Raw genomic sequence first — 72,089 nt, forward strand, 5'->3', positions numbered from 1 at the left:
GTCAGATTGCAACCACAAACTTCAATGTCTCGCTGAGGTTTTTGTTTATTAAATAAATAATTGTGAAGCATCTTCCATATATTTGCCAGCTCTGCGCACCTAGAATCTAAAACTGATCCCCAATCCTCTTGTTAACGAACCCAACATAAGTCACTGGACAGAGAGTGTCTGTGAACCTAACTGTTTAAGTCACCCCGCAGATTCTCAGCTGGAGTTTGACTAGGCCTTTTTAACACATAAATATATTTGAATATAGTTCTTTGTAACTTCCAAAAAATTTTCTTTGTCCTGAATTTCACTCTATCCATTTACCCCTCAAGTCCAAACAGTCTGTTTTTTTTAGTCCCCAAATAAAGTTTCCCTTTTTGGCATAATTCTGCCACCACCAGATCTTTAACCTTTGGGTAGTCTTTTCAGGATTATATATGGAATATTGCAATACAAAAATTCACACTATTGAATTACTGTTTATTGTTAAATGTATAAGATATGTCCTTATTTTTCTACTTGTAATCATGCACAACTTTGTGATGTTCTATTTTAGACATTAGAAAAAAAATTAAATGGTTCATAAATACATTTGTAAATTGTTGCATTAACTATTGGTTTTATTATGTTTCCTGTATAAAATGCAGACTGAAATTTTATTAAAGATTAAACACATATTGTAGTTTAACGTAGAAAAATGAGTAAAGTTGCAGCTTAAACCTACTGAAAAACCCTACAAACTAAATTTACCAGTTCAGATTTAATGCAAGAATGCACACAAATCCCCCCCAAAAATGTCATGTATGTTCTCAGAGACACACATGTTGCCTTGAGACACATAGTTGTCCCTGATTTGCCAGTGTTAAAACAAATCCAACAGTATGCCTCCCTCTCTCTCCCACGCACACATACTCACTTTTTTCACTCTTTCTTGTTTCAATACATTTGCATATCTAGAAAGTGTTTCCTGGTAAGTAGAGCAAAAGCGGCTCTCAGGAGAGACAAAGACACAGATAGAAATTTGTATTAAAAAGAAGAAACATCTAAGCAGAAAAAGAACAAAACCACAGTACACCATTACTTTAATGATCCATCATGTTCAAAGGAAACTTATTCACAATCCTTCAGCAATAAACAAGGGAATAAAACTCTGCTGTAAAGTGCATTTATTTTATTTATTTTTTTTACTTGAATGAAGCAGATGTTTGCTCTTCACTCTCTTTTTTTTCTGCAGTTTTTTTTTTTACCATATTCCCTCCATTAGGTCATTCAGTCTCTCGGCTTTCTACTGTAAATGATACGTTAAGCCGATGGTGTTTAGTCTTACATTTCACGGTGCTGGACAAAAGGTCAGATACTTTGTGTCTCTGCCTTACTGCAGTTCTGGTTGCCTCTTTGGATAAATGTCCTCTTTTCTCCCAACAGGCCAATATATCGATGGTCCGGGGTTGAAGGGTTACAAGTCCCAGGAGGTGTCAACCTCATTACCCCAGAGTGGATCAACCCAGCCCAGGGGGCTCTCTGAGTATTTAGGTAACCTCTGACCTCTTGCTGCTGGGGAAGCTCACTCTTTCTGTCGCTCAAGCTGTGCAGTCTCCAGTTTCTATCTCCGCTCTGTGGCCGTGGGCTTTGGGGTTCAAGTTCATGATCAGTGACATGTCGAGGCAATCCACCGCATACACACAGGAACCAAAAAGTACATGCATAAAGTAAAAATCCAATTAGTATAGGGTCATTTTGATAAAAGTGAATCAGGAAGCGGGTGAGACATTTTAGCATTTACTTTTAGGTTGTAGTAGCTTTATTGGAATGAATTTCAAGTTTTGTCTCGTCAAAATAAAGGGCTAGTCACAATTTATATAAAAAGTTTCCGTTCAAATGTTATAATCAGTTAATATCTAACCTATTGTAAAAAAGTTTCTCCTGGTATATTTGTTTAATATAAATCCAAATTATTGGGTGCCGAGCTTGAATGGTCAGAGTGAGACCACAGTCGCTCCCATCTGAAATAATCTCCAAGCTCAAAACCATTTTTACAATTTATGGAAAAAGCTGTTTTATTAAACTTTTGTGTTGATGTTGAACAGCTGTTTACACAGAAACTGATAATTATTTATAAAGATACTCAGTGACTCTGCACCATCAATAAGCTTCCTGTTTGAAGTCCTTGCTGAAAACTTAACGTCTTGCCTTTTACATCTGTCTGATGTAAAAGAAATGCAGATAAATCAAAAAAATGATATAATGATTTAAGTGAACTCTTTTATAGCATCTTTGCATTGCCTTCATTTCCTACCAGTTGATATATAAACCCTACATATTCTATTCTCTCCCTCCAGTAATCTTTTCCCATGTCAATGATAATCTTAGTAAAACAAAACCCAATAGAACAATGGAATAGCTTAAAAATCTGAAGCTTATACTTATGTAACACCTAAGTACTTACATTTTTTTCTGATTAGAGCAGCAGAAGTCCACTTTTGGTTTTGCCTCTTGACTGACTAGTTGTTATCGTCACACTCAAAGACTAAATAATCTGGATTTTTAACAAAGAAAGTCATAATTTGTCGCTCATTGGAAATAAATGTGTATTACTTAAAAATTTGTAAGACTTAATTCCAAATTTTGCAAGAAAGATCTATTTTATTGTACGTTTGAATTTTATAGGTACATCTAGGAAAAATAGTAAATTGTAGAAAAAGTTGGACTACTGGGTTTTCTGAAGTACACAGTCAACTTAGCCTTCAACCAGGATGTTTTAGAGAACTTCATGAGTCCTTCTACTTTTTTCAAATAAGACCTGACACCTGTCCACTCAAAGGTACCAAAAGCTGGTTCAGTAACCACGGCGGTACTGTCTCTGATTGGCCATTAAACAGACCTGAAACTAAATAGAGATCTTAGGGAGGCAATGGGTTGCACTACTCTTTGCAAATATGGGTCAGTCTGAATTTTCTCAACCATCTCATTTAAAGGACTTTCAACTGGTTTCAATATATAATGGAACTTTTTTTTCTTTCTGTGGTGTTAGAAAGAACCGTTGCCTTGTTGGAAGTTTACGCCTTATCTGGTAGAATGATTTTTGTTTTTTGTTTTTCTGGGAGGGGCAGTTTAGAAACTTCCTATTTTTTCTCTTTAAGTCACACTTATTTGATTTGTTCCCATGACTTTTCATCAGATAAAAACCCTAGTCAATGAGTGCATTTCTTTCTCATGGATTATCTCTTGAAACTGGAGCATAATTCCTTCACATCTGTGGAAGCACTACACAGTGACCCACCAAAAGCCCCCATGACACAGTGTGTGTAAAAGCAACAGGGCTGGATTTGCTTTGACAGAGGTACGGGGCAACAATCCCAGTCCTGCATCTTTCCTCTCGTCTCCACGCCTTTGTCTGTTTAATGCCTGATTGTTTAAGTGATAAGTGACTGTGATGGATGAGCTGGGCTTTGTGTAATTATTGTCCTGCTTATCATTGTCACTGCCGATAACATACATCACCGTGTCCCAGCCTATTTTACATGTGATAAATAATCATAGGTTGGGGGGGGGGGAGATGAATTCAAATCATTTTTGAGGCGACCCCTGTAATGTAACTCATGGCCATGTTAACAGAGGGTCATGCAAGTGAGAACAGGAGAGTTGTGTTTTTGAAAAGCTATATGTATGTTTCAGTGTAGAACCAAATACTCAACATTCCTGCATGTCCAAGCTTATCCACACAGCAGCTTCGTCTACGGGGAAGTCATTCAATCATTTTATATAGTTTGTCAGAGGTTATTAGCTCTTTCTGAATCTCTTTCATGCATCTCGGATTCTTGATAGCCTTCACATGATGTCATCTGGGAGGATGCTTTATGGATTACGGCAATTAGCGCTCAAATCAAAGCTATTATTACCGTTAATTTGCCTTTTACAGTTGACTGTGTGCATTGTTATGTCCTTTGAAGGAAGATTTACCCAGCATAAACGCATCAGAGTATTAAAATGATCACCAATGACTTCAAGAAGCCTGTACTCTGTACAATAGGCCTATTATATAATGACGTTTCTGTTTTTTCTGACTGACTTATAAGCACAATACAGTGATCTCTCACTATAATGCGGTTCACCTTTCGCAGTCTCGCTGTTTCTCCCACTTTTTTTTTCACAGTGCATTTTGTTCTGCGTCCTGATTGGCTAAACAGTCTCCGAGCTCCTTCTCTACCTGTGTGCCAATAACGTTACGGTATTTAAACATAATTAATACAGATTTGCCATTCAGGAGATGAAAGCTGAAAACTTTGAATGCTTGCTGGAAAAAACTGTGGCTCTGCCGTAGATACAGCTGTGAATCTTGCGGGGCAGGTTGGAGAAGATGGCTTTAATGACATGACTCCGGATCACATTAAGGCCCAATTGATGAACACGCACATCCACTGACCTGAAAGCAGGTTTTGTTCTTTGGATTCAATGTAGAGTATTTAATTATGCTATACAATAATTATAAAAACTAAAGGTAACTACTTCGCAGATTTCACTTATCGAGGGTTATTTTCGGAACGCAACCCCTGCGAAAAACGATGGATCACTGTAGACAGATTTTCTGCGGGACTACCTCAGCTTTTGTCTTACTGAGCCTCACGCAATACAGACCAAGACTTCAGACCTCCGAGCTCTGTGGCTGACTGAGCATCGATGTGTTAATTGGCTGTGCAACATTACATTAAACCATGATATGCTTCCTTGTAAGATGAGGAGAGACGCATTTTAGAGATATTAATGTTACGAAATGTTCAAACATGGATTAAGCTCATTTTTTAACCCTAAAGCAAAGTCTTCCAGAACATCTTGTTCACTATGTACATGTCCCACAGCATGTGTAACCTATTTTTAAACACATTAGAACTTGTTTTGACAGGACAGACGGCTTTACGGGCATCTCACCGCTTACTTCTAAGGGACCTGTCTGGCTCTGCCGTTTGAAAAAGCCATGTGATCTCATCAATTACAATGAGCTGTGGAAGAGACCAGTGCTCCTTTACAAATTAATAGATGCTTTAAGAGCTTAGGGGCTTGACAATCAATTGAAAAGTTAAAAGACCAAAGAAAAATCCTCACAGGGTCATTTAACAGCTACACCAGTGCAAGGCTCTCATGTCTTTCATCTAGTGCAGGTGCAATGTTAAACATATGATGGTGAAATAAGTCATCTAGTTTACTTCTTGATTTCCACAATAAACTCTTACAAATTGCTTCATAATTGTATGAAATACTAGAAAACAGTTGAGGTCAGTCATGTACATAAGCTCATCATTGACGTAAATATAATAATTTATGGGATTTGTATGGAAAGCCCATAAATTGTACATGTTCTCTAATTCACCCAGTGTAAAAAATACCCTTACAGGCCTTAATATAAACATTCACAACAATTATTATTGCGCTAAATGTCTTATAAAGACTTTTGAGAAGGCAGATACTTTTTGTAGTTATCAACATGGACCTACCTTCATTCTGGATGAATATTTGTTTGCTCTGTTTGGCAGAATTGGCAGAGTTTAGTTATACTGCTTGGTTTCCTGCCAGGGAACCAGCTTTTAAGCTAAACGGTCGAGGTAATTTACAAGTTTACCATTAACTCACTTCAAAACCAGTTTTGTAGAGTTTGTTCAAAGCACTCTATCCTCTCTATGATGTTGATCCAGTATTCTTCAACTTGATTGTTAGCTTGTCTGACAAGAAGACTTTTCTCCAGAAGGGTTAGGGTTAGGGTTAGGGTTAGCCATTTGGGTTGCCATAGCTGCAAATGAACATTGAACACGCTGATCTTTTGGTGGCGGAGGGCTCAATTTTTATTTGCTGCCATATCAGGCCACAGGGATGTAAAGCTTGCATCATAGTGGAGTGTGACTCCAGTTTTCCATCAGTTTCTGAATTGTTCTTGACCTTCGTTACTAAATTATTTTTATTAGATGATAAATACTGGGTAAGACGTTGGAACTTGGACAGAGTTGGGATTGCCAATGAGACAGAGATCCAAAGACGCATCAGATTTAGTTTTGAATGATTTACATTACGCTTCTTAAATGGCCTCCCTAAAGTCTTGACATCCACCTTGTGGATAATAGATGGAATATATTTAATGGTTGGGTCCATGGCATGAAAAAGAGCCAGGTTCAGCCAGGAAGAGTGGTTTGACATACAGCCAGAATTAAGCCAGAAACTTGCACATGGCTATAAAAAGTGTGGACTTGCCAATCTTTCTCAAGCAGTAGTTTCAGATGAGATAGGCTTCTTGAAATCCAAACCACATAAAAAAAAAAAACAAATCAAATGAATTACAAAAACAAACTGGTAGATACATCTGAGACTCTTTTAAAATCACTGTATTGGCTCAGAGGACAACAATGAACCACAGTCTCCTTCAGATCTTTTCCAATGATTAGGTGTCAGGTAGAAATGGCCAAATTCCTGTTCACCCTCTACCCAGGACACAGGGAGCAATCTCGAGTTCCTGAAGGCCCATCAATCAGAGCTGCTCTGTGGAAGTGGAACTGTTGGACGGGTCAGACAGGTCAGAGAGCATGGAGAGTTCACTGCCGGCTGCCTGAAGCAATCTCTCGGTCATGCTGAATAGCAAGTGCTTGTCACAGAGATGTAGAGTCACTTACTCAGTTATTTTAGTAGTTAAAAATTGAAACATTTCCGGATAATCTCAGAGGTAAAAATCAAAATTATTCAGCCGCAGATGTCACAATGGATGTCTTGAGATGACAGTAGCCTGGATACATGAGCCACTAAGTACCCCATAAAGCACCTTCACACCTTTCCTTCTCTGTCTCACTTTCTACCCGCGGTCCATCTGTTTCTTTCTATTGCCCCATCTTACTCTCTCCCACTTCTTTCTCTCTCTCAGACAGATGATACGCTGTCCTGCTTCCAACATTCTTGCAGCAGCATATTTCTCTCCCTGGAGCAAGTAACTCTGTCCCCTGTCCGTGTCCAAACTCCTGCACCCCCCACGTACCAAAACAACACAGCTCAGAACAAGCATGGCCTGCAGCTTTCGATGGCCCTCCCTTGAACAAAAACGCACTCTGCCTCTCAAAAGTCCCCTTTATCCACAATGAACAAAAAGACGGATTCACCTCGGTACTGTTCCCATCATTAGACCCTGGACGAGGACCCTCCTCTCCATTGCTTCTAGACCCCCATGGGGCTCTTTCGGCATGGGCTGTTGGAATTTGGAGGTATGTCTTTTTATGTTCACGTGTCCAAGGAGGCTCACTTCACAAAACAACGCGCAAAGGCATTGACCTCCAGGTTTTGACGCAGCCTCTGAAACACCTGGATCTTTGTCTGAGGGAGCTTTACAGTTAATGCTTGAGGGGCATATCTTGTTTTGGAAGCAGAACAGGCATTTGACTAAGCTAAACCTTGACTGGACAGACGGAAAAATAGTGCGGAAACAACTGATTTTCACCTCGGCATGTCAAAATATTTCAATATTGTAAGGAAATTATGTTCAGCATATGGGCACACAACTCAATGAGATCTTACGGCGTGTTGGGAAAATTTGCATTGCGTAAATGCAAAGTGGGTCATTTGGAAGTGTTATTGGCATGTAGACTGTGTCGTAAAAGCATATACATTTACATATTCAGCAAATGCCCCTGTTCCATGTATTGTTTCACCCTTTCATTCATTCTTCCTTCAAAGAACAGAACAAGATGCTCGGGCCATTTGACTCTATGTCCATGAAGAAATCATTATCCCCCTGTACCCCCACATGACCTGAAGCTATTAATTCAATCTCACACTCCTCCCTCTGTCTCTCGTTTCTCTCATTCTCTAGACAAATTCATTTACATGAAAGACCACTCATGCCGGCACGGGCCTGCAGGTAAACGACAATCTAACCAATGATTTCCAGCAATGTCGCCATCTCTTCAGTTGCAGCACGCAGTCCACCACTGCCGCAAGAGTATCATTAATAAATCTGCCCCCTTTCGCCGTGACTGAAGGGATCAACATGTTTTTAATTATCCTTCCCGTGATTTGAACTCGATCAGCGTAAGGTTCGGTTACACAAACATTCCACCGGCAAGCAAGATAAACACCGCCCGCGTGCTCTGCATGCAGAAAGCACCCGCGCAGGGTACAAAGTAAGATTCAAAGTCTTTTTCTTTTTTTTTTTTACTCGCTCTGTTTGTCTTGTCTGTGTGTCTCCGCACTGCCATAGTTCAGCTGGATGGTTTGTTTAGTGCAGCAGAGAGGCAGACGGTGTATCCTGACAAGTCTGGACCAGCAACGCAGACATAAAACAGGAGGAGAGGAGTCCATAAATCTTAATAGAGCGAAGATAGATAAATCAAGTAAGAATTCAGTTAAAATTTGCTCTCATTAACATAACTTGAGAGGCTTGAATGAATCTTCAGTTTCACTTCTCACATTTTTTCACGTATTTTTTCAGTGTACTATATTAAGAAGTTCTGTGACAGACCAATAAAAAGTTTTTTAATTGTGTGAAAGTAAACTGATACATGGTTGTCAAATTGTTTTGCAAATCAATACTCTGCATAATCACCTTTTATTGCTGCTTCAGCTACCAGCCTTTTTGGTCTCAGCTTTGCACATGAATTTCTTTGACGGTTTTTCTTCACAAAGCAGCCAAGGTTCATTTAGATTTGACACACAACGTCCGTGAACATCAGCTTTCAAGTCTTGGCACGGATTATTCATTGGATTTGGTCCTGAACTTTGACTGGACCATTCTAACACATTAACATTCTTTTATCTAAGCCACAGTTGTCCAGCTGTCTTTCAACGTTTAACTGTTTCTCTGTGTCAACACACCTGGATGACGTAATTTGGTCTTTGGCAGGACTCTGTAGAATGTAAGTGCATAACTAGATGATTGAATCATTTTGACGGGTCCAAAAGTTGCAGGACACTGACCCTCGAGGACTCAAGTTTGAAACCCAGTCTATTGTAGCTCTTGCTATATTTTGCAGCCTCTACCTGGTTTTCTTTCTAAAATTTTCTGTATTTAGCTCCATCTATCTTCCCATTTGACCAGCTTATTTGTCCCTGCTGAAGAAAAGCATCCCCACATCATGATGTTGTCAACACCTTGTTTAGCATTGGTATTATTTCTCCACGATTAGGGTTTTGCATATAGTCCAAAAGGCTTAAATTGTCTTATCTGAGTGGAACATCTTCTTCCACATCGCCCCCAACTTGACCTTAAGGAAACTGCAAAACCTCCTCTTGGCCTTCCTTCCGCAATTGCTTTTTCTCTTGCCACTCTTCCGCCATAACCAGATTAGTGGATTCCCTGGCTAATAGTTGTCCAGTCAGCAGATTCCCCAACTCTTTTGTAATTAGGTGTCTTCTGAACACAACTGGTTGTACTGATTGTAGCTGGTATATCAATTTAGATTTATTTGTAATAAAATATGAAAATAATAATGCTTTTTACACAATTGTAAGCTACTCGGTGTTGGTCACCGCACACAATTCAGATGAAATACATGGAGTATGAATAGTTTTGAGGCCATTGTATTCAGTTTGATTATAGCTAGCATTACGTGCAGAAAGTAAAAATTGATAAATCACAAAAAATCCCGAGTTTGTGTTTTGATGATCTGCCAGCATTCTTATATCAGTCTTCCATTTTTTTTATTTTTAGTTTTTTTGCAAGTATTAACTGTAGCCTTCATGTGTCATTGTCAGAGAGCAACCAAAACTGGGCTGGGACATTTCTCAGGAACAGGCTCAGGCAGTTAGTTAGTCACCCTGTGACCACAAATGTGTGTGTGTATGCTTTCCCATCTTCTCATCAGGAAACACTGCAGCATTTTTTTTTAGTTGCTTTGGTGTCTCTAAGTCCCGTGGGGCAATGGGCAGCTTATTTAGTTCACATCAAGACAGGCATGCACTCCCAGCCACACAGACACATACTCTGGAAACACACACTCACGCAAGAAGGAACCTGTTATCAAAAGCTCGTCCCACTGGCTGGCTGCCAAAAGAAACGTGCTGAGGCGAACACTAATCCACTTTAAATTACAACAGTACTGAAAGCCTGTGACCACAGTCAAATATTGATATGGGGTCATTAGTCAATTATGGTGGTGGTTGTGGTGGAGGGGACTCGCTGGGTGATCGAGAAGAAGAAGGGTAAGGGTAGAGGTGGCCGAACTGGAGGTGTCGGAAGTGGTCTGGGGAGGCGAAGGTCATCGCAGTGGGGGGATTATGGTATTAACAGGCTGAGGGTGAGACTACACACCGGTGTTAAACGAGGCAGACTGGCTGCTGCAGCATCAACTCAGGCAGTCATGTGATCCAAATTTTTTTTTTTTTTTTTGTGCATTTTTTCCCTCATTTTTTCTCCTAGACACCTCCCCTCTGTCTGCATCTTGTGTGTGTGAATGAGAAACAACTCTTGAATGTACTTTTGGAGCAAGCCATGTGCTCACCAGCAGCGCATAAAGCATCACCACCCCCCCTAGTGGCACTGCGGGTTTCAGTCAATGTTTGCAGTCCAGATATGTATTACAACTCATTAAAGTAAAATATATCTAAGAAAATGAAATTCTGCCTGTCTGCAGAGCACTTCTACTCCAATTACAGCCAATTACATTAATGTGTTATTGAATTTTTTTTTTTTTTTTTTTGCGTGAGTGAAACATCTTTTTTTTTTTCCCCCACTCTAATCTTTACCTGGTTTTATTTGTTAAATTGACATGTGGGGCAGCCGCTTTTCCTCTTCAATTGTAATTAGTGCAAAGATGGATAGAAAATCTAAAGGAATCTAATCTTTCAATTAGGACCTCAGTGTTTCAGGCTAAGTGAAACTACATCAATGCCTTGACATAGATGATACCATTAATTTCCTCTGGGTTAGTAATTTGATAAGGCATCAAATTGGAGAGATTGCGTTGCAAAGGGCATCATCACAGCCAAGCCAATTTAGACACTGCGTGGGGCAAATGCTGCAGTGAGAAGATTAAAGAATGAATGATAAAATAGACGAGATGCGTTTCATTTTAATCATTTTTTTTCTTCTCCTGCTGGAATTAGGCCCTAAATAATTACAGTTTGTGTAAATCTGTGACGCGCACGGTAATATTTTGCCATAAACCGGCGCATGAATAGCGAGCACAGGCCGTAAAAGTTTGTATGTGTGTAATTTGCCCTTGAAAGACACTGTAATTTCAAGAGCTTTCATTGTCCAATACCTTTTCACAGCGTACTTACATATAAACACTTGAGCGTCTGCAAAGCTGAATGCCACAAATAAAGGAGCAAAAAAAAAAAAGCAACAGTAACAGACCACCAGTAAAGTAGAGACCACCTATAAATGCTTTCCATCGCTGGGTTCACAGAAGCACTTCAGCTGTAATACTTTAATTGCTCAGGGACTCAAAGTCTAATAAGGTTTCTAAATCGAGCTGCTTTATTTGTTTTCCTTTGACTCGCGGCTAGAGCAAAAATGCAGCCACTCTAATTGCAGTGCCGTCATTAAGAGCTGTGGGTATTAAAAGTTTCTTCCTCCAAAAAATGGGCATGTTGCAATGTTTTTTTTGTTCATGTTTTTTTTTTCTTCTTCAGAACAAAATTATGGGACTCTTTTTCATCAAGGCCAAGTTCACACAGGAAGTAATTGAGTTTAATAGACAGAAGTATAAAAATGAAATACAGAGGAATGGAGTTCATTTAATGTTTTTACTCATTGTTTGTGATTCTGTTTCACAACTTCTTTTACAGTGTAACAAAAAATATACCCCAACCCAATTTTTTTCTTTTTTTCTTTTTTTTTTTTGGCCATACTTTGATGTTTCAGATCATCAAACTAATTTTCATATCTCACAAAGATAACAAGAGGAACTTCAAACCAACCTGGGCCTACGCAAAAAAAGTAATTGCATCCCAAACCGAACAACTGCAAAGTTCGTCATCAATGGTTTGTTGAGAATGGCTCTCATTATGGTTCAGTGGAGTCCCAGAACATGAGCATTGGCTTTGCAACACTTTCCATACTGGTAGATGTCGCTGATTTTGTATCTCACCTTTTCTGGAAAAACTCAAGGCCAATAGACACTCTGCAAAATCAGGGACATCTGTTTCCTGAGGTGGAAAGAACAAGAACATCTGTTCTCTGGGCAGAACATGCTTCACAAAAACCTAAGTGCAGAACTACTGGGAAGTCTCAGAGATCTGTCCTGCTGCTGCACGTGTAACAGTCGAGAACAAGAACAGAAGAGCACTTTGTTGTTCTTGCAGTATTGAGAGCCTGAAGAAATTTCTGATCTTGCGGAGTAAGTGTTAGTCTTTAATATCAGTTGGCTTTTGAGATCTTTTAGCCTATGTCATGTTGTCGGGCAGGTTCTAGAGTAGACAAAGGGCTATCTAAGGGTGTCTTTACACCCTTCGATGTATGCAGTAGATTTTTTTTGTTTTTTGATTTGGGACCAAAATTGCAACATTTATTACCAGTTGTTGCAGTTCACTTTCACACTGTGCTGTGTCAAACGATACAAACTAAATGAAAAAACGGTCACATCCTCCTCGCCTGTGGAGGCGCTACACCAAAAACTACTGGTGCAGCGCCTCAGTAGTTCTTGGTGCAGCATCAGTAGTTGCACAGACAGGAAAACCTCTGAAGAAGAAACTGAGCGCATCTTCCTTCACAAAGTGTAGACAACAATGGAGTAGCATCAGATTTTAGCGGTTATAAATTTTCTCTTTTGTCTTTGGTAAAAGAGCATAATCCATTTTTCCTGTTAGTGCTAGACTCCCACATTTGTTTTCGTTCTATTTACCCAGAATGCCCTGCGCTACAGTCTGCTTTCTGCTTTAGGATGCATTGAAACGGTACCAGAGTTCACTTTAATCAGAGACCTAGGTTTGTAGGCAGACCAGAGTTTCCTTTTGTGGTCTCCATCAGAGTTTGTGCAATCACACCTACCAAAGTGAATCAGGCTTCCAATGCAAACAAATTAGAGTTTGGTTAAAGTGGACTAAACAGGGCTGGTGTGAATGCACCCTAAGACCTCAGTTCTGGAAAGCTCTTATTTGCAATTTTCACCTGCAGTAAAAAGAGCTCATATCAAAATAAATAAATATTCAATGTAGTTGAAAACTAACAAGCTATTCAGATTTCTGCTGTATTAATCCACCTCGTCATCTTCTTTGGCAGATCGGCTAATCGTGGGTCCACCGGGATCGTTTTCAAACAACAACAACCAGACCTGGAAAACACAAGAAAAAACATATTTTACTCAGCTGTACAACCTACTCAAAATCTAAAGGTTTACTCAGTTCTTGGTGGAGCTAGAGTGGACTGTTAAGGCGTGGTGAATTTTTCAGATATACTCAAACAACGTAACTCCACATAGGAACACAGATGTTATTTGACTGAGCAACGCAGGATCAAACATCAGTCTCTTGTGAAACTGTAAGCTAATAATATAACATAGAGTTGTATCTCACTGATAAAAAGATTTTCAGTTTGAATTGCTTTAGACTAAAGTAAGCTGAAACAGATGGTGTACTTCTGACTAGGTGGTAACATCCACCACTCTGAGGACTTTGATTTCATGATTTAGCAACACGCTGATTACTTTTTTACATACGTTTTTTTTATCTTTCATTTAAAAGTTTGACGTTGATCTGGAATATGTGCGTGTGACAACATTGAATAAGAAAAACAAGAGGGCAAATACCTTTTCACAGCATTGGAACTTATCCATGGTAAACCAATCTAAGGAGAGTGCTTCTATTATAAGATGTTTGTTAATCTGATGTTTGTTAATCTTCAATTCAGACTTTCTGCTGTGGCATCTTTGCTAAGTGGCTATTTGTGTTAATTAAACATCTTAAAAACGATAAACAAGCAAGGTATCAGAATCAGATATTAACAAAGAAGTTTTCAAATAAAGAATTCTGAGTCTGACAAAAAAAAAATCTATGCATTCATCGCAAATGTGCCTTTACCTTTTGCACACATCCGTAAAAAATATGCATTCTCAGATCTCTGTTTTCATTCCGATTTTAATTCCTTTTGCCTTTTAGAGCTGCTTTACTTTTAATTGAATTTGTATTACAGTAATTATCAAGTGAGAAGGAAATGAAACGTCTGTCAGCTCGACGTGTCACAGGTACACTCACACTGACATGGGAAGGGTGAGGCGGTGTCGGCGGGAGGTCTCGTTCATCCCCCCGACGAGGAACACAATGGCAATCACAACTCAATTAACACTTTCTATATATACAATTGTGCAGACAAAGAAGCACATGCATGCGTGTGCACACACAAACCGCTCGAAGAGGAGCGAACGGGCTGTTTTCCAAGCCCCCTTATATTGATCCTGTGACTGTGACAGCTACACCTGTTGGAGGACCTGTGAAATTAGACAGGAAGAGGAGCACTCGGAAGAGTCTGCCGGTTGCCACCAATTAACTTACTGTTTTGTCACGTGCCACTTCTGAGCAGCAAAGTTTAGAAAGAGACAAATGGAAGTTTAATGTAAATGGGGGTTTATAGAAAAAGAGAGAGAAGTTTTGTCTTCTTTGTGAGGTCATATGAAGATAAAACTTAACGCTTTCACAATATGACAGGTTGGATTGTTATGCTTTGTAAAATGATTTATCTACCTTTTATTTTTTTGTTACATTTTGTCACGCTACAACCACAAGGTTTTTGTGTTTTACTTGGATTTCATGTGACAAATACAAAGGAGAGGATAATTGTTGCTTCAAAATAATCATGTGGTGTACAGTGATACTCCCAAATAAAACACAATGCTGCTGCAGTATGGCACAGATAATCTGTGGAAAAAAAAAAAATCAAGGTTCTATGCCTTCTCCTTGTGCTAATCAGAAACAACCAATCAGAGCCGGGGGTGGCGGTCTTTGCGCTGTCAATCATCTTGTGTACTGGTGTACATATTTATTTTTTTATATAAATGTTGGATACTGCAGCTTTCAGGCTGCTTTCCAGACTTTATACAATCAGTCAAACTAACCTTGCATTTAGTTTCCCAACTATAGACGCAGCTCAGTGTTTAGGTTTGTTTTCCTAATTTGTTGTTTAGCCAAGATAAAATCCAGCTTCCTACAAAAAATGTTCCTCTGTGACATCACATAGGCATGACTCAATATGGCTTTGTTTGAGTATGTCCTTTTGAATTTTTCCTGTTTTTATCTTCTTTTCTTAAAAACATGCTTTTGTCTCATTCTTGCCTTTAAAGTTGTTTACTTGTTTTGTGTGTAGGTCTGCCTCTTAGCACTCAAGCCATATTTGACAACACCATGCTTCAAAATTTACAACCAAATTTATCAAAAGTTATTTCAAAAAATGTTCAATAATGCCAGCTCACTCATTCAATTTGTTTGGCTTTTGTGATGTCATCAACAAAGACACAAAACAAATCAAGGTGATCTATTTTTCAAGAGTTTATTTTGTGAATCTGGCTGTGGAAATCTGTGTTTAGTCATGCAATAAAATTTTTTAGTCATTTACATATAAAAAACAAAACAAAAAAAACCCCAAAACAAATAAGACTAAGTATCTTTAAAATAACATTTTAAAATTTTTTTACTAACTGGCTGACTTCTTAAGGAAGATGCTTCCACAAGATTTGATCTAGAAGTTTTATCATAAAGAGCACTGCAGATAACATATTAAAGTTTAATCAAAATAGAGAAATATCCTCTTTAGAAATCTAAGTGAGTTAAACTTATAACAAAAACAGAAAAGTCTGTCAGAATAAACGCAGTTATTCTGTGAAAGTCTGAGGTTTGTTTTATTTTATTCATGGGTATCAGACTAATGGGGGGCTAATTATAAATGCGTGACATACATTTGTTAGAAAAATTAGGAAAGTCAAAAATAATTTTCATATTTGATATTTCATGATTATTAATCAAGTAAAACACAAACGTATGTGGTTGCAATGTGAATAAGTTCAAGGCACAGGAATACTTTTACAGTGTGAAGGATTCAGAAGAGTGAAGAGTGATAATGGTGGATCCTCACATGTAATAATACCGGTATCATCTGAACTCCTCCTCCATGCATGAGAGATGCTTTCATGTTCTGCGTTCCTATCCATGGATTAGATGTGTAAATCTGTGTTTGGTTACTTTCTCATTTTTAAATCTCCTACATGGATTCACTCATTTGACCAGCCGATTTCTTTCTTTCTGTCTCCACACTTGATGTATTTTCACTGGGACCAGTGGAAAAAAAAAATCCACCCAAGTTTTTTTTTCTTTAATTTCCACTAAGTCGTCATTCCACTCTAATGCCATACCTTTCTTCCTTTCTCTCCCCCCCTTTTTTGTTCTTCTCTATTCCCGCTCCCTCCCTCTTTCCTTCTGTCTAAACTTGCTTCCCTTGATGAGTCCTAGCAGGGAATCAGAGGCTCGGGGAGGGGAAAAAAAAAAAGGCATGAGTCTGACAGAGATTGATGTCTGAGCGCTCCCCCTGATTCGCTGATTAAACCCATCAATCAATATGCAGAGGAGGTGTCCAATGCAAATGGATCCAATCAGGCGGAACGGAGAGGTAGTGTCTGGCGTGTTGTGGCGAGCGCTTGAAGTTAGAGGTGGAGGACGGGGCACCTCGGCTCGCTTTGTCTCGCCGAGGACGGACTGCGTGCGGTTTTAACAACCGGGGTCGGACGCCAAGACATTCAGAAACGTTTACACTGTGAGAGTCACGATCTAAACACGAGCAAAACGACCTCGTTTGCCTGTCAAGGTGCTAATTCCCCCTACTCACACACGCGCACACACACACACACACACACACACACACAGATCATCAAGGGCCAAGCAGCCAGTGTCCTTGCTCCGTCTTCATCCTCTCTCACACACACACACACACACCATCATCTTTTCCATCTTCATCCAATCTTACTGTAATGGTGCAGCGGGGACTGAGAGTGGATCTCCCCTCTGGGCCAGGCTGCTCCCACAAGTATCTGCTCTTGCTCTCACTTCAACCCTCATTTGAATACAAGCGGCATCCTTGGTCATTACCGTGAAAGTGTGTGTCCTGCCTGCCGCTTGTCATTGAGATCGGTGTGTGTGTGTGTGTGTGTGTGTGTCTGTCAAATTGACGCAGTCAGGATGGATGCTACTGTACCCAGGGGTCACGTTGGTCTCTGAGAGCTGCTTGGTTTCCCCTTGTCTGAAAAAAATAAAATGAAATAAAAAAAATAATAATAAAATGGGGGGAGAAAAAAAAAAAGTAACAGGAACGCGGCAGCTGTCGCAATCACCCCAACCGGCTTTTATTTCTGTCCAGTTCAAGTTCATTATTCATGATTGTTCCATCAGTGTTCTATCTCTATCACTGGGCCGCCTCACCCTCCTCATTCAATCCCCACAGAAAGAGAAGGCTGATAATTTGTTTCAGTAAATGACACAGATGCCTCTCACTCTGCTTATAGACTTATTCCTCCTCCCCCCCTCTTTTTTTCGGGGGGGCAATAGGTGGGGGTTTTGAGGAGGGTTGGCGGTGTATGTGAGGGAATGATACCATGACACGTTCTTCCCTCCCCTCTCCTCCTTCATCTCCTCCTTCCCTCTCTCCCACCACTCTATCCATCCACCCCCCTCACTCGGCTTCGGCAGGAAACAACGAGAGCCCCCCAAAATGGCTGCCTCGGTGCCAGGGGGACCACAGGCTGCTCTCCCATCTCCCATAATCACCGGGGCGATGCTCGGATGCCTCCCCCATTTGCATAATGCCATCCTGACACTTTCACTTCCGCCATCCATCACCGGCGGCGTGAGTCCCGCGGCCTGCTCCGTCGCTCCGTCTCCCCCTGATTGCGTCCTGTGTTTATCTGCCCAAGCACAAAAGATTGATTCCCCGCTGTCTCTCGGCCTTATGTTCAGCAGATAGGGATTTTCGCCGAATGATGAAGCACCCAGTCAGCTAATGATAAACAGAAAACACATATTCAAAAGGACGGTCTCCCTCCCACCCCTCTCTCTCATCCCCCTTTCTCCACCCTCCACCACTTCTCCACCGGCTTTAGTGCGGTTGCCTTGCCTTCTCCTCTGCCATGTGCGGGGAAGGGAGGGATGTCAGGTTAAGGAAGTGAACACACTCTGCAGGGAGTTCAATTTGAAACGCAATTGTTTTCCTGTCAGTCCTTTTACATTTTTTCTGTTGATTTGCTCCAGGGGTAAGGGAAAATGAAGGACCGGGAGGAAAGGGAGATAGCAATTAAAATAAAACTGTCGTCTTGATGGCTGCTCTTGTTCTCCTGCACACCACGGTGCAGGCGGATCTGACAGACCGTGCTTTAAGAACATATCCTGGCTGAGAGATAAAAGCATACATGAGTGCAGCCCAGTAGCTTTCGGGAGGCTGCGAGTGGCTCCCCATATTGGAGCTGAAATGAGAACAAACCAAAAACGCAATAAGTGCATTACTCGTCTAATAACTGAGCGTCTAACATGATGTTAAGTTTAACCTCTGAGTGACAGTGGAGCAACAGACAAATGCATGTTGGAACAGAGGCGTTTTACGCTGTTACATCTATAGGAACAGCAAATATAATGGTTCAACACTGTGCTTCGCTTTAATAAGTGAGAGCTGAGCGACATTACTTTACAGGGATAGCTGGGATTTTTTTCTTTGCAGTAAGGTTCTGGGGTGGTATTAGTAGTAGTAGTAGTAACAGTTAGCTTTTAAACCGTTAGCTTTTTTGACTTTACCTGGAGAATATGCTGAGTTGACCACATTCTTTATTCTTAACATAATTTGCATAGTAACACAGACAATGTTCAACTTAGAAAACAGTGGCAAAATTGACATCTTACCATCTTTACCTTGTTAAATAGCCAGTTAGCATCCACTAGCATAATGTTGTATGAACATCTAAAGTGTGATGTGTTTTAAATGACTAAAAAAAAAAAGCAAAAACATTACCACCCATCTGGCTACCTGTTAGCATTCAATTGCTCTTAGGATCTTTTCACTTTTTCATTCAGTGTCCTTGTTGTGACACATTTCTATCCCAGGTGTGAGAACTGGTACACAGAATCTGACTCCAAATTTTCCTATTTGCTTCACAAGAGTCTGGCTTTAGCTTTGTTGCTAGTTTTTTAAGCTAAACCATATCTGGGAGTTTGGGATTTTGTAACAAGCTCATTGAATATCACTGCTTTTTTTTTCCTGAATTGTTCTTTGTACATTTTTCTGTCAGATTCACAATCAGCTGATTGACACAGCCTGCAGCCTGTGTGTGCTTAGTTACTTACCTACCTGTGAAGGTAGAGATTAACATCTGTTTACTAGCAGATTTGGGCCGGTGTGGTGAGTCACTTGACTTGATATTCGGCAATTGTGCTGAAGTACGCTAAGACGGAACCTTTTACTTTAGCACAGCAAAGGACTGTTGTGTCAGAAGGTTATAACCACACTAAGTGGTGTACGTCGCCAACAAGGCAACAAATTATGTAATAGAAAAAAAATAGATGCATATATTCTGATGCGTGTCTTATCCTACAAATTTTGAGCCTTACATCACACTTTTTCACAAAACTTACAACGTATTTTTACTTTAGACAAAAAAACAAAGCCAAACCATCCCTTTAAATACATTTAGCTTGCTAAGTATGCCTCACATTGCAGGCACTGCATCTGTACTGCAGAAACCCTCTGCAAAGCATTCCAGCCAGAGCGCCAAGTCTCCAAAGTTTCACTCCATGATAACAAAATACTATTAGCTGCTGTCACGTACAGGAGAAGAGAGATTATTTTATTTATTGAAATGAGATTGAAATGATAAATCTCTCTCCCCATGATAAAACACTGGGACTCATAAGCCTAGTGTGGGGGATAGGGATTAGAAAAAGATGGAGGCGAGACAGAGAGAGGGAAAGAGAGAAAAGGGAGGAGTGAGAGGGGAAGAAATTCATAATGCATAATAAAACAAAAGGTGTCGTGGGAAACATCACTGATATTAAAATCAGAGGCAGACAGATCTATATGAAAAATGCAGATTTGAAAATGTAAATAACCATGGCCCTAGGGGGGAGGGGGAGTGATTCAAAGATAGGCTGACAACATGAAGAGAAAGGCATTTATATGGGGGCTTTGATGTTTCTCACATCCAAATTTATGCTTGTGACGACCAAAATAATGCCACTGAAGGGGATTTTTACACAGTGCACTGCTGGCCCTGTTTCATACCATGATGATATAAAACACATTATGCTTCACATTATCTCAGTGTGAGAATGCCTGGTAATGAGATGATTCACATTCAAGAGGGATACTTAAGAATGCATTTCAAAATTTTCAAACAACAACAACATGTGATCTTCGCATTAGAGTCCCGTTCCAAAACAAAAAGACGCTTGAACCGCGAAATGCGCGCTCCTGCAGGGGCTGATCCTCGACCTCTGCCGTGGAGGACGCTCTCTTGTCACTTTAATCCAAACTCAAGTCGAAGGTCAAAACCAGAAACATGGACGTGGTACGTTTTGATGAAATCTCCCCTTACAGGAGCAGCATCATTTGTTTTCCAGGCATGACATTTTACAGCACAATCAAATAACTATGTTAACTTCAGTTGTTGAAAAAGTGCTATATGGATTAAATATGACTGAAAAGAAATTTTGCTTTAATTTATTTTCTTGAAATTGGGCCTCTATTGCTTTAAAATCTTTTTCCAAAACTCCGCCTTCAAGAAGTCATCACAACATGGCTCCTCTGTTAACCCTTTAACAACGATTCTACCAGCGTTTCACTGTGAGATGTAGCTCCTGTAATGAACTCAGCTGACAGCGCAGTCCCACCAGGTGGTTTGCTAATTGGTGTGGGGTCTGAAGGAGCGGAGTGGAGAAGTCGCGGAAGCTTGGAAACTGCCGCTCAGAGGAAGAGCTGCGTCTTGAAGGCGGGGCTAGGTGCACCCAGGCGTTTTGCGCAGCTGAATGGTTGCCATGGAGAGATTTAAGGATTTCTCAAAAATGCATGAAAGAATCGAGGCAAAACCGTGGGTATCTTTTTGACAAGGAATAACATAATTAGACGTAAAGCTAAAAAAAAAGACGACTTTACATAATATAGCCCCTTTAATAAATCTTCCCCACTCAAAGTTGCGATTCGGATCAGGTTCTGGTTGCTTGTTTATTTTTGATCTTCACTGCCAGCTCAGATCTAGTCGCTTCCCAAATCTAGATCCTCTCTGGAGCCCCCTGTCTTAAATGCTACCAGACGGTTTGTGGGAGTGTGTGAGAAAGCTATACTGGGACACAATGTGTGTAGTCTGTGTAAGGAACCACCCCCTCTCAGATAGTGAGGAAAAGAGTGGGAGTTTCTGGCTAGTAAATCCATTGCCCAAGTCGGCTCCGCCGTAGTTCCTTGCAACGCTCTCCTCCTGAACATCGCCATTAGGGAGCTCTCTCTCTGTCTTTCTCTCTCTCTTTCTCGCTGCCTTTATTTTGAATATATTATCATTCTGGCAACACTTCCAGCTCATCATCGTTTGTCTCCTTTTTCATCTGTTTTGAATTCATGAAAACTTCATGAAGAGACCACGCCGCGTCACTTTTAATGGGAAAATGCCCTGGCTATTTTTCAGGTGTGGTGGTTTAATTCCAGATGCATTCTATTTTTATTGTCATAAAAATGAATGTGCATTCAGTCCTAGTGAAGAAAAAAAGCAATATGATTAGTAGTGCATTAACAAAGGCTATCAATTTAATTTTCATGTTCGGCCATCGCTAGTGTCAATTATGCGCGCCTCGAACGAATTAATTAACTAGATTTGGATTGCACAAAGAAGTCCATCAAGGTAAATTAATATTGGCTTTGTTAATGTTAACACAACATTTACATAGCTTTGTGCGTCAATTAGGAGTTTCCACATTGTTGAAATTGCCCATTGAGTGCTATGTGCACATGCATATGTGCAGGTTTCCTGTAAAAACAAAAGCTTGGTCTGCTTCCTGCCATCAAAGTCTTCCTTGGTGGGTAAAAAAAGCCCCATTTTTATCAGGTGATACTTTAACTGAACCTAAAAAAGTTAGGTAAGTGAGGAGACATAAAGAGCAAACACTTTGATTGGGTTTGATTAAAAATGCTTGTTTGGGTTGGAATACATTTTAGATGTTTTGGACGTGCCATAGACTCTCCTTTTTCTATTCATAGACGCAAAACTATCCATTAGCTGTCTAGCTACTAAACTCCTATGAAGTGGTTCAGACTTTGCATTGGAAAGCACAAAACTGAACTTAGAATCTGATTCAAAACATTGAATTTCAAGGTTAAAAGAGTGAAATAGCTTTTTTAACTGGCTACAAGTCATACGCTAACTTCAGCTCAGAAAGCAGAAGTTAGGTGGCAAAACTTTAATTTATGTAACATAAAATGTAAGCAAATCTTGAGATTCATTCTTAGACACCCTGTAAAATTATAAAAAAAACTCAGAAAAAGTAAAATATAATTATTTTAATCTTTTTTTAATCCATTATCATTTTACAGTAAGTTTAATTGGCAAGGGAGGATTCTTAAGTTTATGCACCTAATATAAAACTATGAATACAAATAACACTGAATACTGTGCACTTCCGGCATTGGGGACCACAGCCACCTATAAAGAGATGAAACCTTGAAACCCCCTTTACAAAATGTTTACAGCTGCCTATTTTAACACTTTGTGACCAAAGTTTCGAATCTCCACCTGGACATTTTTGCTTATTTTAATTGAGCACAGTTCTTTAAATGTCCTGTGAGTAAATATACTTGCTCATTTATCCATAACAACTGGAACCTTCAATATCTAGCCAGTAATTTCCACAAGTTACCGTCTATTAAAAGAGTGATTAATTTTATTCCCTGCTATAGCAGGAGTGAAATTACCACAATAACCTGATAATGGCTGGAAAGCTCTTGGCGGAATTACGGTACTGCAAATTTAGCTCGATCGTCGCTGCTCCTTTTGGTATGGAAAGGTTAATAGTTCAAAGACCAACTATGAATTACTATGCACATTGGAAATCATCTCAGCACTGAAGAAGTTAACATCCACATTCTTCCATATTTGCGCTTCGGACATCAAATTAGCATCAAGAAAAATGAACAGCGCCCAGTTTCGTATGTTTTTCATATGCACTACTAAAAATAAATGACAGATAGGCAGATTTGTGCCTATTTGTGGCACAGAGAAATTTTAAAAGTGAATCCACAAATATTGACCTTACTATGTAAAAGATTTTTACCCGTTATCCTGTTATATTTAACTATTTTGGGGAAGGGGTCAAACCTCTTCATCCCTATAATTCCCAGTGTAATTTTGGGGGATTCAATGTGACAGAACAAAACAAAGTAGTGCATAATTATAAAGTGACACAAAAATAGTTTTCAATACATATACAAATCTGGAAAGTGTGGCATGCACTTTATCTTTTGCTCTGTTTGTGTTAATATCCCTAAACAAAATAGTAACTACCTGTTGAGGTCGCCTAATTAGTAAAGATGTTAATGTGGCCAAGTTGGAAAATAAAGCAAACATGGACTTTTTCCATCTTGGATGTAAACTTTTAATATCAACAACAAACGTGTTATTATATTGCACACATTCAGAGCTTCTTATCTGTAAAGGAAGCAATATGTTAAATTTAATACAAGATCAAATTTGAGCTCAGTCCCCCTTTAGAGCTCCCAAAGAAACCAAAAGAAAAATATATTTTCTTTTAAACAAATTTTTCAGTCTTTTCTGACATTGACAACAGGATCCGTTAAAACACCTTTAGAGCTGTGAAATGCTCCCTGGGCTCTCTCCTCTGTAGGAGTTTTCTCAGCTGTCGCAGGGAGGTATCCTGTGATGATACCGTCACCTGCTGGGAGCATTTGGCCACATTCTCGCCATGTCTGTTTCCTGCAATTAGGGAAGCAATTTCTTCTTTGGCCAATCAGATTACGCTGTCCAGAGACAAACAAAGCAAATTGGCGAGGACTTGAAGCCAAGAAACACAGGGCTGGAATCAGGATTGGGAACACGGGCAACATTAAAATATGCGTAAGCAGTAGCCGATATTATTTACTGCTTAGAAACCTAATTTAATTTTATATTTTTTTCTACTTTTTTTCTGCTCTGCCATTATAAATGTTTTAAAGCGTATATCGACATGAAATTGAGTTAATCTTGTCCAGTGCATAATATTAAAGCAACATTTTTGTTTCGAAGTACGATATTAAACACCTGTCACCTCTCTTGATGCCTTATAGTGGCAGGAGTTGCCTAAAATCAGTGCATCTCACTAATCAGCAGCGTTTCCCCCCCGGCTACCATCCGAAGTATCCATGGTAACCAACTGCTGCACTGACCAGTCAATGGCAACCGTTCACACCACCTCCATTACTACTGTAGGTCAAAGATGAGCTTCCAGCTGAATTCAAAAATGTTTCTGTGTAGTTGGTCAAAACCAAACATACAACAGTCTACAGAGGTCCATGCTTTGAGTTTGGTTGTGTTGTGGTAAAAAATCTGTTTTGTTATCCAAGCAACATTAGCATAAAAAAAATGTGTGATGTACAGAAATGCATTAATGCCTGTCAGCTTAAAAAGCTCTGCTGTTCAGCCTCAGTCTCCAAGCACACTGGATTCTGTACATCATCACTCTTTCAGCATGGTCAGCTCCCTTTCCCCTTCATACCAACCCATTCATTACCTACCAGACACCACTGGAGGTTTTGCTAAACTCAATCAACATTTGTATTGTTAAAAAAAAGCCCACGAACAGACGTACAGGGAGCCACAACAAAGGGAAAACATCTGTTGCCATTATCAAACCCCTTTTTACATGATTATTATTATTGGTTATCTGTACCTTCAAAGATTTCTTCTGTTTTTACCTATTTGTGACACTTGAAAAGTATCAGACATAGACAGCCTGAGCAAAATCAACAACAAAAGTTTTCAAATGATGATTTCACTCATTGGGAGAAAGGTAGTGAATCAAACCTAAATGACCCCATTTGAAAAAGTAATTGCTTCCCAAATCTAACAACTTGTTTTACCCTCGATGGCAGAGTTGGCGTTTGAGATGAGATAAGAGATAAGAATAGCTGCTTTTCCATTGACTTTAAAATTGCCCAAATTGAAATTACGGAAACAAATTCGTTCAAGGGAAGCGCAACAATCTCAAGAAAATAAAACCTCACATCTTTAGATAAAAAGTTTTTGAGGTGGTTTTCTTGGCTTTATCAAAATTAGTGTATTTTGCAAAACTGCACTGGAAACACTTTTTTCGGATCACGAGTCACGTGATCAAAAACTGGATGTTATCAGTGGTGGAAAAGACAGAGACGACAGAAAATGGTCGGAGGATGATGACGCAACATTTTTTATGAGTTGTCACGTGAACAAACATATTCATGTGATTTTAACTGCATTTGTTATTTAATGGAAACACCGCAATTATGAAATATGTAGAATTAATTTAGTTACAGTAGAAGAATTTTGAGCAAGAGAACCCTAAATGACCAATACTGCAGCATCGCAATTAAAGACCTCATGTTTTTTGAGTCATTCAGAGGTTAGATGTGTCCTTCTGATCAATATCCTGCTGTATGGTCCAAGTATGTTTAAGCTTAAGGTCAAGAACCGAGAGCCAGAGATTTTCCTTCAGAGCAGTATTCATTGTCCAGTCAATTAAGGGAAGTTGTACTGAAACAGCAAGCAACCTCCATCTTTGATTCCCATTATGGTGCTGTTTTCCTGCATTAGTTTAACACTTTATGTAACAGGATGAACATCTCCCAAAACTACCTTCTTAGCCTCTTCTTTATTGTTGAATCATTAGCATTGACAAACAGGGACAGGTGAGACTTGCAGTACTCTCAATATTGCTTGTCCCTCTTGTGTAACCTCCTGGATCAGTTGTCGATGTGGTTGGCCATCCAGACCTGGAAAGGTTCACCCCTATTCTCTGTTTTCTCCATTTGTGGTTTGCTGGATTCCCACAATTGCAGAAATGACTCTGTAATCTGTTCCAAACTGTTAGCTATCCTTGATTTTGTTTCTAATTTCTTCTTAAGGCAATAAGCTTTTTGAGATCTTGTATTGAACTTGATGTTGTCAGACAGGTACTGTTTAGGTTAAATTTTTTGTTGTTTCCAACAATGTTGTTATTAAAGAAGCGATATTGTGTTTCTAGCAACACAGTGTCGTTTAATAGCTGCTAGACTTTTGATGAAGTCTAGTAGCTATGTTACCTTTAGTTGTTATAAAAAATCTGTGTCTATCAAATATGACTTATTTGCACAATTCCACCAGGTGTTTGCTAACTACCGCTGGCTAGTTTGAAGGAGCTAAGTGAATGGGTTGCGTGGGAGGACAGCTTGGTGAAACTTGGAAGCTCCAGCGCCAAGGAAGAGCTTCATCCTTCAAGGCGGAGCTAGGTATACCCAGGCATTTCTCACAGCTGGATAGTTGCCATGGAGATTCAAGGGTTTCTCAAACGTGCATGAAAGAATCAGAGCAACACCTCAGGTATGTTTTTGATGAAGGAATAACATCATAACATCATAAAAACTCCAAAAAGTAAATTTTACATAATACTGCTATTTTATTTTATTTTTTTTTTGTTGACAGTTTTTCATACAAATTATTTATTTAATTGAAATTCTCAAAGTTCTTCCCAGTCTTGGCTCTTTCTTTGAATGTAGAGTTATAGACACAATAGTCAAAGGTTTTACCGTCAGCTGTGAAACAAACAAACAAAAAAAAAAAACCCTTTCTTAGACAAAAATGGCCTGGAAGGTTAAATTATCCCATTCACAGCGTGTGTGTACTGTAGCTCTGCTGAGGTCAGCGAACATTATAGCCCTTTAAGAGCAAACAGGACCTTCACCCCAGCTCACTCCACAGCTGCTTTCAGTTAGGCCCTGAGGTCCCTCCAGCACCCCCACCCCAACCTTCACCATCTTGCTCCATCTCTCCTGCCCCTCAGCTTTCTGTTCTCTTGCCAGGACTGTAATCAAGCCTTCAGCTTGAGGCCGGGGCCTACCCCACTCCCAGCCAGAAAAGCCACCAACAGACAAAACTATGATAGAAACGAAGGACGCCGGGGGCTTAGAGGGGTACGGGGTGTGAGACGATGGGCTTCAAACTTGTGCCTCACGTTGGCGGAGGACTTCGTTGTCCCGAATGCAAAAAATTGAAGCATTTCGTGTGGCAAAATTTAAAACGTCTGCCCGGTTAAATACGGCAACACAGAAGGAGAGCACATTTACGTCTAATGAAAAACATGTGCTGCTTGAATTCCACTCATCTGATTATAGTCTTTGTTGCGCCGTTGGGGGCAGCTTTGTTTTTTTTTTTTTTTTTGCGATTAGGAGCATGGTATATACAAGCGAGATTTCTTCGAAGTTTTTATCACTCATCTGGGCCACCTTTGAGAGTCTTCCTCTACCTTTTTTTTTTTTTTACCTTTTTTTTTTTCGTGTGCTTCCCAGTGTCATTTTTCCATGGCTACAGGGGATGGCGCGGCGCCGCCACGGCCATGTCCAAACAAACCAAACATCCACCCCCCAACTCCCCGAACCTCATCATATTCCTGAATACGACTCCCCTCTCGGATGACACGACTGCAACAGCAGCCCATTATTCTGGACAGCCTTTTGGTTTGCTCAAGGATGTGATGTTGTCAGGGCTTCCTTTCAAGGCTGAGTTCATATACTATCTGTCAAGGTTGTGCAAAAAACAATGCAGAAGATCATTACGGAGATGCATAGCACCAATCCTTTTTTTTTCTTTTCTCTTTCTTCTTTGCATCTATAGAATTGTGCTACCTCTGAGTCAATTCACTGATGCTGATCAAGCTGTGAATTTACTGAGCAAAGAGTAAATTTCCCATCAAAAAGATTAGTGGGAAAGTAAACGCAGTCGCACGCACAAAAACATTCCGAAGTTAGATTCTCCCCACTTCAGAAGATCCTTCAGTATTTTTAGCATCTAAATATTTGTTTGCCTCCTTAAACCGAATTTAAATAAAATAGGTTCACTTTATTTTCTAAAGACATTTGTAAAGGAAAATCCATGGCAGGAAATCCGCCCAAATCCTTGGAAAATCCAATAATATTTGCATAGAGCTTTAAACATGCAAAGTCCCCGCGTACGAATTAAGCTGGAAAGGAAAGCCCTGCTGGTTATGCATTAAAATGGATTGGAAGCAGGGGTTTGACTCCTACAGGTAAAAGCCCCGGAGTGAATGATTCTGCACTTTGAGGCAGACAAAAACCCGCCAGAAATGTCCCTTCACCGCTGTCCAACTCCTCACCGCGCCGCAGGATAATCTGCTTGGCAATGCCGCGCGCCGCCTGGTGACCCTCTCCAGTTTTCACGCCCACGTTTTGAATAGGGAAGACAAGCACAAAGAGTCCGCCTAATGCGCGAAACACAAGGCCACCGCGGATCCAAAGGGGGCCGATCTGTAGTCGGAGGAACGAGTCGGAGGTACAAACCTGGTCACAAAGGCCCACGGGAACGTAAAGTTAAAGAGAAAAAGACAGAAAAGCTTTTTTTTGTTGTTTGTTTGGTTTTCTTTCTAAATGAGTTTCTTCCAAGGCCAGTGCTGATTACAGGGCAAGGCCTGACACAATGTGCCTGTCAACTCGGGCAAAAACAAACATGGAATTTATAGCATATTAAGAATTCAACAGGCAATCTATTCAGGCAATTAATGGCGTATGAAAATAAGCTCTGTTGGCGTTGAAAGCACCCGCAACGTGAATGTAGGCCACGACTGTAGTGCGCTTTTGTTTTCCGCTGCTTCGCCCTTGAGGATCACAGTTCCAGAGCTCACACTCTTCACAAAGCTTCCCTGTGAGCATCACCCTCCCACTCCCACTTCCACCACCCCCCACCACCACCACCATCTCGCTCCTCTTTTTGGAGTCTACTCTCTGGTAAACACACACGGCAAATCTACAATTACAGCTTCTCCTCTGTTTGTCCACAAAGCCTGGTGAAGGCGAGTTGTATTAGACCAAACATTGTTTGACACTGACAAATTATTTTATCATCTCAGGATTGGAAAACCGCGCTGCAGTGAGTGAGCTGTCATCTGATGGCTGGAACAAGCCCACTGGAACGGGGGTTAGACGTAAATGCAGCGTCCAGACACCGTTTGCGAAACTTCGTAAATTACTGGACACTCAGTTCGGTTAAAAACCTAAAGTAACTCTAGTATGTTTTGTAATTCTTACCTAATTATAGGGGTTTGGCAGAAATGTTGATTCTGTTGCTAAATGATGAGTTATGGCCACAAGATTTACACACACACACACTCACTCACACACACACACACACACACACACACGCACACACACACACACACACGCACACACACACACACACACGCACACACAGACAGAGGCAGAGAGAGGGGAACAAGAGAAAGGCCTCAGGGCCTTCGAGTTCTCTAAGGTGAGCTGTGGCCTCAAACGTGTACAGTTTGTACTCTCAACAGATTCCTCTCATATTTGTAATGTGACAGACGATGCTAGACGCAAAGTCGTGCTGCTCACAGAATATCTTGACCTTAACATTTAGATCCATGTTTTCATATAAATGTAAAAAAAAAAAAAAATGTGGCGTACCTTTTTTTTATTTCTCACCGACATCAAATCAAACCAAACCTTTTCTACTTTAAGTAGAAATACTTTTAACATTCTTCAAATTTAGAATATTTACGCCTTATTATGAGAATTTCTAATCTAAACTGCATGACCTACTCAGGTACTTTCTGAATCCTTCTACAAGCTTTGCACAGCTGGAATTTTTGCCCTTTCCTCTTGATAAAACCGCTGTAACTGAGTCGAGTTTGTTGACTACACACATTTTCCATGATACTGAGATCAAGTCTTTGTGTTGGCCTCTTTAAAATGTTGACTCTGTTGCCTTTAAGCCCCTTTGTAACTAATTAGATTTTAAGTTTAGGTTCACTTGGTCGACTTATTTGTGCTCAATATTTAACTTTCATCCTGATGCCTACTTTCCTTTCAGTATTTCCTCTTGATGTTCTCTTGCCTAATAATTGCTCTCTATTTAGTGAAGTGCACCAGCCCCTCCTGCAGCAAAACACTAACACAACATGATGCTACCACTTCTATGCACTACACCTATTTTCAAATCCTTAAGAGAACTTTCAAATGAAACTTGAAAGTAAGGACACTTATGAAATCTTAATTTCTTAATGAATTCATGGTCTAAATCATAGGCTTAGCATTTCCTGCACTATAAAATTTTTGTCAAACCGGTTTCCATATTTAGAGTTGCTTTTTAGAATTTAACAGCTGCACATTTATAAGTTTTTGCTGGAGTTTGTATCAGCTGGTATGCCATTTGAAAACCACATTAATTAAAAAAAAACAGTTAAACTAAAAAAGTTGGTATAACACTCTTCTCACATGCATTTATTTATTGGAGAAAGTTTAACTAATGTTTTAGAAATTTAACCTTAGTAATGCAATAAACCTTTAAGGTTTAGTACTTAAAATAGATAAATTCTATATTTTGTTCATCTGATTTGTCCTCCCATGTTAAAATGAAACAATTTATGTTTATAAACAAAATGTTCTGAAATAGTAATAGTAAAATTAGTCTTTTTGAGTTTAAATTGATTACTAAAGCAATGGCTTTAATTAAAAGTACAATGTGTTACCAAAATAAAGTAGCAAATGTTCATGGAGTTTAACCATTTTTGAACGTTACATTTGAAAATCAGTATGCTTAATTAAAATTTTAAACAGACTCAACGACAGATATTCAATACTCTACAAAATTAATTTTTACAGTGCAGTTCAGTGAGTAATTGGAAGTAGATCAAAAACAATATATTAAATCTTTATAAAAAATAGGATTTGAGACTAATCATGATATTAAATCACAAACAATCCAAACAATAAATCTCAACCGTTTATGCTAACCGTCAGTACGACTAATTCAGAAACACACTCAAAAACCTACTTAGAAAAAGATTGAGAACACATGAACTTGTTGCGAGGAACATGGACAAATTAAGTTTTAAAATAATAATAAAAAAAACATCTCAACTGTTTGGATTAAAATAAAAGAAAAATCTAGCTCTATTTTACATTATACCCTAACTTTCACTGCACTAAAGATGGGAGATTATGTATTTATTTCTTGAGTAACTAAAATGTGATGCCTGCCCCTAATTAGGCTTTTTGTTAAATAAAAGAATTGTGGATATTATACAGAGTTTAAAATACAAACTTAGCACTCAATGAAACTTGAGAAAGCACCATAAAATAATTAACTAGAAAACATCTTTTCTGTGCAACTCCATATCAGATATATGCTTCTTTAATTATATAGAAAATAGCAAAAGAAAAAAAAATAAGAAAAAGTTTCAAATGTACTTTCCTAACAGCATGGGGTCTGCATAAACATTTCAAAGCCACTGCCATATTCTCTAGAAAATAGCATCTGCATCATACATCTGCATTTGGAGGATGGGTGAGGAAGGTAGTGGTACGCCCAAATTGACTCCAGGGTGACAAGCCAATTATTCTCAGTTTCCACACTGAGAAAAACATTCCAGCAGATAGACGTTTTACACACAGAGGTGCAGCGCGCATGTGCGCAACAAATGTGCAGTCGTAATAACTTTCAGGGTGGATGGTAATTTGCAAACAAGCGGCTAAGATGACAGCATTTATGTGTTGCACAATGGATTCTCCTCACACTCGCTGAGGCTATCTTTCAATGTGTTTTCTTTTCTTTCAATTTTCACTTTAGGAAAAATAAAACTATTCAAGCTAGAGCAGAGTAGAAATTGATTTCAAACTTTTTCCCCCCTGCATTGAATTGGGAATAAAACACTGAAGTTGAGCAGCTGAACTCCTCGCCTAACATTTAAAGTATGTTTTAAAAATTTGTGCTGCAAAACGTAACTTAAGTATTATATTGTTAAAATATATATCTTCATAAAATATCAAATTAGTCAAATTGTATTTTTTTGTAATCTACTCTTTAAAAAAAGTTTGTGGAAAAAAAGACAAAAGATTTTTTATTTAGAAGCAGTAGCAGCACTAAAAAGGAATATAAGCGGGTCAATAGCTACCTTTAAAAAAATACATTCAAAATTGCATGGCCCTCCAGTGTGACAATGTGGTCAAAAAGTTCTATTTCAAAAAGCAGCTGTGGAGCTTTTGGGGAAATATGAATTTAAGAAAATATTTCTAAAAAGTTGTATTTATTATTTAATCAATAATAATTATGTATGTGATATGTATTGTCATGTTGCATCTTTATGTCCTCCATTAACACCTGGGTGGTGTGGGGCTGGACTCCTACACCACCAGCCAATATAGCAACAGCATATTATAATTATGTTTATCTGTAGGTTTTAGTGTTCCACCATAAAAAAAATAAAAATAAAAATTCTGTTGTGGCTCGAGGTTTTGGTGTTCCACTCTACGATTGCACGTTGTCTCCAACTGGCTAACTCTTTGACAACTTTCTGGAAGCGCCTCCTGCTTTGAGGATCTAAAAAGTAAACCCCCCAACAGAACTAAAGTGGCATGAAATAAGTGAATTTAGAAAGTCTTCCTGTGGGTTTTTAGGCTGCAGCAGCAAGAAAGGCAGGTAAACAATGGAGAGCCTTACTGTAAACTTGTGGTCATGAAGCTTTGACAGCTAAGGAGTTCCTCCTTACCATCTGCATTTGTACATCACGCGGCTGTTTTTGCTGTATATCCACTGCTGGTCCCAGTGAATATGCAGCTTAAGGTGAAAGATAAAACCATTTCACCTTAAGCTAATCAAACCAACTCCATCAACCAAATACCACATGAAGGTTAATGTTGGACAACAGTTAGCAGCTTGTCTCTCTCTCTCTTTTTTTTATTTAACTTATGCAGAACGCAGAGACCATAAATGTATATCTCAAATCACCCCATTGCAAGGATGGCCCATTAGAGGAAGCATATTTCATTTTCCCAGTGCCAGTTTTACACATTTACAGATGAGACCACAAAGATTCATGGTTGAACGACACAAAGTGATCATTTCAGCTCCTCACATGTGCACGACATTAGTTGCACATGTTGTAGCCTCATAAAAAAAAGGATTCTCAAGGAGAGTTTGCCGCAGATTAACACAGTATACATCGCAGACCGCTGATGCCTCCCTAACATGTGACCAAAATTAATCAGATTTAGATTCAAGTGATCAAACTGTAATTAATCATGTGAAGAGGGAAATGATCCTTGACGCAACTCCAGCTGCGAGATGCCTCTGTTTGTTCCCGCGTGCCCCCTCTTACAGGGGGTCCACCGGGGCTACATTAAGAGGCTTTGTGCCAATGTCACCTAAATTACAGTCACTTAACACAACAGATGTACTGAATGTCGAGCAAATGATGTGCTCGGGTTGGGGCAGTGCATTCGCATGCATGGAATAAATTTTACCCAATGAATCAAATGTGTTTTTGTTGCCTCCTCCCCTCCTTCCCCCACAAAACCCTCATCTCAGGGTGAATTTGCATTTAACTATACACATAGCATGCGCCACTAACCCACACTGTCTCGCGTCTCGGTCTCGATGCGGCTCCGCCGATGGCTCCTTTATTTGACGGCCTTTACAGTTTCCGCCGCAGCTTCATCATCGGTAAATTAAGCGTATTTATTTCAGTGCATCAGTTTGAGGAGATTTCCTCCGCACTTATAGACTCAGCAGTGGATGTGCCAGACGAGCTTAGTTCAGAAGATTATTTTCCTCTTTGTGTGTCAGGCTCGTCAGCAGAGGCACAGGCAGATACAGGTATTCAGACGGGAGCCAACGTGGACTGGGCCATTGTGCTTTTTCTGCATACAGGAGCAGAGCATTCTGGCATCGCAGGTATAAAAAGGGAGGGACAAAAACCCAGGGTTGCAGGCACAAATTACATTCATCAAGTTTATCAATAGCAAGGCGAGATTTAAGCCAACGAGCTCGCCCCGCAACACCTCCTCTCCATCCTCCGTAAGTACGTCTTTCAATGCCCCAAGTTAATTCTGCATACACTCGGAGAATTGATCCACTCACAATTATGCCTCCTTGGATGGATATGTTATGAAACCAACACAGCTACAGCTACCACTCTGGCAACAATCCCCAAACATGAGTAAAAAAAAAATCTCATTTCCATGCATAAACGCTAAAGCGATGCCTTTGCTAGACCCTCTTTTTGTGTGATAGAGGGAATTTATAGGCCGTCTAAAAGATGACACCCTTCACCAGCTTGAAATTGTACTTCTGTTGGGAGAAAGAGGAAACTAAGAGGAGATATATTCTGGAAAAATCATAAGCTATTATGCTCCAGAAAGGGTTTACGGGGCGGGGCGTGTATCCGCATAAAGCACTGCCGAGAACCTCTAGCAAATTACCCCGCAGGCCTGCGAGGAGGGGGAAATATCACTAATTGCCCTCCATTCTGTCAGGTCAATTGACTCTAATTGGAAAAATAATAAAAAGCATACTACCCCGGGAGCTGCAGGCTCGGCAAAACGGCGGGGTCCTTTTTGGAAGGAAAGCAAAGAAGGGCGGAAAAAAAAGTCAAAATTCCTCAGTGCAAATATGCCATCTGAAATCTATCTCTGCAGGGTTTTTTTGCCATTCCTCCCTCAAAGACGATTTTTAGCATGCCTTCCTTCTGCCACTTCGTTGTAATTACAGGAAAAAGGGGCACCGGTTTTCATTGGAAGTGAGTGCTATGAAATGGCACGTGATTAGGCATTAATGTTCATAATCCGGTTCTTTTTACACCTTAATGGCGCGATCTGCAATAGTAATTGAGTGAAAAAGTGTCTGTAGCCTTGTGTGAATGGGGAAGGGGTGATGGTGTTGGAGAAAGGAGGGGAGGTGTGGTAGGTGAGGTCTCTTGGTCAGCTTCTATTGAATCGTCTCCCCGGAGAGCGCGGTAATTTGGAGTCAAATGAGCGTAGTGGGTAGGCCAGGCCACCTACAACCATTTGAACGTATGGTACGAGAACAAGGAGGTATTGAATATGAGTTACGCCCCAGGTGTTGGCAGACAGGAGGGAATAGAGTTAATCTACTATCTACATTACTAAATTATTGGAGATGAATGTCTCTGCTAATATAATCTCCCACCCTGGGGGGGCATGATCCCAAGATTATGGGTCTGACTCAGTATTTATTGTTAATATTCACTACTTTCGCTTGCTCAAAAGTTGTAATTTTGTTCTCATGACAAACTGAAAGTTCCCACTTGACAAAACTACAAGTATATATAAAATGTTTTTGCTTTTAAGTTGCCAATTTGTGCCTCCATCTGCTGCCCTGCTATTTTATACAGTCAGGTGACCATCAAAACTCCCCCATTAAAATAACATTTCCATCTTTATTTGCATTTCATGCAATTGCAGGTGCTTGCAATTAATTCACTGGCATGTAAGGCTGCCGGTTGACAAAGACGTTCCCGGGTGAGACCTGCTGGCACACCGCTCGTTAGCAACGCCTTGCCCCAAGAGACAAACTTGGGGGTAAAAGAATGACAGGAGCCCTGCGAACACACAGCCCCATTGCCAAACTGCACACCCACCTGCTTATGATCAATGAAACCTGACTGTATACTATCTCCGCATTCCACGCCAGCCGCTGATGAAAGGCCTCATCGTTAGTGACCGTCTTTGATCGGCTCATCGCCTGTTTTGAAATGTAAATTGACGGGAAAAAGGAAAGGGCTCGGTGAAGGAGTGGCACAGAGAGAGGAGAAAGGGGGACCCTACCCTCTGGGGAGATTAACGTCACCTCAGTCAGACATATGTCAAGTGGGGCTTGATGAATCTTGGGGAAAAAGAAGAAAAAAAAGTATGAAGAAAGGGGGAGCGCGAGGAAAGAAAGCCCTTTCTCTTTCCTTCTCACCTCCTCCTGCACATCCCTGCCTCTCAGATCATCATCTCCCGCCCTTATTCTGTCAACGCCCTTCTTGATGGTTACTGTCAGAGGTGCGCATCTCTTTTGTAGTTCGGTGTTTTGCTGCTGCCACAGCGGAGATGCTTCCTTCCTCTGCATATGCACAAGTAAGCAGGGAAAGGGTGGGAGGGGATTGGGAACGGGGTCTGAATGGGAGGGTGGGGTGGTGGTAGGCAAGGATGCCTGTAGTATCTACTCATCATAACACACCTTTGGGTACCAAACACCAAAGAAGGTCAGACGGAATGCATCAAGAAGAGTATTGGGGGAAGGACTGCGATGTTGAGGAATGTGTGGACATTGGGGACGCGTTAACCTTTTAAGCTTGTAAACCCAACCAAGAAGAGACACACAAGTCATGGATGGATGACTTGGCCATTCGTGTCTCTAAAAAGGATGCATCTCTTGCCACAGATGGGCGGATGTGTCAACTTCTTGATTCAATCCTGCATCTGTCTCCTTGTGCCTGAAAAGGCCGTTGCATCATTTGAAGTGACGATAAAATAGAATAACTAAATAATGTCCCAGCAGGAGACGGATCGCAGAGATGATACAATGCACGGGCCTCGCAAACTAATGGCCAGCTGTCTTCTAATGAGGCCTGTCGATCACGGCCCCCCTTACAATGTTGTCACCACCATTCCACCATTGAGGGATGTCATCCGGGGTGGGGGGAGTGCAGAGGTGGCGGATAAGGGTGGGACTGTCCCTCTCTCGCAGCACACACCCCCCTCAAGCCCTCCATCACCACTACTGAGCACTGAAACCCTCTCAGTTAACGAACTGTGAGCCGTCTAATTAGAGCTCAAAAATTCATGAGGGTCCTCATTAATATTGAATATCTGTTGTGGGCCACGACTTCAAAATAAGCACTTGCATATGCAGATGGAAGGTGAGAGAGGAGGAAGGCGAGAAAGAGCGAAGACAGGAGTGAGTGCACCGAGCCCCAACCGAGGTAAAGGTACAGAGGTATAGGTGGAGGGAAAGAAGTAGAGATGATCTAACGGCGTAGGGAGTGGGAAGTACATAAAAAGAAGGGTGACGGACTGGGAGACTGACGAGTAGATAACATGGAAGGAGAGCAAAAAGGAGGAAAGGGGATGAGATGGAACAGGATGAAGAAAAAGTGAAGGACCCCAGAGACCTGTACCTGTGGAGAAGAGTTGTAACGTCGGAGGACTCTCCTGGGAGAATATGCATGGTCTCTAATGAGGAGGGTGGAGTGCAATGGTGAAGAATAACAAGAAAAAAAGAAGAAGAAAAAAACGAAAGAAAAATAACATCTTGCTCTTAATCCCTCGCTGAGAGGGGAAACTCTTTTAAGCAGGTACGGAGATGTATCACTTTTCAAGTCCCTCACTCCTTCTGTTTTACCCTGAATAAGGGTACACAGATAAAAGATACAGTCATTTGAAGATTGTCTGCTACCAACAACCATCATTTGCCTTTGAGATAATTCCGGTTATTCCACTTCAGATTCAGAGGCATATGGGTAAGACAGAGGAGGGGGATACACTACATTAACTATATGTCACCCACTCTGGAAGACATCAAGAAAATCATTTCATGGTAAAAATACAGGCACACAAACATTTTCTGCTGTTATCGCTAGTGGAAGACATTTTTTTAAATTTTATTTCTGTATCACTGCAACAAAACCTCTCAGAAGAATTGTAATGGGGAGTTAATGCAAGTACTCAAGACTCAGGTCATCAGACTTGAAGACCAAGACCACACTTGTAGTTGTTATCAACTAAATCCTACTTTCTTGCTTTCACCAATGAGAGTTCTGAAGTTCTTTGCTCAAATGATTCATTGAATTCTACTTAATGTGGGGACTCACGCAGACCATGCAGAAACATCGGACGCAGCTCCAATTGGAGCAGACACACATTTAAGCCTAACAGCTAGAAGGTTCCCAGCTAAATGTTTGACAGTGGTCTTTGTGTTTGGAGTTGATATGCTCTTCCTGTGCGTGCGTGGGTTTTCCCTCAGTACTCTCTCTGCCTTCTTCCCATCATCCAAAAACTTGCATGATAGGTGATCTGAATTGCCCTTAGGTGTGAGTGTGCAGGTTTGCTTGTCTCGTTTGCCTCTCTGTTGGCAGACGTCTTTGCAAATCCGAGAAGTCCGTTAAAAAAACTAAACAACCCGTTCTGGATCGACAGCTGGATTTATGGTTCAGAATCTGATGGTATTGAGACTTAGAGCCTCCAAGTTTATCTCCTTACTGCAGCCTAACTGCAAGCTCCTTTGAAGGTAATAGAACTTTTTGAGGCAAGTGTCTTTAACATACACAACTCTACTGAGAATCCTGTGAGTTCTTTTTAGCAAAATTAGATTCTAAAGTGTTGCAGTGCCTTGCAAAAGTACTCACGCTCCTATATTATGCCGCATACTTTAGTGCATTTCTTGGGATTTTAAGTGGCCAAAATAAAGTAGTTCACATCTGTGAAGTGGAAGGGAAAGGATTACATGTTTTTTTTCCTTTTCTTTTTTTTTCTTTTTTTTTTTAGGATTTATAATAAATGAAAATATTAAGTGTGGCATACATTTGTATTGAAGCCATTTTTCTGTGGTGCTTCTAAATGAAATCCAATGTAACCAGTCGCCTTCACTAGAGTAATCATCAGCAAAAACATTGAAAAATGCTGAAAACCTCAACATTTTCCTCAGTCTCCAATTATCCAGCAAATTCGAGTGTATGCACGATTTGGAGGTGCATGGATTACTGTCCAGTTGGGAGCCCAGTTTCAGTGCATGCAAACTTGTACATGTGGGCCTTCACAGGGTGCACCATTTTTGCAATGGTGAGTGGACTGTTTGTAGCAGTTGCTTGATGAGATTTTGATTGAATCCAGAGAAGTTGAGGGTACACAGCAGCGTGGGTGTTGAAACAATAATATACTTGGAGCACTGCCTGCCTGGTCTCTGTGTGATGAGGTTTTAGCTTTGGTATGAGGCCATGGTACCGGCTACGGCTGGTATTAGGCTTAATAACATTGCATTCAGGACGCAGATAGGCTACCAATGTGATAAAGGACAACCAAGAAGGGAAAACCTTCATGATCCAGTTTAAATACTTAAAATTTACACTCTTGATGTCCAAATGAAAACTCTGCCAACACTCTATTAAAGGTTCATTCACACCAGTTCTGTTCAGTCCACTTTAATCAAACAAATTTTTGTTTGCGGAGGAGTGATTGCTTAATCAAATTCTGATGCGGTCTGATTGAGTATGGGGATGCAAGTGGACCGTAGACCGCTCCAAAAGCAGGAAGTGGATTACAGCACAGAGCATTCTGGGTAATAGTTTGGATCGTTTGACACAGTGCAGCGTGAAAGTGAACCTCATCAGCTGAGAATGTTGCAAGTTTGGTCCTCAATCCCACCAAGTCTACCGGACTGTCAGGTGTGAATATCAATGTTCTTGTTGATTCTTACCACTATGCTGACACTGTTTAAAGGGGCCTACGAAAAGAAATTCAGACATATAATATTCTTTTTGAAGAACATACACTGCTAAATGACCCATAAACACAGAAATGTATTCTTTATTAATGAGTTTTTTTGCACACCTACAAGCATGGACAGCAGCATAAACGAACACACGTGTGGACAAGTCAGCTCCGGCAGCTGTTAGCCCATGTGTCCTCCGCTCTTTGCTCCCGTCCGTGTGTGTATGTGTGTGTTTGTCAGCGAGGTGACTTCTTGGGCCCTATATGAGCACTTCTTCTTAATGCGTCTGGGAGGTCCGGGCAAGTCGATGACTTTGAAGGGCGTGGATGTGAACGCAGTGAGAGATTTATAGGCTTCAGCCAGGATCACTCTCTTTTTCTGGTGCCAAGCTAAGCAGTAGCATAATTAAAACCTCAGAGGAATCCTTTTGAAGTCAACAATGGGCTCTTAGGCAAACCTTAATGCAAACACGCATACTGTACACAAACACGCGCACACACACACATACTGGAGTCATGCACACACTTGTACTCCCATCTCTGCTCTCACACTTGGCAGCGAAGTACATGCGGCCACACACACTCCTATGCTATATGTCCATGTATCTTCGCTCTGGCAAGATAGGAGGGGGTAGATTTGATTAGAGATGTATTTGTTGTCGAGGAGGAAATTTATTTCAACAGCCAGTTGCAGGTACATTCATACAACACAGTTATTACTTTGGCACATAATTTGACACAGGCCAGTATGCCATCACAGAGGGAATGTGCTCATAACAAGAAGACATAGTTGCAGGAAAAAAATCGAAGAAAAAAAACAAAAAAGCAGTCCAGGGTGTTGACAACATGTGGGGCAAAATTATGCATCAATAGTAATCTGAGTGAGTGCATACAGTGAGAAACCGCATTTGCCCAAACATTCCCCTTTGGTGTGCGCCAACATTGGTTTTCTGCAGACGCTTGCGCGAACACACACACACAGGCATGTACTGTATGGAACAATTACTCACATTAAACACCAACAGATGCCATTTTGATTAAATCTGACCGCACAAACATAAATGGAGGCGAGCAGGTCTGCGTCAAGCGCTCCCAGAGCATATGCCATGCAGGTCGTCAGGAGCCCGGGAAACAAGAGCAGGATCTGAAGCCGCCTGCTGTTGTTGCCGTGCTGACAACACGCCACAGAAAAACACGCTCAGAGCCCCGAGACGGCGCAAGATCCTGACCTACCATCCGGCCCCCACAACCTGATTTTGCCTCAAAGCGGTGAGGGATTGTAAACACAGATGAACTCTTGACCTTGTTAGGTGAAGAATATCGTTTAAGGAGGTGTAAATGAGTAATTTCTTTATTTTTTTTCTCTCCATGATTGTTCTTCAGATCAAAGTAAAAAAAAAAAAAAACATTCTAGATTTTCGCTTCATCCCAAGGTAGTGAAGCCGGGATAAATTCATACCCCCGACCAACGGCAGCACAGATTAAAAGTATTGGGCCTTGTAATATGATCTCGGTGGGAGTTCACAATGCGAGTTAACTCGCTCTTTAGAGGGAGTGCGGGAGAATAATAATAAATGCGCGATCCTTATCTCGCATTGCCCATAACCCGTGCAGGCATGGTGGTGGCATGCATCGATAAACTCATAAACAAACTGTAATTACTTGCCCATTAGAGTCAGACCCTCACAAACACGGGCTCATAATCCGTACACAGGAGGCATACAGGCTTGTTGCTCATTTTCATACAACCCACTGAGCGAAAAAGTGGAGCAAAATACTTAATGATTTGTGACTCGGGGACAAACAAACCATTTCGATATAAGAGGCTTACACGCTCTCAAAAGAGACGTTGCGCGGGCTCAGCTGTGCACGCTCGGCCTGAGTTTGAATCTGAGTGCATCGTCTTTTATAGGGGGAGGTGATCAAAAGCAAATATCCATATATTCTTCGACCCAGGGTGATAATAGAGGTGTGCTCAAATGAAATAAGCTGAAGGCTTTAGATGGTGATTTGTCCAGAGAAGAGGAGGAATTCAGGAGAAATGCTGCCTTCGAGCATCACCTTAGAGACCTATCAGACGGGTATCTTACCCAGAGATTTAAAAGCGTATTATGATTTTTTTTTCTTTTTTTGTAATCTTGCATAACGATATGGTGTCTACACTAATAAAATTTCACTCACCTGAAATGCTGGATGCTTTAAACAGCAAATGTAATTGACATCCTGCTTTTCTTTCTAATTAGGATAGCAGACTAGTTATCTGATATCTTGAGGTCAATCTTTGAACAGTGAAACTAATACATCAACATTTTACAGGATGAAGCTGAAATCAAACCCCAACTTTATGATTGTAGCACAAGTACCCACTAAGTCAGACAGGAGGAACTGATCAACCAATCAGAAGTGGACTTTGGGCAGTGCGAACCCACTGAATATATATAAATCTTTCCACTGAATAAAAACAGTCTCATACAAAAAAACTGGACAAATCAATGATTAGTGTTTAAATGTACAATTACTTGGAAATTATTTCCGAATTTTTCCAAAATTTTTTTACTCGTTGACAGGCATTTGTAAAAACACCTTTCACGCTTAATGAATTAGTAGCGCCATATGCTTCTAATTATTTGGAGCTTTGTTGCCAGAGTTGTTTTGGTGAGGCCATTGGTTCTACGGATTCATTTTGAAGGGAACTGCAGAAAAGCACTTTTTGCAGAGGGAAATTCAAATCCTTGCCATATCCGTCTACGGTTAATTTCTTCACAACAGGATCCTGTTTTGGCCCAGAATATAAGCAAATCATTTCCGCATAAGTTTTCCCGATAACAATTTTGTTCTTTGAAATGAACCCAATGGGGGGCCTGTTTGTTTCCCCCCACCCTTTATGTCTAGACACGGTGTCTCTTGACAGTCCTGACCATGCGCGACTCAGAGACAAACCTTAGTCCAGAGGGATTTATGGTGGGAGCCTTTAGTTTATTCATTATACGAGTCACAGACTCACGCCGACTCTCCGGATTGCTCTGTAAACCTAACCAGGAGCTCCAGTGACTTTTCTGTGACATTTTGGACATTAATATTGCAGGGATTCCTTAGATCCTTTCTCCACACCCTCGTGTCTTCTCCTTGAATCCTTTAAAGGTGCTGGTCAGGTCCTCTAACCTGGAATAGCTCGTATTCAGGGTTTCACCCCGCCTTCCAGTTGGACATAAAGACAACGCTATGATCTGCTCAGACTCTATGTATGTGTGTATTTGTATATTTTCGCCCTGTGTGTGCTAGTTAAATTTATCTCACTCCTACCCTTTCAGTGGACTCTGTGATCAAGCAGATCAGGGCCCCATCTAGCTCCGTGTTTCTCTGTGGTGACATTTTGCCAAACCACAGGCAATCTAGTCCCCCCTGAATCCCCCACACACCCCTAAGCCCATGTTTATTCAAAAGCCAGGTCTGGAGACAGCTTGAGTCTTTTAAGTGAAAATAAAACTTCATCCAAAGAGCATGGGTCCATTTGGTAATGGGAAGTGTGAAGATAGAGAAAAAGAAAAAAAAAATCAGCAAGCTATGCAAAAGAGGAAAGTTGCGCGCAAATAGCATCTAATCTCAGTTGGTTTATTTAGCTGCAGTTGCAAAAAGTTTAGCTGTTTAAAAGTTATTTTTGGATTCACAAAGGAACTGAATTGATTATCATTACAGTTTCTTAAAATATGTTTTTTGATTTACAACAAATATGGACATAGAGGGAATTGTGCATCATTCCAAAAGCATCAATGTGTATAGTTTGAATAACAGGATGATTGGGCAGATGAAATGTTCAGAATGTTAAAATTAATTTTTAAATTTTTTTTAACCAACTTTTCAATGCCAGTTTTTCTGTCCCGGTTTACGAAAAAATAAGCTACATAAAGTTATAGTCACAAATTAATTTTCTCAAGTCACAGATCACACTGTACAAACTACACACGATTCTCAAATATACAAACATGAATGCCATGGATATCATGAATAATTGCCTCTCAGTAAGTTGTGTAGCCTTTAACAAGTTTTTGGATTAATTTGCTCAGACATGTGAGCATGTCTCCAGTCAGAAGAGCTAAATTAAATAACTTATTTTACCGGAATCGACTTAGCTTTAAATTGTCTTCCTGAACTCACTCCACTGTAGACATAGATACTTTTTGTCCCAGTAGCTTTTATTTTACAATCAGCTTGAGGCGTAGTGGTTCCTGACTGAAAAAATATAGTCAGTGGGATAGATAGTGGAAACATTGACACAGCCTGTGATGGTTTTAGTAGACTGAAAACTCTGACCACAACCCAGGTTAAAGAGAATTTTGAACACGTAGGAAGTGTCTGCTCCTGAACAGCTTGATGGCCAAACTATGCAGCTTAAATAGAGTAGAAGAAGAAAAAAATCCCTTACTTACAAAAAAAGCAAACTTCCATCCAAAGAAATATGCAAATGAGGATCATTTAAAAAATCTGCAGTGTTGCCTTGATTGTTTCATGTATGTTTGAGAAATCTTTGAATCACCCGTGGCAACCATTCAGCTGTGCGAAGGGTTGGGGGAGCAGGGGCACCTCCTTCGGGGATGAAGCTCCTCCTCGGAGCCTCACGGAGCATCCATCCATCACAACTCCCGTGCTCAGCTCCTTCAGACTAGCCAGTAGCAAATAGCTTTTGGAACTGTGCATCAGCCGAGCTCATTATAGAAGCTACTTCTCAGTGCAACGCTAGTAAAAACATTGTTAAAGGGATAATAGAGCAGTGATGTTATGAAGACTTTTTGAAGGAGGAATTTCAGAAAGAGTAGCAGTTTTTTAAAGAGACAGAGGCCCAATTCCAAGGCATTAAATTACAAAGCCTAATTTTTTTAAAAGTTATGTTTGACATATACAATATCTTATAACAGCTGAAGGTAACAGTTACTTGATTGTGCTACAAAATGGCACTATGTTCCTGGATAAAAAAACAACTTCCTGATTCGCTTGATCTCAGTCTTATTGAAATGTTGTACATTGTGGTTAAAATGGGGCTAAGCCACAAAACTAAATTTAAACATTAAGATGAGCTGTTAAATTTCCATCCATGTTACCTTTCCATCATGCCAAAAGAAACTCATCCAAATAAAAATGAGGGTATATGTATATTTTTGAGTTTGCACCTATAATTTTCACCTGGTGTGGATTAAAAAAAGACCTCTATTCTTGTAAAACACTCCTTCCAAAGTGTCTACAGAAGCCCCAAATCCTTGACGTTGATGCTGATCATGAGCATATGTAAACTTCTGACCACTGCATCAGATTAGCTCCAGGATTGACCATTTCAAATACAAAATTACTGTATAATCCATAACAGCTTAACATAGCCGTTGCAGATATTTAGCTCTACAGACATTTGATGGATGCATACTGAAAAAGAGCAAAGAAAACCTGAGTCGCTTATTTTAAAATGGTACACAAAGTGTTAACTTAAAAAAAAAACAAAACACTGCTTTCACTCCCCGATGCCAGTCGCAATAAAGGAATAAAAGTCTTTAGGTCACATGCTCTGAATACAAACTTCTGATGCTTGAGCAAGAGAGATAGTAGTTATTAACTAGAAAATTTCTGAAGAAATTTAAATGGGGCCTGCAGAAGTGTGCCCGTCACTTTGGACCCAGCGTTTTAGCATTATAGATTTTCCCTGAGGAATAGATTCGTGCAGGTCTGACATTCATGATCCACCACTAGAATGCAATGACTGAGGCTTTTGTCAGGTCCATCATCATAGTGTTATGTCTGACCTGGTTCACCACTATAGTACAATGGCTAAACCCCAAGTACAGTGAAATTCAGTCTGAGACTGACGACTATAAGCTTCGCATATGTGGTTCTCACCCAAGGTCCAAAATAAAAAACATGAAGACAGTGGGTAATTGTTTATTTCTAAAAAAAATTCAACCTTCATACTAAGGATTTTAATTTACACTCAAAAATTCAGAGAAATAATTTTATGTAAGCAACATATGAATAGTCACAGGAAATATGTATTCTTCCCACAATGCATTGTGAGACCTGGCTCTGTGCTTGTTTGTGAGACTACTCACTGCCTCTGTCTGGGACCTGTTGCTATGGTAATTATCTGCACCTGGGCTGGCTCTCTGTCAGACAGGATGCTGGAGACAGAGTTTCTATACTTGTGAGACACCCAGTCGTCTCCAGGACCCTGACAAAAAACCATAAGCCCTAGCAAAATTTTGAAAACATTTTACAGGAGCAGGCATGTGTATCTATGTCATGACCAACTTTGAGATTAATAGGCCGATATTTGTGCCTGTGAGGGGGAATTAAAAAGAGTTTTGGAGTCAGACCTCCACTGTGCTGGGTGTGTGTTTCATAGAGAAAGGTTAGTAATTCTGTGAGACACTCAGCCTCGATTTTTCTCGTTTTTCTCAATTTATGTTGTCATTTTAACTCAGAATCCCACTAAAAGTAATAGCTCCCTTCTCGGGATCAAGTTGAACGTTTTGATACCACTTTTGTGGGGGTGCACGCAGCGGTACGGGCCGCATTAACGTTGACGGAAGAAAAATAAATAATATCCAGGCATTCTATTGGGTCTAAAACAATAGGTGCCTGCCATGCAATGCATAGGGAGTGACTGACTTGCTTAGCAAGTCAGTCACTCCCTATGCATTGCTATGGGCAGGCCCCAATTATAGCACAGCATCTTGAAGCGGAAGGTATTAGCCTCTGTTGCACTAACCGCAAACTGGTGTTTGACTGGCTCTCAGCTCACTAATACGTCTGCAGGGACACGGGAAGTTTTAATTAATCCTGAGCTGACGGCCAAGCTAGGACATCCCCCGGGAGACATCAAGGAAAGCGAGGAGTATCAGGATACTTAACCACAGATTAGACTCAACACCCTCGCTGGGACGCCGAAATGGGACGCCGGCGCTAAAAGGGGTCACAATTGTTCTCCACTCACCTGGTTAAGTGAGGAGACGGTGCTTTGTTAAAGTTCCAACAGCAATCTTCTGAGAAGGAAACGGAAAAACTGCATTTTTGTGTGTGTGTGTGTGTGTGTGTGTGTGTGTGTTTCTCTACTAATCTGTCAGTCAAGAGAAAGCGAGTCGTCACTTATTAAAAAAAAAAAAAAAAAAAAGAATATTAATGTTCTGCCATACTCAGTGGAAGTTTCCTCCGCTGAAAAGGTTGTCTGACAGAGGGATGAATCTCATGCATGTTTGTCAATATAATTTGTTCCCCCCTCTCTCGCCCCCCCAGAGGAGTGTGCTGGTCCCACAAGGGTTCTGATTCAAATGCCAACATCTGTCTGGCGACGGCGCCGAGACGGACCAGGACACCTTCATCAGAGGTATTCTCCAGCTGACAGAAGCCACAAGGTGGACGAAATAATGGGTGAGCTGAAAGAGGCTTGAATATGCAAATCCCTCCATGCACCCACTCCCGTGTTAAAGCGATCCGTCTTGATTAATATTTCATGTACTGGAAATCTATTAGTTATGTTGGTGGGGGAATGGGGAGGATGGAAACTTTCTCCTTTTTATCCAGATCCTTAGTTTTGCTTTTTTGAATACTTTTGTTTGAAGTCATTTTTGTTTCCTGAATGCTTTCGGAGGGGTTTTGGGAGGGAAAAAACGAGGAGAACTTTCCACAAATATTGGACCAAAAATCACCACATCTGTCTGCAACTTGGAGAAAACTGCTGCCGACTCCTACAATGTTGTCCAAAACTATCCAACCTTTTGAACATTTTCACGTTTTGGATCAGTGCAGCCACAAATTCAAATGTATTTAATTGGGATTTAATGTGATAAACCAACACAAAGGACTACTTGTATGTATTTAGAAGGAAATGGGTAAAAGGTGTAAGTTTTTAATTACAAATCAAAGTTCTGGTGTTCATTTTGCATTTATTAGTCAGTTCTAAGTTGAACCAACTTTCACAGCAACTCCTTCACCATGTGTCAACCAGCTGGGAAATTGTTGCGTAGTCTTTGAAGTCTACTTGAGCATGTATGAACAGGGCATTTTAAGTCTCAGCTCTGTCTTACAACTTGGATCTGGGCTTTGACTGGGCCACTCCATCAGTACCAAATGAAAATGCTGCAAATGTCCATCGTCTTCCAATTCACAGATGATCAACCTAATGTCTTTGAGATTAGAACGTCAACAGGTACCTGTCCACCCATGTCTTATATAGTTTCTTTTTTCTTCTTTGGATGGGCTGCACTGAACCAGATTTTGTTGAGCTTATGTACAATGACAGAAGCTCAAAATGAGTTTATTTGTATAGCACATTTCAGCACCAAGGGAGTTCATACTACTACATCATAAAAATACAAAGTTGTAGAACACAAGGTCAACTTTTGACAAGAAAGGCTGGAAAAAGTCAAGAGATTGTGACTCTCCCATGTGACGCTGTGTGGAATCTCCTGAGACGACTGTGATTGTAAACTCCAGAGGTCAGGAGTCAATCCATATGCTGCCACCTTTCTGGTTTTTCACAGCTTATCCGTCTCTTACAATACTTACCACATAGTGACAGTTTTAACAAATATGTAAAGATATTTTTAATAAGTTACATTATCAGCTTGTGACATAACAAAATGTGAAAAAGTTAAACAGGTATGAATATTCTTTCAAGGCCCCAGTTCAAACAACCGATCATTAGTTGCTCATACTTACTCTGACTCACCAACGTTCCCTAATGGACATTTTTCTTGGCACCGTGCTCCGTCCCCTTTCCTCTCCTGTTCAGTTGATAGCAAAGTGGGTAAGAGTAGCACATCACAGCAACCCACCCTCTCCACCTCACCGCTTTCATTATATTGTCATTTTGAATCATCAGCAGCGACGGACTGGTGGGGGATGACTGACACATTCCTGCGAGCGGAGCAGCTAAATCCTGGCTCTCCAGCGTGTTCTGGCAGGCCCGCGCCTCACGCCGTGCCAGCAGCGGATCGGGCCGGCCAAGTGTCTGGCCAAAGGCGGGAAAAGATGTGCGTGGTGGGATGGGGGGGAATCCCCTGCCCCTACACTGGTTGAAAACAATACATTAGTGTTGAAGGGTGAAGGCGATATACCTGGGAAGGCGTTTGCTCTTCCTGTGATTAAATTTGAGAGAAGAACAGATATTGTGTGGTTAGTTCATTTGAATGACATTACCGTATCGATTACGACATCTCAATTTAAAGTCAAGTGATGACACATTTTATTGATTTTTTTTTAATCTTTCACCGAAACATGAGGCCCCATCAATAATGTGTCAAAGTCAGTCTGTAAAGAGCTGTGGCGTCAGAACAGATATTACCTTAAAAATAAAAATAAATAAAAAAAAAACACATGGTTTTAGCAGTAAATTAGATCTTATTTCTCCACAATTTACATTCTACATCTAAGCACTGCTGAGCCAAAAATACTTGGCGCTACACCACAGTGACGTTCTCGCAGGGCTTACCAGCGCCGGCAGATGAGAGCGAAGCTGGGAGAGGAAGACAATGAAAATTAAGAGAAGGGGGGGAAAAATGGGGAATGAGAGAGAGAATAAAGAAAGATCGGACAAGCTAATAAAAAGAAGTCCCGGTGCAGCAGAGCGGTGGCCAGGATGGAGTCTTCAGAGACTTTAGATTTCATAATATAAAGTCTCACAAGACGCTGGGATCCACATCAACCAGTTAGCGGCGGTTTTACAGCTATGACTCTGCGGTGAAAACCACTTTGTTGCCTTGGATGTAAATTACGTGTTCATACGGAGTCATGGGCTCTGACACTGAAATGATCCAAAACACTGATCCCCTGTGCTTTTTTTTCCCTTTTCTTCCCCCTCTCACTAGACAGCACAAAAGCCTAAACTAAAACGACCCAACTCCTAGCAAAAGTATTCAACCCCTTAAACTTTTTCACATTTTGTTCTGGTGCATCCACAAATAAAGGCTCTTTATTGGGACTTTATTTGGTTTATCTTAAAGAGGTAAAAGTGCTTAAAATTATTAAGCAGTAAAAATCTGAAGTGTGTAGCTTGGGTTTGTATTCAGCCCTGATACCTCTAAATAAAATCCATCACAATCTTTCAAAGTCTTTAAAAGTCACGGCTTTTCTTTTAAAGTGGAGTTTTTTCTCTCCACTGTCGCTACATGCCTGCTCAGTGTGAGGAGGCATGTCTATCAAACTGTGCTACAACACAGTTTGATAGACTTTTTCAATTACTTTCAGTAACTAATTGAGCGTTGCTGTACTGTTTCACACTAGGATCAGTGGGAATTTATGTGTGAATTTAAATTCTTTTTTTTTGTAAAGTGCACTGAGACATTTGTTGTAAATTGGCACTATAGAAATGACTTGAATGTGATAGAAAACAAACAGCGACATGGTGGAGGCAGCATGATGCTGTGTGAATGCTTTGCTGTAATTCCACCAGAACGGTGCTTCTCAATAATGGGTATCATTTTCCTTTTACTTCACAGTTATGATTACTTTGTGTTGGTTAACCACTTAAAATCTCTTTGAAATAAACTGAAGTTTGTGGCTCTTTTATGGATAATTTTAAGAGGGTTCAAATAAGTTTTCAAGGCACTATTAAAAAAAATTATTTTCAGGTTTGTTATAAGAGCAGAATTATAATTAAACCAGTGTCACCACAGTGGCACTTTTTGACACAAATCAATGACTTTAGTTCTGTTTTCAATCTAATCTGCCTTCAGTTCTAATATAAATAGTTGGTTGTGAGGATGTGAGCAGCTCTGATTTTGCTCATTTGTCAAACAAAAAGAGGCTAAACTGTTGAAATCTCAGCATGGCGAGGTTACAACGTGACAACCTGAATTTGTCTGAGTGATATTTGTAACAATGGCGGTGCTAATTGTGGAAAAAGAAAAAAAAAAAACCTACCTCCTGCCTCTTCTGGAAAGTTATCCTTCCTTGCCCTTTAGATGATTTAAGAATATCCAATATCACAGTTTAAATGTATTTTCAAACAAATATTAAATCTCCAGCTGATTTAGATGGACAAACAAGCTTTCTGAGAGGAATACCACGCAGATTTCCAATATTTGCTGCAATCATAGCAAAATGCTTCACTAATCTGCGTTTAGGGAAATGTTGGATAACAAAGAGTCACTACCTGCATATTTCCTGCAAAAAAAAGAAAAAAATTGTTGTTTTCAGCACAATGTTTCTGTCATTTCTGTAACAGAAGAACTGGGTTCCCAAAGAAATGGGCAATGATGCATTGCGTCACAGCTTTCTATGCTGATGCCAGTGCAGGAGTCCTTTGGCCCAAATCCGTTTCGAACTTGACTTTACAAATATTCTTAAGGTGTTTTCTACCCACTTCCGAGACACACGTAGCAAATTAAGAAAAACAGAAGCTCTGTGACTTCACATCTGAAACAGCAAGAGCTACTTATCTAAAAAATGTTTTTTTCCCCCCTTTGCTATGACAACATATAATCTGCTCACCCCTCCTTTTTTTGTTTTGTTGTTTTTGCATAATTTCCACGTTCAAAGAGCATAGGGCCACCGCCGAAGTATCTGAGGACCAGTCGCTTAAGCTAACTCTGCCCATAAACATCCTGACGCCAGTTAATTGTTGGTTTGAGGATCACCCCCCACCACCACCACCAAAGCCAAACCTTTCCACTCCATTGACTTATTTTTTTTTCTTTTTTCAGTTTCTCTCTTTTTTTCTCCCCCCCACTCCATTCTTGAAGCATGAATGCAATTTTTATAGAAAATGTAAGGTGGAAAAGGCAAAGAAGTGAGGGGAGAGAAAAAAAAAAAGGAGGGAGAGATTGCAAGCAGCAGTGGTGTGAGAAGGGGCGTATGGCACCCATTATCTTGTTTATTAAAAGCAAGTTTCTTTCCTTCGCTCCCTCCTCCCTACGCAGCTGACCGCAGATATTTCCAAAGGGCCCCCGCTCTGCTGTTCTGTGCCTACTTCACAGGCTGCTGGAAGGGTCACAGAAGTTGAAACCAGAGGGTGTCAATCGCCTGTTTTGCTTTGTGACCCGCTGGAGGCATCACAAAGGCGATGCGAAAGCGTGCGTGCTTGCGTGCTCGTGGTATGCGCCGAGGGTCGCATGCACATGTGCGCGTAGCTCAGCGTAATTTATGTTTGCATGTGCGTTTCTCGGCGATGAAGCCCCCAGACGAGTACGACGAGAGAGGAGGCCGGGAGCCAGATCTGGCAGCTGCGCTCATTCATTTCTAACAGAGGAAACTGGAGCTTTTTCAGCACACAACTTTACTACACGTATAAACTGTGCTTACAAGTAATATTTTCAGATTCTTTTATATGCGCATGTTTCTCCCACCCCTCCACCCCTCGTACTGGGTAGTAAAATAGGCTCAAGGTGCTGTCATAAACTTGTAATTTTTACAAGCCGCGCGAAAAAAATCCAGCTTCGATTTTTCTAAATAATTACGACAATTTACGGTTTTCCTGCTCGTCAAAAATAGCCGGTCACGTGCGTGAAATCAGTGACAGATTTCTGGCCCAATATTTGTTGCGATGCTTGAAAATTTTTTTTTTTTTCTCAAATCGCTTCCACCTTTCAGGCAGGGATGGACGAAAGCAAAACGTTACATGTCAGGACAGACCCCCATCTACTCTTTTGCCTGCAGATTTGAACCCGATGTAGCAGATGGTTTGTTCGCACACAGCCACCCAAGAAGAGATCCTGGGAGTTATAGAGAAAAAGAGACAGCGCTCTCGAAAACAGCTCTGCGGGGAATTGGATCAAACGTCTGGCTATCGGAGGCTATGTTCAATTCAAGCACGGAAAACCATTTCTTGATGTAGTGGGAGAGAGTCGAAGTGGAAACGGGACAACTGGTTCGTAGAATCAGCTTAGAGGATTTTCTGAAGTCCTAAATGAGTAGGACAGTCCAGAAGCTTGATGTTAGCCCACTTTATTCTACGTTAGTGTTTTATAAGAGCACCCAAGTTGTGTCAGATTTTCGTCCCACTAGTCAATTTGAGGCAAAGTGCAAGAATTTAGGATTTTTTAAAATCATTTTTCAGTTCATCAGTGAGAGGTAACAACTTCATATTTATTACACCTCTATCATACCTGATACATTATCATGTTTGAAAGCTTCACCATTTCTCCTCCAAATATTCTTTTTGCCACAGTCAAAAACAACAAACAACCTCACTTTGAGTGAGTGCAAAGCAGGAGTTTATAAAGGCAGCAGCACAGGTGAAAGCCATCAGCAATGGCACAGGTGAGAGCAGTGAGCTAATCAGCAGGTTTGGGAGAGGCTGGGAGCAGTATCAATCATGACAGGAAACAAATTATTATGACAAAAAAGTAATTCAACAAAAAAATATTAGTGAAATTCGAAAGTCTGAAGAACATAGAAAAAAATCTGAATTCTCCTACTGCTAAAGATCCCGGGATAAGGTTAAAAAACTACCATTATGAAGCAGAAGTGTACGCTAGACATGTGTGTTGTGGTTACCAAAAGGAGAAAGTTATGATTTCACATAATTTAACATGGGAAGTTTCATATCAACATCAAAACCAGAACTCCTTCATTGGTATTGCGCAAAAAAAGCACGAAATTAAAAAAAAAAAAAAACTCTCAAAGGCAGTGCAAAAAAAAAAATAAAAACATAAAAAATTAAATAAAAATTAAGATTTTTTTGTCCTGGTCATGCTTGTACTGAAAAACTCCAAACACAAATACAGAGCAAAAACATTGCATGAACATAAAGAAACAAAGAATCATAAATGAGGTAAAAGCAGAGCCACAAAAAAAAAAAAAGGCCATATTTTTTGCAGGCCTGTCTGTGCAGCAGGTTTCTCAGTGGCTGTAAATCCATATTCAACATGACTTAATCGCTCAGAGGTGAATTCACATGTCCTCCAAATGTTACTTCTTGGTGTAATGGGTACCACCCCTCGCCCTGTCCGTGGACGTGTTTTAAATGCTTTCCACACCGTTTCAAGATGCCCACATGTTTTACCCAGCAGACGTCGAACAGCACTACTGTATACGAAGTGATGCAATCTTTTACAGCTGCTAAAACCAACTGTAAAACATCTGAAGCCTCTCCGTATCTTTGGTCACAGCGAGTGAGATTCAGCCTCTTAAGTGTCAACAGTAAAACTCTCCACAAAACTGGATTCGTATGTGCGCCTCCCTGGCTGTTGGCTCACAACTCGAATTGCACATACAAATAAGTTAATCTTATAGCTAGAAATAAGGCGCTTCTGACATCATTCGGGCTCTCAGAGCTGTTGACGCGGCTAGGACGGTTCCCAGGGAGATTTCCCTGTGTTGTGGCTTTTTCCTGCTGGAGAACTGTTAACACAATACATATTTTGAATGTATTTACGAGGGATTTTGACAAAAATATGTTTTTTTTTTTTTTTTTTTTTTTTGCCAGTCACATTCATTGCTGTCGCAGCGGCTCCAGATCATTTCTGTCATAAACATCGCAAATTAACATTCTGGTATGTGTGGTTTTACAGTTTGGGTTGAGACATGCTAGAGTTTGCATACACAGACTCTGAAGTGTCATCCAGAGATCATTACAGAAGAAGAATACTGCAGCTTTCTATGACAAATTCCACCCACTGTGTAACTTTGTTTCCACCGTCACCTTCGTGTCGCATGATTTCATTTATGTCAGCGGACTTAATGTCAAGATTTTGAGTGGGAGTCTTTACAGAAAAAAGGAAACTGCTTATACTTTTTTTTTTTTCCCTAACAAGTAATAATATTTAGTTATTTTAAACAAAAATTCATCACATGTATCGTACAAATATTTACACATAGTTTTAGGTGAGAATGTAACAATTTGTTCAAACAAAATTTGTTTTTTTCTTGATACAGTTGTTCAAAAAATCAAGTATTGTCACATTTTTGCCTGTCACATTCACTGCGACAGGCAAAGCTTTCATGTTTATATAATACATATATGTTGGAATAGATATATAAAAGTAGCAATATATCCTTTTTCTTTTTTTTTTCTTTTGTCTTACTTAGATGTTTCAGATCAAGAAACCCCCTCCCTAAATTATGAAGCATCCACACTTAGTGCTTAGTCCCAGACCTTGAGAATCAACAAATAGCTTGAATGGAAAGCCCCTAACTCTATAAACTAGGCTGTATGATTTCATAAAGCAACCTGACCTGCTCCAGTCACAGGAAAAAGCTAGGACAAATAAGAGACCGAGGACAATGAAGTCTTTTCTACGCCTTTTAGGCTCTGGCAAACCACAATTGGTCACAAAGCATCCCAGAACAACATGTACAGCACTGCAGTCCTCACTTGCCTCAGTTATGGTCAGTGTTGGTGATTCAATAGGAACGAGCTATCGATTTGAACATCATGATGCGTTTTAGTAGATGGACCCAAATTTAACAGGTGGAAGCATCGAGTAGATTTTGTGGATTTAAATTGAAAAAATAATAAAGAACAAAAAACATAAAACAAAAGTATGGAGGACAGAGGGAGACAGAACAGAACAAAAACATAACTGGAACCAGGTACAACAAGATAGTAATAAAATTTAATAGGATTAGTCAGGAGGAACCAGCAAGGAGGGACTGAGAATGAGGTTTAATCTAATGGTTGATTAGAAACGGGTTGCAGGTGTGAAGGGAGAGAGTAAAAGGCAGGCTAGAGAGAGAGGGAGAGAAAGCGACATTATAAACTAGAATCACTAAAGAATTAAAGTAAAACAGAACCAACACTGATCTAATAAAGAGAAACTAAAATATACAGAATAAACAAACCTCAAAACCTCAACAATTGAAAGCTTAAGTGAACTTCAGAACAATGATCAGAAGTGCATCATCACACCAACAAGACAAGGTGACAGTTTGAGCAAATATGCAAAGAACTATTTATTTTTTATTTTTTTAGTTTATAGCTACAGTATGTAGCTTTTACAAAGGCTTAAAAAAGAATAGTGTTTTGGAGTGGGCTAGTCAAAGTCTGATGGAGATGCTGTGGCATGACCTCAAACGCCCATTCAAGAAAAAAAATAAAACCTGGTGTGGACAAATTTAAACTATTCTGCAGAGATGAAGGGTTATAATTCCTCCACAGCAATGTTGATTACAAATAAAATAAAAAATATTTATGGATCTAAAACGTAAAGCAAACAAAGACTCATTGCTATTTCAACGAAAATTGCATTTTTTTTTACTGATATTTTTGCCTGATATTGATACTAATTGAAATGTGACAGAAATAATTCACATTAGAAATATAGTGAATATTTTACAGCACTCTAAGTAAATCAAGTCATGAACTTCGTATCAACTCATTGTGTGGAATATCTAACAAATCTTCAGCAGGAAAACGTCTGTTATTCAATTTGCACCAAGCTAATCTCAAAGGCTGTTCAATTAATTAGGTCCAATTACCGATACAGAGTTCTAGAGGTTATCTGCTCTCGCCTCATACTGCACTCATTCATCCGCCGACCCTCAGCCGTGCTGTGATTCGAGGCGCTGGCTGCATGGCTTCACAATGGCCCCTTTGGTTGCAGCTGGAAATTGGGTGGTCCAACTATTCCTTCCCTGCCCTGCTCAGTCAAGGAACCCCGCTGTTCTGCAAGTCCAGCGGAGTTTAGCCAAAGACTCCGATTTGAGATAATTTCAGCTTTAATGAAGTCGCTCCAAAGTGGAGCTCCGATGTTGATAAGGGATCAGTGAAAGGCGAAGTTGCCGACAGCCATGGCAGGACACGTTCCCCTCCGAGGTCTGGGTCTGCTGGGCTCCGTTTGCGCGTCCTGCTTGGTGATCCCATCTAATTGGCCGTCATTACATCCCACATTACCCTATCAGGGCACGGCTAGAGGGGGGAAACAGACCATGGTGGCGGATGGCACGCTTTGGTAAGTCTGAATTACACAACTCCAGGGCCATGACAAATATTGGTACTGCCGATAACTGCTAATGTAAGCCGGTGAACAGATGCCCGCAGTGGAATAGCAGTAAATATAGTCCAGTTAACCTTCTCGCAAGGCTGCCTTCGACCGGTCAGGAAGCAACAGTGTAGGTCAAGCGCAGTCGACGCCTCCCATTCAACCGCGATTACGTTTCACTCCGTTGTGTTAAGCGTTTATTTGTTTTAGTCATTTCTGAGTTTGTACGCACATGTGGATCGGACATTTCTGAGTGTGTGGTTTTGTGTGTGTGTGTGTGTGTGTGTGTGTGTGTGTGTGTGTGTGTGTGTGTGTGTGTGTGTGTGAGGTGGATCTTGTTCCGTGTGGTCAATTGTAGTGTGATTTAATTGCTGCCGGTGTTTAAGGAACTCACTACCGCAACATTAAAAGTAAAAAAGCAATCCTTTATGGTAATAATCAGAGCTCAGCCGAACAAACAAAAGTATGTTTATAGAGCTAATCGCGTGAACGGGGAGTTGCTGGAGACCGGCAAGAGAGTGAGCTAACGACGAAAACGGCAAAGATTACTTCCATATTTTTTTGTGACTCATGAGTTTAATTGTTTGTTTTTGTTTGGAGAGTCTGCTTATGTTAATTATGCTCTCCTATGTTTGAGGGAAGCAAAAAAATAAAAAATAAAAATGTAGAAAAAAAAAAGAGTCAAATATTTTTCCTCACAAGCACAAACACAGGCGGAATGCAAACAGGAGAAGCCCCCCACCATCATCACCACCTAACACACACACACATACGCACACAGACACAGAAATCCACACCTCTCTGCATCACCGCTCACACTAAAGGAAATTAAACATCTGCCTTCTCACTCACGACTACAAAAACTTGGCACATTTTAGTCATATTTCTTTCTGTTTTTTTCCCGCTGGTCAGGTCTGGGATTCCCTAAACCACAGACGAATTCAATTTACAGCCTTTTATTTATTTGCGCCGCTTGTGTGGGAACCCGGTTTGCCTCTGACAGGAGATGCCGGGGGAACAGCGGCCCCATCCCGGTCCGCTGCAGTACACGTCTTGGCCGGTTCGGACCCTGCAGACGAGGCCGCAGCCCTGACCCGTGTGCCAGGGCTGCTGGGGTTGTTTGATTGAAGTGCGCCACACTTGACAACATCAGCGCCTTGCCTCCAACGAAATAATAAGCTGACCCAGAGAGCCGCTCGCCTTTGAGCCACAGCCAAGCCATCTGAATCCACTCTGCCCAAATGAGGGCTTATTTTTCAAAGAGTCTCTCTGTAATGTGCGCTGGCCGACCCTGCGCCCGTGTTCTCTCTGTGTGCGCGGTGCAGAGGGAGAGGGCAGCGGAGGCCGCGTTGGAAGAGAGCAGATCACGTCTGTGGCGGAGCACTTTGTGTGGTGAGTCACATGTTCCTGGAGAGTTGTGTCTTCATCGTTTGGCAAAGTCCGAGTGTTTCTTTTTTCTTTCTTTTTCCCCCTCACAGTTAAATTCCGCTGGTTTTGTTTTGTGTTTGCCCTCAGCTCAAAAGGATGAAGGCACAACTTTTCTCTCTGGCCTCCCTTCCTGGTGTCTTGGATGAAGAAAAAACAAGTAGAAACATAGAGCTCTATCTACATCCCCAGATTATGGCTATGTAAGATGAAGACTGAAAAACTGACTTAAATTTGCACATGAACCCAAATCATCCAAAGTCTGAAGTTCTAGTAATACAAAAAAGTTTGCATGGACTTAAGATGCTACCGTATTTCTTGTCAAATTCCTGTCTTGTTGCTAAGTGTTGAATGTGACGGTTGAAAACTGGCGTGTGTGTTTCTTTTACTTTGAAGACACATGAAGTAGTTCTTGAGCAGCACACCACTTTTAAATTGTCTGTGTTCAAGCACATATGGTAATCGGTGGGAAAAACTAAGTGACAGAGTAGCAGCCAATACACAAATGTTTTGTGAGAATAGCACGACTTGCTAACCGTTTGCTGCTAACGTAACCTTTCTGCACAATTTTGTTAGACTCTATTCTCTCTTCACAGCACATGCTGATCTTTCTCCCTTTGAGATGGATTTCTTTGGCATAATTTCAACTGGGAGAAGTTGTGAACAATGATTTTCTGCACTGATTTAGGACTGTAGTCTGCATATAATTTTAGCAATGGCACCGTGGGAAGTCAATGAAGCCGTTCGGTCAATGTTGGCCATTCTTCCAAATATTGAATTAACATAATCAGCCATCTTGTTCGGCTCAGAACTTTTGTCTTCGCAATGGGGGACGGTTGTTTTACAGCACAGGTAGTTTTTGGTAAACTTAATAGGCGTCAATCTGGCAAAATAGCTATGTCAGGAGCAAACGTTAGCAATTAGGTAAAGTTTAAAACTTCAACGCAGTCTACGCCTCCAGGAAGCAATCGTTTCTCAATAACTGACGGTCCGGACCCGCTGTACGATGCAATGCGTAGAACTAGGGGCTGTGTTTTACCAGGCTACTGCTACCCCTTCTACAGCTTCTGGTTTTTAAAATCAGTATTAAACCAAAGGTCTATTTCACCATTTTTAATAAGTTGGACTGTATTCAATCATTTCTAGTTCCAAATATAAAAAACCTAAACTGATCAAAAATGAACTGGGTTATTACAGACTGAACAAAGATTATAAAACACTTCTATAAACAGTTTGAGGTTTATGAGGCCTTCATCTTGTTTCTGAAACACAAAAAGAGCTTGTGAGATCCTTTAAGGTTTAGATGGACACTATCTGGATAGATGAAAAATTATATACATATATTTTCAGTGCTTTTTTGGCATTTAGATCACCTTCAAATTAAACAGTCCTAAAAACTGTCATGGTCTAAAACGGACGGGATTATTATTTACCAATTATATTTTCTGAAAAAATGGTTGGAACACAGTTTAACTGAGGCATATTAGATTAAGCTAAGCTCATATTCAAAATGTCATTCAGTACATGTGAGGACAAGTCAAACTACAAACTAGAGTAAAAAAAACAATGTTTTTCTCCCATATTAGTTAATGAAAAGATAAGTTATACATTAATAAAAGCTACAGCTAGGATTTTGGACAAATAATTCCCTCAGAACATGATATGATAGGAAATGAGGTGAATATGAACTTAAAGTTCTGGTAAAATTAATGCAAGGAGAAGATGTGGGGATGATGATGATATCTACGGGTACCTGAGCGTTCACCTGAGGGGAAAGATTAGACGTGAAATGCAACACTGAGGCTGAGACCAAACTTTACTGCATTTTCTGAAGAATTTTAGCTGAGGATTTTGTATATCTTCTAAAAGTCTAAGAACAAAAGTGAGACACTGCTGCTGTGTATTGGGGCATCGAAATAAGTGTTCGGGAAACTGAACAAACCAGTAAAATCAAAGACAGTTCTGCACTGGGACTGCTGTGGAGCCTCTGGAGTTAGCTGCAGAAAGAAAAAAGAGTTACAGAAACAGTTCAATATAATTCTCAACACCATACGACATCAGCACTTTATGATAATGAACGAGCCGTGCAGACTTAAAGTCTTAGTGTGAGTTTAGTCTTAAAGTTCCTCAGTAAGAAGTAGCACATGAGGACACCGGTGCCTACAGCAAAACTCTTTACCAATGATCTTCTCGCTCAAGGACATCTGCTCCCTTAGGATGCAATGTATTTCTCAAATTGATTAAATATTTTACATGTGGTCTTCAGATTACAGCAACCATTTATTTTCATCTCAGAAATTATTAACCTGTTCTATGATACAGTTCTATTTGAATTTAATTAGGCAAAAGTTAACAAATCTAAAAAAAACAATCTACACTGATTAAAGAAATGGTGCATTTTATTCATCCTGGGGGGGGAATGGTTGGATTTGCACAACTAAATCAGGTTGATTTCAACAAAACAAGAATATTCATGTGTATGTTTTATCCTCTTATGTAACAAAGAAATATAAAATTATTGTAATTATTTTTGATTAAAATTGTAACATGTTTTAGATCTATTCTACAAAGGCAAAAGGTGAAACTTAACCTGAAAACAGCTAGGAAGTGATGTTTATTGCTAAGGTTAGTTGCCTCACTTGTAAAAGTAAAATGTAAAACCTTGAGTTTGTTAAGTCACTAAATCATTGACATGGTGAAGCTAACAATCCAGTATATTTGAAACTAATCAAACTGTAATTTTATCAGATTTTATTTCAGTGCTTCAGGTCTGTTCTCGTCAACTCACAAAATACCAGCTGATGGTACATCAACCACTGTAACGCTACAAAGTAACATGGATAATGTCTGGCTTAAAAAATACAACAAACTTAGTTTGTCTACTGTAAAATTGTAGATTCTGATGTGAAAACCTTTAGCTTGAGTTGTTTTTAGTTAGCTAAAAGCAACTGTACGCCAGGCTAGCTTGTTAAATTTCCTCCACCAGATGGATTTATTTAACTACTTTCCAACAAACTCACAGTGATGTAATATCTTTCCACTTCAGGTGAGATGATTGTAATATTAGCTTATCAATAATACATTTACAGAACCTCACTTTAATGACTCAGTAGTTAAGTTCTCTAAACTAGCTACAGCTACAGACAAATTGTCCAGCATTCAACATTCCCAAACACAAGTCTTATAACGGTTCTTAATGTTTGCTGATATATTTAATCTCTATAAAACCTGTGGACTTTTTTTGTAGCTGCCTCTGGACTGTACACGATGAATGAGGCTAATGGTAGGCTGGACCAACATGTTCAGTAAAATACCTTTTACACAAAGCCAATCTGTTATCAAGATGAAGTAGATGATGTTAGAACTCAACCACATGTAAACATTACACTTAAAAACTAATATGCTTGATTACACTTAATATACTTTAAATGGCTAATATGTAGGGATTTTGGATATAGAAGTTTATTTGATGAAACACAAATTTAATTAATATCATTGCTCTCTATATCTATTGAAAAACATTCCATTCCTTTGACCTAGGCTAATTTCAGAAGTTGCTGTTTTCTTTTAATCAGACTGAACGTCGTCGGCGTTTTAGACAGTTGCTTGAAACCTCTTTCACAGCTTCACTTTGGGTTTCAAAGACATGTGGCATTTAAGACACGAAACGTTTTAATCTTAATTAATTATTCCCATCAAGGGTACTTCTATGTGTTTTCGCACTAATTAAATAGGAAATAAATTTACATGTTACTCATAGGAAGCGGCCCCCACCACATCTGATAACATGTTTAAAGTGTGACATTACTAGACGGGAGATGACAGCTGTATGAGTTTGGGAATCTTAAAATGCGGAAAGGTTAAAGAAACGAAGTCTTCCTTGGTAAACTGTTGAAGGCTTCGGTCAAGCTTCAGCGAAAGCGCTCAGATACACAGTAACGCCTCAGCATTGCATCTGCCGGGTTTTTTCCCCCTCACTTGTGTTCGAATTCAGTAGAAAAAGCTCGGATTCCGATATTTCCTTCACACGCTTCTGTTGATTTTTTTTTTATTTTTTTTTTCTCCCCTTTGAAACTCTCCTTCCTGATCAGAACTGTTGCTGGTTGCCCCACCTCTCACAAGCTGCAATCCAGTTGTCACTCAGCAGAGCACATGCCTGGGAATAAATCTGGGCAGAAGAAGGAACTTTTCTGGTACAACGCCTGGCCGAATGGAGAAACCCATCAATCAGTGGTCACTTGCAAACACCTCGGAGGAGAAGAAGAAGAAGTGCAAGCAGAGGAGAAAGAAGAAGGGGAGAGGAGGACGACGTCACCAATGCAATGTGCTCCCTCAGCACAGCTTCTCAGATGTGGTCTGGCACCTAGTTCACAAAGCCATCCAGATCCACACATTGCCTTCATATATCTCTGGAACGGGTGGAGTGGGGGGTGGCGGCGGGTGTGAGTGGAGAGTGTGTGATGGCCGGGGAATGAAACGGGGTGGGGAGGAGGGGTGGGTAGCACTTTGAGAGCAAATGGAGGGTTGGGGGGGCTTAAGAAGAAAGGGAAGAGTGAGTCTTTTGTGTTTACTCACACCGAGTCTCTGCCAGAAACTTTAGACCACATAAGCGATTCGCTTTTGTCATCTTTGCTGACCCGGTCCCATGTAAAAGATTGATGAGCGAGATGATGAACTAAAATAAACCAATCTCGCAGTCACTCACGCAGACAGACAGCTATGAGTCGAGCAGACAAGCAGGCCCTCTTCAGTGAGCAAAACCAGACGCACAGTCTCCCCTCTGGCCAACATCACCCCTCCTCCCCCATCCCTTCCCCCTTCGCTGAAACGGTCATTCAGTGGCAGCCTGCTGCCCTCTTTTGTCAATACAATGGCTTTACTGAACAAAAAAGGATTTTGATAAAGAGTATAATAAGTTTTTAAAGAAAAATGTCTAGCAAAAAAAAAAAAAAAAAATCACATCTATTAACCAGTTTCAGTCTTATGATTGTGAACTACTGAATTCCCAAAGTTTTAACAAAAACACATCTTAAAAGTGTGGCATGCTTTTTTGTTCTGCTGCTCATGTCAGTACTTTATACCTTTTCTGACAAATACAGCCGAATGCATATTTGGGGTATTTGTCTGTTCTTTATAAAGTAGCTCAAGCCAAGTCAGATTGAAAGTAGAGCTAGGTATCCATTGAATTTGTTTCTTACCACTGATTCCCAATTGAATTTACTTCTGGACTTGGACTGGGGCGTTCTCACATATTAATATGCTGCGACCTAAACCAGGCTCTATGCTTAAGGTAAAAGTTTTGAGTTTTCTGCAACCTTCAGTTTCAAGAATTAGCTTATATTCTTTGATTTACATAAATTGTGGCCAGTTTTCCTTTACTCTGCTGATAAACAAATAAAAAAGAGAACTACAGAGTATGCCATAAAGATCACAAAGAGGACTTATTTCGACTTTCTTCTCGCCATTGACAAATAGTTTTCCAGTGGAAAACTATTTGCCTAGTAAGCCTATGCTTACTTTGCAGCTCCTCCAAAGTAAGCATAGGCCTCCTGGTTGCTTCTTGGGTCAGTTCTCACTTTTCCCAGCCCGATTAGGTATAAAAAAACATGCCTTAGTTGAAGTGTTCAGAGTTTTAATTGTGGAAAAACAAGAACAACCCCTCCACCGTCCCTTCCTTTACAACTATGCGATACAACTTGTTGCTCTAAATCCCAACAAGATACAAAGACATTTGTCTGTGACGTGGCAAAATGTCAAAGAAGCAAAAAGGATGTGAATATTTTTACAAGATAAAGTCTTAGCGGATTTGCTTTTCCAGTAAAAAAAAACAACAATCCATGCAAAAAATATAAATCCACCCATCTGAATTATGATGCAGATATGAATTCACAATGTGTTACAAAACATATGATGTAATTGCACCACTTAGCGCTCCCCCCATTCTTCCCTCTAAGCCTCAACAGTATACAGAGCAGCAGCTTTTATGAATCCATAAAATGACGTCTTGTTTTAACGAGAAAAGAAATTCATTGCTACCGTAATTGGTAAGTGCCCAAATCATTAAGCCCTAATGCGGGGCATTTCCTTTGGAGGTAGTTTCCATTTAAGAGACAAGTGTCTAATTGGTGAGTTGTTGAAAAGCACCACTACCTCCCCAGAGATCGTTTCTGAAATCATATAGAGGATAATTCCCTTTCAATTAAAAGCCACACTATTCTAGGTTTTGATTTAATTGAATGCGTTTATTCAAATTGAGAGGGGTGGAGGGGTGTAGCGGGGACGGGGGGAGTCGGGAGGTGGGGTTCAGCACCGTGATTCCATTAAGGGTGGAATATTATGAGGCCAGTGCAAAAAAGAAAAAAAAATGACTGTCCCAGGAAAATAGAGCAATATCAGAAACAGATTGCTGAAAAAGACGAAACACTCCAAAGTAGACGGCGGCCGGCACGGGCGCAGATTGGATAAACAATGTTCCGAGGAGAAGGCATAATGCTGAATAAAGATGGCCTGCCGCCGCCGCTGCCGCCGCCATCGTATTTGAATATTATTGGAATTAATTTGTCGGCCGACACTGAACAGTGGCGGCTATTTGTCAGGAGACTGGAAAGATTGCTGCTCTCAAAAAGAAACGTACGTGCAGAATATAGCCGGCGCGCAGGAAGCAGCGGTTTGGATAAAACACGGGGAAACATTCTGCGGCCATTTTGGGGCTAGTTAGCTGCAGGCGAGCGCCTGGAGGGCGATTTCGTTAGAATTACGACTGACAAAACTTGGTGATATCACAAATCTAGCTTCTTTTAGGAAAAAAAAAAAGCAAAAAGCTAAAAAAGTTATCTTCATCATCCCCCCCACCCACCTTCTCGATCTCGCTGTTTGTTCAGTCAACTCTCCCGCTCCCTCCCTCCCGCCTCCTCTCCTCTCCCTGGCAGGTGTCACACCCACACTGTGGCCTCTTGGCTGCAGTAGCAGTGCAGCGCGCAGAGATAAGGGCTGTACGGAGACAAGCGCACATCCTGTATGAGGTTAGGGCCCCCACCAGCACACAGCACTCCGCTGCAAAATGTGCGTACGGGTGTGTGCTGTGTGCGCGACCGTGTTTGCTTGTGTGTGTCTGTCTGTGTGACCGCAAGCTCCTTCCCGTCTCCACGCCAATGAGGACAGAGCCTGCGGTTGCCAGGCGCAGGTGTGTGTGTGTGTGCGCAAGCGGCAGAGAGAGAGAGAGACCTGAGAAACTCCGCCGCGTTCTGATCTCATGGTCGTTTTGATAAGTCTGCGCGCAAACAAGGTCAGGGAGGGTGAGGCGGCCGTGCCGTTATGACGGCGGTCTGCGAGCCGTGATCTCACTGTAACTCTCCAGCTTTCAACTCCACTCAGTGAGGCTCGTCTGCGGTTTTTTTCTTTTTCGGAGATGAAGAAAGAAAAAAAAAAAAGCTCGGCACAAAGGTTTTCTCTCTGTGTCTCTATTTCATTGTCAAATATCCTCCCAGATCTTTTCCCTCCTGTGTTTCTTTTTTTTTTGCACTAAGGTTGGGGTGTGTGTGCGTGTGTGTGTGAGGCCTGTGAAACTTGTTGGTGGGCCAGGATTGAAATTCAAATCATAGTCGCAGAGAAATTTATCAAAGATGGTGTGTGTATAAGCTGAACTTTGACAGCCCCCACTACTTAAAAAAAAAAAAAAAAAAATCCGGGTTTATTCACTTTTTCGGCGCAGATCGTGGGACTGCGATGCCCTCTCATGGCGGCGCTGACACGCACACGAGTGAATTGTGGGGAAGTGAGGGAGTGAAAACGAGTCTCCCTCAATCCGCGCTCGGGTGGCCGCCTTCAGCCTTCAGCACGGTAGCGACGCATGTCAGCTTCCTGCTCTGTACTGTAAACCAGCCTTCATTCAAACCTCGCTGTGAGGTCTAACACAAGCATCATGACGTGTGTCTGTAGGGAAAAAAAAGTATGGAAATCTGTGTTTACTAGCTTTGTGTGAACTTATGCATTTATGTATGTACATGTGTGATAACAAATTTTCCAATATAGCTAAGGCTGTGATATTCTTTGAAACTACTGAAGTTTATGCATGCTTGGCAGCCTCACACACACACACACGCACACACGCACACACACACACACACACACACACCCCGGATATCATCTATAGGCCATCTCACAGGCCATCCCATCAAAGGAACGACTATTTCTCCCGATTTTTTTTCCTCTTCTCCCCCCTTCTCTCTCTAAATCTGACACTGCTCTCATAATAAGCAGCCTTGCATATCAGCTCTGTAGAAAAAAAAAGATGCAACTGCTCAACTGCAGGGAAGAAGAAGAGGAGGAAAGGAGGGAGGAGGGGATAGAGAGAGAGGAAGGTGAGGTGCTGCTGCTGCTGGTGGTGGTGGTGGTGGTGCGGGAGTGTGGATAGAAATCGCGAAGACTTCTGTCACTTCATGAAAAATAGCTTCCCCTTTGGACGGAACTTCACAGGCCACAATCAAGCGGTGCCAAGACGCTGCAATCGTGGCAAATCAAGTCAGCATCTATTAATAATATTTCTGGGGCTGCTGCGGTGAGTGCGCCGCCGTGTCCTCCCGCTGTCACAGCCCCGTGATGGAGCGCTGCCTTTATCTCAGCCCTGGCACGCTTCTGTCACCGTGATAAACAATTCACACACAAATATGAATAAGGATCCTCCCAGTAGGCCCCTGCACACCCCCCTCTGTCTCTCCCCCCCTCCCTCATTTTGCTAGATGGGGGGGGGGGATGTAATCTTCCAGCTTGGTCTTTTTCTCTCCCTTTTTTCCTCCCTTTCCCACTCTCTCCATCACTCCTCTTCCTCTCCATCTATCTCGTCTTTCCCCCTCTTTTTTTTCTCTTTCCTCCCTGCGCACCCTCCCTCCGTTTTCCCTCTGCCACCTCCTTTCTCTTTCTTTTCAATCTGTCTTTCAAAGATATGTAAATGACCTCGAGATGGGACCCCGGCGCGTAGGTGGTGTAGCGTGAATGTCAAAGCCCGGGCCTGTGAACCCTGCACACCGCGCGAGCACGCTGGCACACGTGCATGGACGCACAAACACACACACACACAGACTCATACACTCCTGCCGCTGTAAAGATGTCTGCTTTGCATGCTCACTTGCCTATCAGTTGGCTGGATGTATCTAAAGAGGCACCTGGAATATGGAGGAAAAAAAACTAACTTGTGAACATACTTCACTAGCACAGATTTTCATGTATCTCTTCGCGTCGTCACGGTGAAGTCACCGTCCAGCTGCTCGTTGACCCTTCTGAAACTTTTGCAATTAAAATCAGTGAGTGAAAGAGTGATAATTAGCAAATGAGGCTTTGTGTTTTTGTTTACTGTCGTTTTAAACATCACCTTTCAGGTTGTATTGAAGATCATTCTCCGTTCGAACATTTTTAGAAAGAAAGGAAACATTTTTTTGCATCTTTGGTAAATATATGTGCCTTAAAACAAATTAAATCACTTTTTTCTCTCTAACAAAATGTTGCATTCTTTAATATTAAAGGAAATCCTTTTTTACTTTTACCTTACTTTTTCAAAAGCTGAATATTGTTTCTGGGAGCTTTTTATTCATGAGTTTCTGTTTCCCTGGGGTAGAAATATAACGTGACACAGAATGTGTCATGTCAGGCAGTGACTGCAATGCAAAGCAAGCAGGACGTTTAGAAAGGTCAAAAAAAGGCTCGCTATTAGAGAACCATAAAGAAGTGGTCACCAAGCCATCATAGCAACCAATAACCAGTTGCCACTTCTTACCTACCATCACAAACGTAATTATGTGGAGTTATTATCCGGATGTTGTAAATAAAATGCCAAAAAACTGAAAATAGGAAAACATTTGACCTTTCAAAAGCACAGTAAACACTGAATTTGTTCACCAGACAGAATCAATATTTATTTGTGGTCTTTTCAGTCTCCAGTCATAAATAAAGTCTGTGGGGTGAACTAAACAGAAAGCGGCGTAAAAAAAAAAATAAATAAATAAAGGGCATGGTAGTCTGGATTATCGTGATCAGGGGTGTTTAATGTGGGGCACCGGGGACGTTTTCTGCACCTGAAGTGATTTTAGTTTGGCCTCTAACTAGAATTAAAAATTTGTACATCTTTGGCAAATCAGCATGGGCAACTGACTGAGTTTCTGGGGCAAATATTACCTGAAAAAAAAAAAATCAAATCCTCTCGATCTTAAAAAGTTAAAATAGATATTAATTTTAAAAAAAGAAGAAAGTTCATATGACCTACAAGATGACGGTAGTGGTTTATGTGGCAAAAAAAAATTGGAGACCGTTATTAACCTACAGAGATTGTAAAAGTAAGAAATGTTCAAAGATCACTCTGTTTACTCCATTCATGTGAAATGATGCTTAATTGTCTACTGACCAAAATATTTTTATTTTTTCTCATTTAGTAAACATAGTTCACTGTTAGCTATAACTCCAAAAAAGGCATTTAACGCAGTCTACAGAGGTGCCAATGAATTTTGCGTTTGAAATAATAAAGAAATTATTTTTCACAGGCGAGGATTCTTCAAGAAGTTTCCTGTATTCCTCCATCTCTTTGCTGTCAAAACAGCACAAGCAACCGCTCACTTTCTGTCACATACTGTCTCATAAGCAAGCCTGAAGGCAAGTTAGGTTCAGAAAACAAGAAGACTTTAAAGTGGTCATACTGGGGAGGAGTGAGCATTACAGTAAGCCTAGTTTGACATTTTGGATCTATATCTTCTTTCCATTGCAGCGCTGCAGTGTGTATCTATGTGTTAATAGGCTGTGAGAGGGGGATGTATTGCTGCGCCCCTTCTACGCTTAACAGCACTGATAAACTTAAAACTCCCAATATGAGGCTCAGGTTCATTGTAATTAGGCATTGCGGTGCTTAAGTTTTTGTTCATTAATTTTGTAAAATTAATTAAAGAGTGGAACAAATTTCCTTTTTGGATGGAATCATTTAAAGCGGAAACACTGCTGTGTAAAGGATTTGGCGAAACAATAATGCCATTACTGCCGCATGACTCCTAATTTAAGTCTCAGTTGCGCTGTAATTGTTAGGACCCTGAAAAATGGACGTCGGTTTTAGCTTCGCAGGCTAATTCTTATGTTAACTAAGCTCAAGTTATATGGGGAAAAACAGCAGCGGCTCAACGTGACTAAAACCATCAAGAACTTTCTAATGTTGCATTTTATCTAAATTGTTTAGTTCGGTCCCTTCTTATTGTAAATCCATAATCTTAGGAGGCTCTTGCTTTATTTAACAACTGTACCTTATGAATTGATTAATCACATAAATTATATAAGAGTAAATGATTTGATAACTTTTCTTTATTCACACCAGACAAGTAGAATTAAACAAAGAGCCACTAAAATTAAGTAGTTGGACGATATACAGGCTTTTACTTTTCATTTACAACCCAGTCTGTAGCTGAGTTTCCATTAATCATATATTTGCGCACATTTAAAGTACGGAAATAAATTAGCCAAACATGCCAATTTAGAAAAAAACAAACATGTTTTTCAGTAAAAAGTTTTATGTGCTAGGTTGAGGTGAAAATACATCTATTTTAAGCCATATAGAAATAGATGTATTTTGCAAAACTGCACTCTAAACACTTTTACTTTGCACAGTTAGTAAAAAGTTGTCATTTGAACATGTTGAATCTGTACCTCCTTTGTAAAATCACCGACTACAGTTTCCCCAAAATGCCGCATATGGACAAATACAAGGGGTTTGTCGCTCCAACGCCTGAATAAGACATTTATTACATTTGATGTCAGTGCGGTTCGCGTTCACATTGCACTTCATCCAACAGTCCAAACCCTTTGAAAATGTTGTTCCTCCCCTCACCTGTGGTGGCGCTGCATCGCGAACCACTGAAGAGAACAACACAAAAGCCTCTGAAGAAGACATGAACGCAACTTCCCTCTTCGCAAAAATGTAAACAGAAATGGAGTGTCAGACTTTAGCAGTTGTTGGATTTCTTTTATGTCTTCATTAAAAAGACAAGAGTTTCTTTCCCTGTGCTTTATAGTTTGTTTCCTGCTTTTGGAGCGGACTCCGGTCTGCTTGCTTCCACATATGAATTCGAACCTTGTCAGAGTTCACTTCGACCAAGCCAAGACCGAAGGGATCTGTATCAGAGTTGGATTGCGCATTCACACTTCTGCAAACGAGCTCAGTTAAAGCAGAATAAACCGGACTGGTGTGAATGCATCCTAAGTGATTTGATTTCTTGTTTCATTTTAAAATATAAGTTAAATCTTGCATACCACAGGAAGTAAAGCAAGGCAGCAAATTCTCCCAGTTTTATTTTCTCTCCCAGCCATTCCACTTCTTACTATTCCACAGAAACAGAAAAGAAAAATAGTCGATGAATCGCTCTGAATGTGATAGTCGGACGGTTTTTAAGATGTTTTTTTTTTTTTTCTTTCACGTGAGCCACCGTTCTCTCTGCGGAGTGCGGTAACACCGTTCACACCTGGTCTGTTCGGTGTCTAATTGTCGCTGGCTGCTCCCTGCCAGGCCGAGCCCCTCCGTGTCCGTGATGTAATTTTGCATTTCCGCAGAGAAACATCCAAAGAGGCCTAAATGAGATTTCACTCAGCAGGACGGAGCCTGCGGTGGGGAGCTGATGATGAATGTATTGTAAGATTGATTAGCGCCAGTAAGAAGTGTGGCGGATACGGCCACCAGAGGTGTACGTTCATGTGTGCGTGTGAGACAAAAAGAGAAAGAAAAGGAGCTTAGTGGTGTAACTGTGTATGGTTAAGTGCACTGCTATGTGTGATCTGTGCGCGCGTGTTTGGATTGACTGCAAAGAGTGTCATTCAGGTGAGAAATGAGACACGCCGGAGAGAGAGGGGGGAAAAAAAGCGTGAAGTAAGAGACAAACAAGATCTCTCCTTCATAAATTCAATGTATTGAGACCATCAAACATTAGCATAAAACAATCCTAACAACCCACGTTATATAGTCTGTATTCTTGGGGAAAATATACCTCCTTGACTTGAGATACCTGAACATATTTCCAGCTCTCAGTGATTGGAGTTCAGCTGTCATGTTCCGTGTAGAGTTGGAGCGATGCGTCTTATTCAGCCCTGCTTTAAGACAGAGGTATTTGTGTTTAAACAAATCTTCTACAGGACAAAAGTTAGAGCTCATCACGAGAACTTCTCGCTTCTTGTCAAAGCTGATTAATTTTCCTTTTCTCCTCCTCGCCACAAACAGTCAGACTTCAGTGCTAAATATAGGCGTAAATAGCTTGAACGACAAAAAGCATCTGCATCGCGTGAGGTGACAGGAATATTCAAACCGATATGTAATGTGAGCAAAACATATGTTCCGGTAGGCCTTATTTCTCAGTGTCATAAGAAGTTAAAATGACGTTTTGTTTTCTAATAACTGTCACTTTTAACAAGTTATTGCTGACATTGTTAAAAGTTTTAAGTTCAGCATATGCCAAATCAAAGTTTGGCGGATTTATCAAGCATTGTCATTGTCAAAGATCGTGCCACTTTTCGTGAGGCTTTTAGGTTGTGCATCCTCATAGTCTACGTCTGCGAAAGAATGTTGAAGAATTTCAGTTTCAGTTTCTTTTCACAGTCCAAAAGAATGCATCAAAAGTTCCAGCAACTTGGATTTATATATAAAATATTATATACTAGTTTGTATTATATATATATATATATAATACAAACTAATCCTCCTGAAATAACTACACATATATATTTTCTTAGTGTATTACTTATTGTTTTGATTTTTATGGACAAACCGAAGCAAAAGTGTGACGTAAACAGATAAACAATAAACAAATCAGTCATTATTTCATATTGTCACATCTTATCGCTCTGCACTTTATAGAATAACACTTTATAGAAAAACTTACATAACAAGCTGACAGTTTCTGACAAAGTTTCTTCCAGCCTCCACTCTGCTGCTTTAGTTACTGTAGCGTTACTGTAAAGCAGCTACAAACATAGTTTCTAAATATAGATTTTAAAAAAACGCTAAGAGTTATAGGTGCAATTCCTTTAGTTTCATCACTACGACAGACATTTTTCCATGAACAGAACAATTTCCAAGCAACTTATTTTTTACATTCCTTTTCTGAATAAAGAGAAAAGAAACAATTTGTGAGGTAGTAACATCCTGAATGCTGAATATGCTGACAGCTAAACAACGAACAACCACCAAAACGTCTTGGATCAAAGCATATTTCTGGCCTGGGCCTAAATCTAAAACATATTTTTTTTGGCAAGACTTGAAAACCAAAGTTAACACGCGTATTGGATGTGAACTTGAGCTATTTCAGTAAAAGTATTTGCTTAAAAACCTTCAGTCTCAT

At 40.5% G+C, this 72,089-nt stretch overlaps 1 long non-coding RNA gene across 1 annotated transcript; it reads left to right on the plus strand.

The window, feature by feature from the left end:
• Positions 1 to 961: 961 nt before the first annotated feature.
• On the plus strand, positions 962 to 55,507 carry LOC106916237 (uncharacterized). Its single transcript, XR_001417942.2, has 3 exons — positions 962 to 1,521; positions 46,688 to 46,822; positions 52,049 to 55,507. It is a non-coding gene; the product is annotated as an uncharacterized LOC106916237 (long non-coding RNA).
• Positions 55,508 to 72,089: the final 16,582 nt, after the last annotated feature.

The sequence above is a fragment of the Poecilia mexicana genome, unplaced genomic scaffold (genome assembly GCF_051168715.1).
Source record: "Poecilia mexicana isolate PSO_F unplaced genomic scaffold, ASM5116871v1 scaffold_21, whole genome shotgun sequence".
Classification (NCBI taxonomy): domain Eukaryota; kingdom Metazoa; phylum Chordata; class Actinopteri; order Cyprinodontiformes; family Poeciliidae; genus Poecilia; species Poecilia mexicana.